Source organism: Trachurus japonicus, chromosome 13 (assembly GCF_045865225.1).
Source record: "Trachurus japonicus isolate A0001 chromosome 13, Traja_1.0".
In the NCBI taxonomy this organism is placed as follows: Eukaryota; Metazoa; Chordata; class Actinopteri; order Carangiformes; family Carangidae; genus Trachurus; species Trachurus japonicus.
The window spans coordinates 7,464,636-7,536,724 of record NC_140919.1 but is presented as its reverse complement, the minus strand read 5'-3'; the positions used below and the strand labels follow the sequence as shown (position 1 = coordinate 7,536,724).

Here is a 72,089-nt window from a genome sequence, read left to right as displayed (position 1 = left end):
AACGCTGCCAATTTGTTGTTGTATATACTTTTGTACATCACATTTATTTTATTGCTATTGCTATTTTATTATGTATAGTTTGTTCTTTATATTCTTATACTATATGTTGTTATCGTCACTGTGTGTCTGTGTAATGCTGCTGCTGCACTGTCATTTCCCAGCTTGGGATCAATAAAGTTTGTTTATCTGTCTATGTGTCTATGTGTCTGTCTGTCTGTCTATCTATCTATCTATCTATCTATCTATCTATCTATCTATCTATCTATCTATCTATCTATCTATCTATCTATCTATCTATCTATCTATCTATCTATCTATCTATCTATCTATCTATCTATCTATCTATCTATCCATCCATCCATCCATCCATCCATCCATCCATCCATCCATCCATCCATCCATCCATCCATCCATCCATCCATCCATCCATCCATCCATCCATCCATCCATCTATCTATAACTGTATAAAAATGCATTGCATCGAACCTTTAAGCTCCAGTTTGAACTGTGAGCTGGAGTTCATGTTACAGTAAACTGCTGTTTGATGAGGTTTAACTTTCAGAAAAGCTGCATATGTGAGACGGAGCGACTGAAACAGAGACCAGAGTCAAACCACTGGAGGTTTTGTTGTTTTTCTTTTACAATGAAGATTAAAGACACAAAGGAAACCGTTTGTAGCAGAACAGCAGAGTGTTACACATGACAGCAACAGAAACTAAGATGGACCATCAACACTGCAACACCAAGAGTATGATTGGTTAAAACTAATTTACTACGTCCTGACAGCAGCAGGTTATTCATTTATACACATTTATTGACTTAATTTGTATTTGCACTCTTGTTCCTATTGATTCAACTCATTTTAAAAATTCATCTTGGATAAATAAACTTGTCTTACCTTAATTCTAAACCTGGATTGACGCATTTCAAACTAACAGATATCACCATGAAACTTCCCACCTTTATCACTCACATTAAGACAAATCTTTTTTGTATTACAAGTTTTGTCAAATTTTATGTTTAAATATGTAAATGAGGCAATATCTGATGAAATATGCGCTAATTTGCATACATTTCCAGAACAGAAATCTGAACAATGGATAAAGCTACTTTCTTTCAAACTTTTTGTTTTATTTTGTTGACATATCAGAGTCAGAAGTTTTTACAGAGGAGGATTTTGGATATCTCTTTTTACTACTCTGTAAATGAGAAAATACTGTCACCAGGCCTAAAAAAATCAAGTTTCTCCATGTTTTTTAGTAATAAAACATTGTATAAATGAGGCTGTGAATGATATATCAACAATCCCCTCTGTAAAAACCTTCAGGATATAGAAAGGGATCAAAGTGGAAGGTTTGGTGTCTGGAAGTGCTGCTGAAGTGGAGATTTCTAGCTCAGAGTCTGAGTCTGAACAACTCTTTCTGAGAAAACGGCCTTTAAAGACTTGTATTGTAAAACTCCACAGATTGTTATTGTCAATCATACTTTTATGATTTGTTGCTGATACAAAGGAAATGACAATTTTTGGAGCTTTACAGTAATACCTGACATGACATGGGTCAGACTAACTTTTAGTGAATTTAGGAGAAATCTACAGACGAAAGAGACAAAATGAAGTAAAATAAAAACCGTAATGTGGATTTTTAACCGTTTCATTCCACTTTTCTTGATCAGTGCATGAGAAAACAATGTTCTGGCTGTAAAATCTCTTCCACTGCTGTAAAATGCCTTAAAGTTTTTTTTTCCTTAACTAAGGAGAAATCCAGACTTAAGTAGAAAACCTAAGGTGCTTGGAGATTTATAACTGGCTCTATTAGAGGCCAATGGCAGCCAGGCATCTCTGATCTACATGTACATCTGCTATTAGAAACCACATGAAAGCCGGCGGGAGTGGAGGGGGTAGAGGGGGGAGAGGGGGAGAGGGGGGGGGGGGGGGGGGGGGGTCCGAATGCATCACTTCCACATTCTGTGCACATGGTGGAAACATTTCTGCAGTGGAAGCGGTCGGAGCGGGACGGGACTGTGATCTGGAGGAGGAAGGAGGAGGAAGGAGGAGAGAAGCTCCGTCATGGGAGGTCCCAGCAGAGAGGACAGAGTACTCAACCCCAGTACTGGAGTAAGAGTACAAATACTACTGGTCAAAATTTACTCCGTTACAAGTAAAAGTAGCTCAGTCCACATGTTACTCCAGTAAGAGTAAAAAAGTACATGCTTTTAAATGTACTTTAAGTAAAAGTAAGAGTAAGAGTACATTTCTTATTCTTCACATCAGTGAATGACTCTAATTGTTTCTAAATGAATGTAAGGAGCTTTTAACTCTTGTTAGTGAGAATGAACTCTTTGCTGCTCAGCTGCACTGATGTGCTGCTTTTAGGGGTTAGGGTTTCCTTCTCTGACAAACACAGCTTGTGTCCAATAGGATTTTAGAAAAAGACCTGAAAGTAACCAGTACTTTTCAGCCTTCCTACTAATTAACTCCAGTAAAAGTAAAAAATATTTGTCTTGGAAATGTATTCAAGTAAGAGTAATAAGTACCAAAGAAATCTAATACTCAAGTAAAGTACAAATCCTCTGGATATGTACTTAAAGGGATAGTTCACCCAAAATTGAAATTTCACTCATTATCTCCTCCCCCTCATGTGGACTAAGGGCTGGGAGAAGTTTCAGAGTCCTCCGTGGCTTCTCTGAGTTACAGGGGGTCTCGGCGTAGCAGTGCATGTCCATATGACGGTTGCAAATGGATACCAACTGTCTTCGAAACAAAAAGACACACCAAAAAACATCAAAAAACATCCAAATTCCTCCATGCTCCTCTTCCTGGTCCAAGGAAGAGGAGCATGGACCAGGAAGAGGAGCTTCTCCTACAAAACAAGCTTGAAATATAGACTTATTTAATTTTTTTTCGGGACAATTTCTCATGTCGGGGCTTCAATACAAGACAGACATTACATACGAGCAGCATGGAGGTATTTGGATGTTTTTTGGTGTGTCTTTTTGTTTCGAAGACAGTTGGTATCCATTTGCAACCGTCATATGGACATGCACTGCTACGCCGAGACCCCCTGTAACTCAGAGAAGCCACGGAGGACTCTGAAACTTCTCCCAGCCCTTAGAAATTTCAATTTTGAGTGAACTATCCCTTTAAGTATAGTACTCCAGTAAATTTACTCCGTTACCGTCCACCACTGGGTCCCTGCAGCGAGGACTTCCACCGGTCCCATGACCCCGTCACATGCTCAGGGATCAGAGGAGCTGGACTCGTAACTAAGACGATGGGTTTGACCAGATCTTGAACCGAGCAGCACATGACGCCTCGGCCTCTACCTACCTACGACCCCGGGCCCCGGGCCGAGCCGCTGCCGCCTCTAAAGCCCCGACCGGCTGAAACCAGCAGCAATTGACCCTGACACTAATATCATCAGGCTGCGCTCCACATTAAATGCTCGCAGTGCAAACATGGCGCCCACTTCAAAGAGCAACCAGGGCGACCGACTTACCTCTGGAAAACAAAGGGCATGACACTGCACTACAAAAAATCAAATATCTTACCAAGAATATTTGTCTTATTTTTAGTCAAAATGTCATTTCTAGTCAAAACAAATATCATTATACTTAAAATAAGACTTATCACATTAAAAAGCAACTTGTTTTTAGACACTTTTTCCTTCTTTCAAGCAGATTTTCACTTAAAATAATCTGCCAGTGGAGCAAGTTTTTCTTCCTTATTACAAGCACAAAAAACTTGCTTTCACTAGCAGATTTTTCTACTTATTTCAAGTGAAAATGTGTTTGAAACAAGTGAAAATGATCTAAAAACAAGTAAAGTTTTAGGTGATGAGTCTTATTTTAAGTGGAAAGAGATTAGTTTGGACTAGAAATGAGACATTTTGACAAGAAATAAGACAAATATTCTAGGAAAGATTTTGAGTTTTTGCAGTGTGTTTAAATACTATACAAGCACCGGAGGAACCCGTTGGGGAGAGACGCCAGAGATTATGGGCCGGAGCTGAGAAACAGAGAGAGTCAGATAAACAGCAGAGCTTTTATAGGCTTTCTGCTTTTACACCACTTCAACAGAAAACACACAATCTGCTGCTGCAGCTTCAGATTCATCATAATTCATCCAGATGTTAAACAGAAACATGCACGGTGATGTTGTAGCTGCATCTCCACTACACACTACACTACACTACACTACAAAAACTCAAGAATATTTGTCTTATTTCTTGTCAAAATGTCTCATTTCTAGTCAAAACTAATCTCTTTCCACTTAAAATAAGACTCATCACCTAAAAATGAACTTGTTTTTAGATCATTTTCACTTGTTTCAAACACATTTTCACTTGAAATAAGTAGAAAAATCTGCCAGTGAAAGCAAATTTTTTGTGCTTGTAATAAGAAAGAAAAACTTGCCCCACTCTCAGATTTTTCTACTTATTTCAAGTGAAAATCTGCTTGAAAGAAGTAAAAAAGTGTCTAAAAACAAGCTACTTTTTATGTCACGAGTCTTATTTTTTAGTAAAATGAGATTAGTTTTTTACTAGAAATGACATTTTGACTATAAGACATTCTTGGTAAGATATTTGGGTTTTTGCAGTGTACACTACACGTACAGTATGTATGGCAACACATGTAGGAGAAAAGACAAACCAAACAAAAACATGGAGCTGAAGCTGCTTCTTCATCATCAAATGTAAGAAAATGTCAAACAAGTTGTGAGTTTAAAAAAAAAGTGTGAGCTGTATAATTAATTAATCAATGAATAATAATAAAATAAAAAGCGTTACCTTTATGTGTTTGATCAGTGTCCTACATGGTGATGTGTTCAGGGCCACAGGAGGAGGAGGAGATCTCAGCTCACATGACAACGAGCCTCAAAGTCATGAGTCCAAATCCCACCAAAGAAATCAACCTGCTCTCCTCAGACACCAGGAAGACTGGATTATAAACTTATTTATTATAAACTCCATGTTTATCCACGTATGATATCAATGTTTGGTGATGTACATTTTAAGTGATGAACACACTGACTCAACATCGCTGTGTGTGACCTGAGGACGTGTTGGCAGTGTGTGTTTGTGAGAATATGTTGTGTTGTGTTTTTCGGTAACACTTTACTTGGCGTCTATCTCTATAATGCATTATATCCATACGTAAAATGAGGTATAATACAGTTATAGCACTGTATAACTATAGTTATAAACACTCATAAAAAATCATAATGCTTTACAACAATAAGTATAACACACTATAAAGCATTTTATCTTGACTAATGTGTTATAATTGGCTTATAAACATGTATAACTATCATTATAAACACTCATAAATCACATAAGACTTCATAACAATAAGTATAACACATTATAGAGCATTATAACTCTATTATAATACTAAGACCTTATAAGCCATTATAAAATGCTCTATAATGTGCTATGCTTATCGTTATAAAGTCTTATAATAATTAATGAGTGTTTATAATGATAGTTATACCCGAGAGATAGGCATCAAGTAAAGTGTTACCGATTTGTCTATTGTCATTCGAGTGTCACTTTTTTGCATGAAGAGAAAAACAAACTGCACTAAATTATTCAATAATTCACCAGACTTGTTTTTCTTTTTGACTTGACATTGGGATGAAAATATTCCTATAGTTTCTCCTGTGATAAACTACAACACATAAATAGCCTACATATAATCTAAGTTAGTGCTGCAGAGTTAATCTACATATCATTTAAATATCAATATTTACTGGGACTCAGAGTAACGGCTCTAAATCTAAGATGAGATCATGTTCCCATAAACTATATCTTCTTGTTGTTATTATCGTGTCTTATTTTTGTTAGATTATTGTTGCCGTTGTGTCTTTAATCATTTGAAACTGTTTGCCAAATGTTGTTTAATGTTGTGAAGTCTCGTTATTGTCGTGTGTTTCTATCTTCTCTGTTTCCTGCCCAGGGACGACAGAGCTGTGTCAAGATAAAACACACAAAATAAAATAAAATAAAATAAAAAGATGTAGATGCTGCAAGTTCAGTTGTAATTTTATTTTTTGCATTTATGTTTCTCTTTAGCAGCAAGAACACACAATAACTACAAAAACTGCAGCTCCTCTAATTTAGATTATTGCAGATCAGACATATTGCAACGTCGATTAGAACTGGATGAATTGTGAAGCCCTAATTGGCAGTATGACAAAAACAAAAGAAACTTGTATACAAGACAAAAAAAAAGAAAAAATCTCGTCATTACCATTTCCATTTTTTTGTTTTTTTCCAATTCCGACACGACTAAATAATTTAAATATATTTGTTTCTCATATCACTCAGCAGCTGCACACACTGCCTTGGGAACGTTAAGAAGTGACGTAATTACGCGATGGGGAAACGTTATCGCCTCGTTGCCTCGCACAAGTAGATAGAGCTTAGAGCAAACAAAACCTGTGATGAAAAAGACAAATCAGTCTCATTTATCAATGAAAATAAATGCAAAACATCAAAGCAAAGCAGGTTGAGACGTCTCTCAGGGATGTAAAGGAGGCAAATGATCTTTCACTCTGTGCAGCTGCAGGCGGAAATCAACACTGGACAACAACATGTAAATTTATGAAAAAAGTTGAGACAGAATGAGACAGAGAGGTGTGTGTGTGTGTGTGTGTGTGTGTGTGTGTGCCCAAAAGATATCAAATTGCATATTTTTTTCGAGTTCCCACATCTTTTGCAAATTCCGGCAATTTCATGGCTTAAAATTTCATAAATATCCGTCACTTTTTTTTAATTTTTTTTTAGGAAAACCTGTTGCATAATTGAGTTTTTTTGCTGCAACAATCACAAAAAACTCTGAGTTTTTCTGAAAAGACTGAATGAAGTTGTAATATGTGTGAGGATTTAAGTCTTTAACGTTCATTTCCAGCAGATTAAAGTCTCTGTTCTTGTGATGTGGGACAGCGACAGGTCCAGATGAAGGAAAAACATCTTCATCATGTGAGAATAAAAAACAATCAGCAGCAGTAATTAATTAATCCGCTGTAACGTGACAGTTCCACATGTCGGCCACCGGAGGCGTTGGTGTTGAGATGTAGAGAGAATCTGTGTGGAGGCAAAGATATTTAATAAATGGAAAGATCCTCCATGAGCGGCTGCTCCAGTGATAGAAATGGTTTCACTTCCTGTCTCTCTAAGTGGGCGTGGCCAACCGTCACCACCTCGTCTGTCAACGTGTGTGTGGATTTATACAATTTGTAGGTAGATGAAAGTGAGATATTTATGATAACATTAAATATTTACACTACTAACAGTCATATTTAGCATGACAAAAATAATTTAAATCATTTTCACGGGAGTTCGCGGCCGTTTGTTTGACGTTGCCTAGGAGATCTGTGCCAAATCTGGCGAGAGTGTGTCGTAGAGACAGAGACAGGTCGTGAACAACGTGGATTTTCTCCTGATGTGTCCGTCTGAAAATTGTCCATTTTTGTGTCAAACTGTTCAGAAGAGATGTGGCTTGTGAAAAATGAGTCCAAAATGTACTTCAGTGACTGTGGGGCAAAAGACTCGACCATAATCGGTGTTCACGTTAAATTGTCCCATTGGAGTCAATACACTCCAGGCTGCCTCTGGTCTCCCTAAAGGGGCGTGGCCAGAGCCGGCCCTCCCTATAAGCGAACTAAGCAGCTGCTTAGGGCCCCGCAGCCACTAGGGGGCCCCCAAACTTTGCTCAATCATTTGTCTAACCGTCTCTGACAAAGTGTAACCCTTGACCCAACTGGCAACAATGACCGTGACACGCATACGTAAACGTAACGCAGACTGTGGCCGTTGTCCGGTAACGAGCGCGCACCACCCCTTCCCCTTCTCTCCCCCCTGGCCCCCTCCCTCCCTCACTCACTGAGATCGCGATTTGCGAGGAGGTGATTAGCTTTTGGACAGCGACGATGTCCAAAAGGATATATCCGTCAGGTGCGGAAAATAGGAAAAAGAAGGTCAAGGATGAAAAAAAAAACAAGGACAAGGTAAGGCTAATTAATGTTATGTTTACCAGATGTACGTTTAGCCGAAAAACATGTCGGTGCTTGTGTTAGCTCACTTAGCTGGCTAGCTGCTACATACCAGCCTGCTGCAGTTCACATGTCCTGGCTGATTTTAAGGTCTGTTTACAGTGAAAAGATAACAGCTGTTTTCCTGTGAGGGGATAAAGGATCAATCACCCATTTATTAATGGCTGTCATGTTGCCACATCCTCATCCCCTGTGGCTGGTTCCAGTCATACAGTTGGTAAGTTTCTTGTTTGTTGCCACAATATGTTTATCTCTGTTGGAAAATTAAATTGTGTGTAAAGTGGCTAAAAAATTCTACTAATCTTCTCCACAGCTCCAATGGTTACTGCTGATGATGCTGCTGACCAACCAACATCCTCTATCTTCTTCTCAACTGAAGTTTTGTTTTAAGGGTTCTAGAATTTAGCTGTACAGATAATTTAAAGAAAATAAATCTGTTCAAACTGTAATCTTTTGTAGAATCTTTTATCTTTCTGCTATATCAAAAGTAGTGATTTAATACTGCAGGTTTGGAGCCACCTATTGCCATTCACAATATTAACATTAACATTCAGACAAAAACAAAGTAGAAGAAAAAATGACAAGTGCAATTAGACAGCTTTAAGTGTTTAGACTCTAATTAGTAATGAAATATCTGCTCGCCATCATGTTGATAGAGGTACAATAAAATATGCAAGGGTTGCATACGGTAGCTGGTTTTATGAATATGTGATGATACACTGTGAGGCAGGGCCCCCAATTTTATCCTGCTTAGGGCCCCCAGATGTACAGGGCCGGCCCTGGGCGTGGCCGTGCAGAAGCCTAGTGACATCATACAGGAAGCTGACTCGTCATGGAAGGTGATATATATATATATATGTATGTATGTATGTCTACAGATATATCTTTTGTGTTCTGTGCTATGTGTTATGTGGTTTATAAACCATCTTTGGTGGAGGCCTTCGTGGAAACAAACCGCTGCTCTTCTTTTAATTGGCCACAGGAGATTATGGGCTGGATCATGGTGCGACCGCGCAGCTCGTTCCCCGCGCATAATGAAGACGGAGAGACGGAGAAAGATTGAAAACAACACAACAACACGACAACACGACAACAAGGAGCCCAGACCGACAACAGACCAACAACAGAACTGACGCCCAGTGGTCTCTTCCACTTCAAACCCAATCACCCCAACCTCAAGACGCAGCCGGAACGTCCAATTACATCGACTGTACGGGAAGCAGGAAGCACCACACGACATCGTCTTCTCCTTCAGTCTGGGTCCAGTCTTTAAAGGGATAGTTCACCCAAAATTCAAATTTCACTCATTATCACCTCCCCCTCATGTGGACTAAGGGCTGGGAGAAGTTTCAGAGTCCTCCGTGGCTTCTCTGAGTTACAGGGGGTCTCGGCGTAGCAGTGCATGTCCATATGACGGTTGCAAATGGATACCAACTGTCTTCGTAACAAAAAGACACACCAAAAAACATCCAAATACCTCCATGCTGCTCGTATGTAATGTCCGTCTTGTATTGAAGCTAGATAATAGATAATGAGTGAAATTTCAATTTTGGGTGAACTATCCCTTTAATAACGGCCTGGCTCGGGTTTATATAGTAGCTCTGTTTCATGGCACCCAAAGCGCTTTTACAGAAACTATTATTCACTCATACCACATTGACACCGGCGGTGGTAAGCTACGTCTGGACCCCGGGGCGGATGATGGCTGCCAACGTAGCGACGCCAAACGACCGCTACGACCACAAGGCCCGAGGACACAACGACACACTGCAAAAACTCAAAATCTTTCCAAGAATATTTGTCTTATTTCTTGTCAAAATGTTTAATTTCTATTCAAAACTAAACTCTTTCCATTTAAAAAGAGACTCATCACCTAAAAATGTAGAAACATATTTAACTTTATAACACCTCTCAGTACAGAGTGAAGGCTGCAGTCGTGCTAGTTTGGCCTCTACCACAACATCTAGCCTGTGTCACTACAGACTTTATTTCAGCGACTAAGAAAAAGAAAAGAAACTTCATAAATAAACTCAGATTTGAAACTATTCATTTATTTTGACCATGTTTTAATCCTCAGAAGGTTTCAATGTGAATATCCTAGGCTGCACCCAACAACGTCCTGCTTTTTACCCCAAAGAGAAAACGTAAATATGCTGCCACTGAAAATCAGCTTTTATTGACTGATTATTATTTTGTTTTCATTAGATTTTTTTTAATATGGGGCGATTTATGTTGCTACAAAGCTATTTTATTTGACTGTTGTAGGCTATGTTGGGCCCATTTGATATTTAAGTTTTCAGATCTGGTTTATTTCTACATTTTAAACGTATTTGAATATATTTGTTAATATTATTATGCGCCTTGCTGCTGCAGTAGAAATCAACCACGTTGGACTCGCACCACACCGACATTTACAACAGGAGTTTTTGCATTCAAGCGTATTATCAAATATGAGCCTGGCTGCTGCTGAGTCCACTGGCAAGACAACGAGAAGGAATCAAACTGTGTGAACTGTTCTTCAATTATTCAGTTGTTTAGCAGCCAAACAGGCAGTAAACACAACACCAGGTCTTATCACCTCATAAAGCCTCCGATGGAGCAGCGTGTTCAACGTGTTCAACGTGTTCACACTCCATCAACCTAAGTCCCATAATGCCTCAGAAACGTAGTATCCACCGTAGTAAAAATACACCTTCATCTGCTCGACTACTACGACGACGATGATGATGATCGTCAACCCTCCTGTTGTCATTCTGTTCACTTCCTCCATCCTTCCTTCCTCCCTTCCTTCTTTCCACAATCCTTTTCCCTTCCTTCCTTCCTTCCCTTCGTCCTTACTTCTTCTTCCTTCCTCTTTTGATCCAGTTGACCCGGTCTGTTCCCTATACCTCCATCTTTCTTTCCTTCCTTTCTCCCTTCCTTCTTTCCACAATCCTTTCTGCCTTCCTCCCTCCCTTCCTTCCTTCCCTTCGTCCTTCTTTCTTCCTTCCTTTTTGACCAAATCTGTTCCCTCCCTCCCTCCATCTATCTTTCCTTCCTTTTTCCCTTCCATCGTTCCCTTTGTCCTTCCTTCCTTCTTTCCCTTTGTCTTTCCTTCCTTCCTTCCGTCCTTCTTTCTTTCCCTTCGTCCTTCCTTCCTTCTTTCCCTTTGTCTTTCCTTCCTTCCTTTCTTCCTTCCTTCTTTCTTTCCCTTCGTCCTTCCTTCCTTCCTTCCTTCCTTCTGTCCTTCTTTCTTTCCCTTCGTCCTTCCTTCCTTCCTTCCTTCCTTCCCTTTGTCTTTCCTTCCTTCCTTCTGTCCTTCTTTCTTTCCCTTCGTCCTTCCTTCCTTCTTTCCCTTCGTCCTTCCTTCCTTCCCTTTGTCCTTCCTTCCTTCTTTCCCTTTGTCTTTCCTTTCTTCCTAACTTCCTTCCTTTCGTCTTTCCTTCCTTCCTTCTATCCCTTTATCCTTCCTTCCTTCCTTATTTCCCTTTGTCTTTCCTTCCTTCCTTCCTTCCTTCCTTCCTTCCTTATTTCCCTTTGTCTTTCCTTCCTTCCTAACTTCCTTCCCTTCGTCCTTCCTTCCTTCCTTCTATCCCTTTATTTTTCCTTCCTTACTTCTTTCCCTTTGTCTTTCCTTCCTTCCTTCCGTCCTTCTTTCTTTCCCTTCGTCCTTCCTTCCTTCTTTCCCTTCGTCCTTCCTTACTTCTTTCCCTTTGTCTTTCCTTCCTTCCTTCCTTCCTTCCTTTCATCAGATGATCAATCTGATATTTAATCCCGACACTCTGAGAGTCGTTTCAGAACAAATCCATCACGAGACTTTGCTGCCGTGAAGAGACTGGAGGTCGGTCGGCCATGAGCCACAATAACACAGAGGAGGCCTGAGAGAGAGGAGGGGAGGGGGGGGGGGGACGGGGGGCTCGACAAAATCTCCACCTCGTCTGTGACGTCTCGTCTCGTCGACACTTCAGGCCTCGGCATTGATTGGCCACAGGAGGAGTGGGAACGACCAATCGGTGATTAGAAGTGAAATGGGTGCGACCGACCGACCGACCGACACGGTGCCGAGCTAATAAGAAAGAGAGGCTCCGCCATTTTGACTGGAGGAGAAAAAACACAAGGAGGTGAAGAACAGAGAGACGAGACGACGTGGTGGGGAGCGTTAACCAGACCTCAACACCCCCCCAACCCCTCCTCCTCCTACTGACCCCCCCACTGCCAATTACACTACAACACACACACACACACACACACACACACACACACACACACACACACACAGCAGCTTGGCCTCAGATGAGCTGAAATCAGAGCAGTTTGAAGATGAAACCACTTCTTCATCCTGACAGACAGAGACAGACAGAGAGGTGTCGGAGAGACGGAGGAGGAGGAGGAGGAGGAGGAGGAAGAGCAGCGAGACACCGGTGAGACAAACCAACGTTACTGACCAGAACTAGAAGAAAAACACACACAAACACACACAAACAAACACAAGAGTGCAGGTCAGAGTTGTTCAGACGAGCTGCAGATTTTGTTGTTTTCACTGACGTTAAAACTGCAGATTCACAGTTTGGAAACGGCGCCGACGCCTGAAGCTGCAACACGACCCAGATCTCAACTCTGCACGACACAACAACACGCACAAACATCCACACACACACACACACACACACACACACACACACATCAACACACAGCTGCACTTTACACTCTATCATCATTAATCAGGCTGAAATATCAACATTAAATTCACATTAACACGTGTTTTTTGGTCTAAAGATTTAATTCCTATACTATTCTAATGTATGGTTCATGTTGAAGTGAAATTAAATTAGTATTTTACACAAACTGTCACATTTTAAAAATGTCTGTTTTTTATATATATTTTAATTTTCTATGATCATAAAGAAGCAGAAGAGAAAAATAAAATAAAAGATTTATTCTGAAGGGAGATTTACTTTTCTTTTTACTGGTCAAAAAGAAAGTTGTTCACTTTTTAACTAAAAACTACAGGAATGGTCACAAATAAAACAGATTTTTTGATGTAGAAACCAGCATTATGTTTTAATTCCTAAGTAAATAAAGTATTATACATGCATATTATAAGATAAAAACTTCCAGATTCTTTTGCTCTTTTAATCCCAGATCAACATTAAAACGTGTAAAGTAAAGTTAGTTTAACCAGTTCAGACCGGCGTGGCCTCTGGTGTCCAGTGGAACTCTGGTGTCCGACTGCCGACTGCTAAAAAAAAACCTCCTCCTGCTGCGACCACGTGACGGTGGGAGTGTGTGGAGGTTCGATTCCCTCCTCCACCCAGAGCCGCCGCTGCTGCTGCTACTACACACACACACACACACACATACACACACACACATATATATATATATATATATATATATATATATATATATATATATATATATATATAAAAACACAGGGTCAGTATTTGATTGCAGCAGCTCCGGAGCAGCAGAGCTCAGAGGTCACAACCAACAGGAGGTAAGAACACACACACACACACACACTGACTCACACACAGACTCTCACACACGCACACACACACACTAGGATTCAGAGTGAAGCTGATTTGTCTTTAAAACGATTCTTTTTTTTTCTCCCTGTGGAGTTTTTGCTGCCAGACAAAGTTCAAAGTGACAAATACAGATATTTAATTTGAAATTAGTGAAAACAAAAAGCTTGTGTGTGTGTGTGTGTTTGTGTGTGTTACCGTGTGTGTGGCTGCAGGTTTGTTGTGCAACAGGCAGTAACATGCATGTGAGTCTATAATAATATAATAGTAATATACTAATAACAGCAGCAGCAGCAGCAGTATAGAGCCGCAGCAACAAGAGTTTTTTAATTCTCTCCGTGCAGCAGCTGCAGGATGACGTGTTGGAGCTAATTGGAGCGACTGTCTAATTGGCTGTGACGGAATAATAAAGGCGTTAACTGAGATACACGCAGCCACATCACAGAGAAGTGTGTGAAATGTGTGAAATGTGTGAAATGCGGCGGCTGCTGCTACTGTTGTTGTAAACGCAGCAAATAGATCAATTAACTAACTAACTAACTAACTAACAGGCAACGTGAGTGAAATAAATACATAAGAAGATAAACGGTGGAGCTGGTGTTGAAGCATCAACAAGTGGAGAAAGTCCTGGCTGTCAGCACCACACACACACACACACACACACACACACACACACACACACGGCCGGTAGGATGACAAACGGCGGCCGTTGATTGGCTCGTGTCACCAGCCGCTGGCACCTGATTTATTTATTCCCGCGCTGCTGCTGCGACCTCACGCTTCATTTAGCGCCAAAAACCAAAAACCACAGAGCGACATATTTCACCTGAGGACGTCACTCACTCATCCACACACACACACACACACACACACTGAACAGGCCTGTGTGTGTGTGTAAAGAGTTCCCTGAGCGTCGCTCCAGTGTTGAGGCCGTGATGGAGCAGCAGAGGACGGAGCCGCCCGGCGCAATAACAACTCTGATCTGATTGATTTTTTACTTTTAAACTCATTATTATTATTATCATTAATATTATTAATAATATTATTATTATTCCTGCGACCCAGACCGAGGAGCTGCTCTGTGGTTCAGACTCGGATGAAGTAAAGTTCAATAATTAACGCAGAGTCGTTATAGCGGTGATAACAGTGAAATGTTATTAAAGTGTCGGTTCAACACGGTGGAAGCTCCGTTAAAGCTCCGTATGTGTGTGCGCGCGCGCGTGTGTGTGTGTGTGTGTGTGTGTGTGTAGCGGCCGCGGCCTGTAGTAGTAAAGTTTTCCAGCCGTGTTCCAGTCGGACGCTGCGTCTTTACGCACGTTGTTGAAGTTGTCATTTTAATCTGCTGCTTTTATTATATTTAAGGATAATTCCTGCTGAGATATTAAGATTATTATTGGGTTTTTTTCTCCTTTAATCCTTTAATTAAAATATACCTGGTGGTTTTTCCTCCCTGAGGCTGGTCCAGAGTCAGTGTTTCTGTCAGCCAGTGGTGGAGGGGGAAGGTTATTATTGTAGCTATAGAACGTGGAAATGTTATCAATTATATAGGTTATTGATGATTGGTTTTGGAGCTGTACCTATAGCTGCCTTCACACGTCCACTGTGTGTAGCAGAGTGAGAGTGTGTGCAGGGGCGTTTCTAGACACTCTGAGGCCCCGTGCAGGCAAGAGGGGAACCACTAACTGTTAATGAATCCAACAATCCCAAACCAGTGATGATTCAGTTCTGCTACTGAACCCAACCCAGTCTCATAACTGGCTACGTTGGTCCAAAGTGCAAAAACATAGAGGGTTTACAACAATGGCTCTTAAATTATATGACTGTTACATTTTTTCTGACTATTTTTTTTGCATCCAAGTCACGTGAGAACAAAAAAACATAGCAAATATTTCTATCATTTTTAGTGGAAAAATCAATATTTTGAGGTAGTTTCTGCATAAAAATGATTATATTTCTAGTGAGAAATACATATTTTATTTTCAAAATATTCACTCAGTGAATGTAGCTACATAATTATTCACTCGCTTGTTGCGATGTCGGTAATGTCTACTCACGTTCTTATCTATCTTTCGCCTCCCAGATCCTCAATTCTTCTCACCATCTTCCTTTTCTCCCAGTATATGGAACTTTATACATGAATAATTGATGATAGATAGATAGATAGATAGATAGATAGATAGATAGATAGATAGATAGATAGATAGATAGATAGATAGATAGATAGATAGATACTTTATTCATCCCTAAAGGGAAATTCACATTAGTCAGAAAGTAAAAATGACACAAAACATGAACACAAAAACATGTTAGAAGTGTTGTATAACAGAATTGCTCTGATATGGATGAATATCAAAACATAAAGCGCTCAGATTGAGGGGGTTGTTTCTTTAAAGCCTGCTGATGTCATCAGTGTGTGTGTAAGAAACTGCCCGTTCATCTGCATTATAGTGGAGGAGACCAACCAGTGACCATTATGGGATGTGGAGGCAGAAATACATTAGTCAAACATTATTTGCAGGGCCGGCCCTAGGATGTTGGTGGCCCCCTAAACAAGATCTAAGCGCAAACACCAAATCACTGGTTAAAGCTGAATACAGACGTGTTTATGCCCTCTGAGGTTTGAGGCCATTTTCTCGACTTTTACATATTTTCTTAAATGTATCTTTTTAATTTTTTTAAGATACTTGCAGATGTAACAATACTCAAGTGTTTTATGTCTAAATATTAGAACCTCCGCTGTAAGCACACTGAGGCCAGTTTGTCCTAGAACACTGTAGAAAGAAATAATTTAGGACAAATGCTGGAAATTTGAGGTCTGCTTTTTGAAAAAAATTCAAATCCCTTGTGAAAACACTCCTTCAGTCATGAGAATGAACTGTTTTGGTGTTTGAAATAGGATATGAATACAGTAATAGATAAGTGTAGAAAACAAGTCTAAAATGAAATTTTGTAAAATTGTTTTTTGAGCACAAATGTTGTCATTCTGCCGTTCTATTTTCACCAAATGTCTCAAATGTGAGATAAAAGAAGCTGAATATTGACTTCACATTACATATAAAGCTCATAGCTGCACGTGCAGACCTCAGGATGTTTAAATGACTTGATGAACCCCGGTACCTTTCTGATCATGTGGCCACCCCCCCCCCCCCCCACCTAACGGCTGTGGCCCTAAACAACCACATAGAGGGTTTATGCCAGGGGCCGGCCCTGGTTATTATTTGTTCCAACATTTCAATCATTTCTTTTTAGATGTGAAACTAAAATGTGAAGAAGTCTGAAAATACATTTGTTCAACTTTGCATAATTTGGGGTATTTTTTATTAGGGGGAACATGCCCCCCCCCCCCCCCCCCCCCCCCCCCTGGATCTGCACCCATGCGTGTAGCGGTGTGAGAGAGAGAGTGTCATAGCGCATGCGCAGAGCAGCAGCAGCAGCAGCTCGGTGCTGGAGCAGCTGAAAGGCGCGAGGCAGCGGCACCGACCGACACACACACACTTCCCAGCGGAGACACACACACTCACACACACACACACACATTCACACACAGACACACACACTCCTCCATAGCTCCTCCAGAGTGTTTTAAAGGAAGAAGCGCTGCAGCGGTAGGACAGAGGACAGAGGACAGAGGACAGGTGCTGGTGGTGGTGGGGGACAGGACACACACACACCCCGCTGTGCACGAGCCGGACTGAGCTGCTGCTGCTGCTGCGGCGCGCGGGGATGGATTTAAGCAGATGATAGCTGCCCGCGTGAGGTAGGAGGAGGAGAAGACGTGGTGTCTATAGGCGGAGGTGTTAATGATTATCTGATGATTATCTGCTTGTTTGTTTACACACACACACACACACACACACACACACACACACACACACACTGCTCCGTCTGTGTCAGGCATGCAGGCGCGCGAGCTCAGGACACGGTGTGTGAAGGTGTGGAGGCTTTTATTGTGACAGCGCGAGGAGAGAAAGGTTCAACACTGCTTAGCTTATTCATTTATTTAGGTTAATTACATAACAGCAGCACCGAACAGACCGATGGACAAATATAGGCTATTGTGTATAAATATCTAATATACGGCTGTAATTTATAGGATTGATTGTGTTTTTAACTTTTAGAACAATTTACAATGCTGACAGATTATTAGCTACAACTGTTTTTTTCCCCAAACGAATTATTTTCATTCATTAAGTGTTACCTTTACTATTTTATTGCGTATAAATATGAACCTCAGCAGACGAAATATGATTTTAAAAAACTGTAAATGATTTTAAAATGTTTACTTTCAATCTTTGTAATGAGAAAAATAAAATATGATTTTATTTTTTATTTTAGATTTTAACTGAGCCAAAACCCCGACGAGTCGCATGCTATTCTTTTTCTTTTCTCTAAATGAGCAGCAGCGGGATTAAAAACCCGCCTCTGACAGGAGTTAAAGTCACTGTGAGAGTTTCTGGAGCTGTGACCATATTGTATTTTATTTTGAAATTTAAGAAAAAGAAAGAAAAAGAATTAGTTAGTAGTTGTTTTAAACGCGAGGCCTCGGGTTGAATGTGTTTCATATATTGGGTTTTATATTATTATTATTATTCTTCATGTTCGGGGCTGTTTGGTTTGTTGTGTTTGTCGCACTGAGGCGGAATTAAAACTCTGTCAAATTAAGAGACGCTGCAAAAAAGTGAAACGTGCTTTATTTACGTCTTAACATGGTGACGCTGCTCGGGCCTCGCGTGCATCTGCATCATCATCATCATCATCACAGCTGCAGATAGAAAATGGCGGCAGATTGAAACGTGTGATGTAGCTGTCACAGTCAAACCTGCTCCTCTCACAGCTCCGGCTTTATTTGGTTTTTATTTATTATATAAATATAGTATATATACACAGGGCCGTTGCTAGGAATTCTGGGGCCCCTGAAAGAATAGCAAAGTGGGCCCCTGACTTTTCCACTTTTTTTCTTAGACCATTACGTATTATAATTTTTTATTTAGCCTAGGCTACTTTGTTTTGATGCTAATACAGCATTACTATGAGTATTAGTCAGGGTCTTATGCAGAATAATTCAGTCATACCAAGATTAGACTACTGGGGTTTTTTGTGGGCCCCTAGAATTAATATATATTTATTTATATTTATAAAGCTGCACCACTTCCTGCTGCAGGCCCCCTCTTCTTTTAGGATTTGCATAATGTGATGATGAGTGCAGAGGTTGATGCACGCTGACGGTGGTCTGCACCAACAACCAACAACCGCAGGAATAGTGAGACCGATGCGTTACGAACTGATGAAGCCCCTTGGATAAGAGGCCAAACGTCTTCCTGGACAAATACAAGTCCAGTTGTCTACGATTCAATTTGAGAGAGAGAGAGAGAGAGAGAGAGAGAACAATGACCTGGATGACTGAGAATATTCATAGAAAACAACAGGGAGGAATAAGAAATAAGAAAAGCAGCTTGTAGCAACAGGATCAGCTGAGCTCCTTGTGTTTTTCCACTCTACTCTGTCCAGATGTGTATATAGGAAATAGCCTATACTGCTGTTATAGTCACTCCTTCTCCTTCTCTTTCTTAAAGTGGGTTGTGATGTTTTACAGGCAGATTAATTTAAAGTAACGGTACAAACACCTAACGGCCGCTCTGCTGCTCTAAACAAGAGTCTGACACTTCTTTGATTTTATTTATTTACTCTGTTGGGAGCGTTGACAGGCGTCACGGTGCCACAGACGTCGTGGGAGTGGGATGGGAGGGGAGTGTTCCAGCACTGCAGAATGTAGTTTTCAGATTGAATGTCCAACAGGAACAGGGACAGGGACAGGAACAGGGACAGGGAGCAGTGAAAGGCCGGTCGGTCCACTCCTCCGTCGAGGCCTGTTCTTATCTTTATGAGCTCTCACAGACGTCTGCATCGGTTTACACTGGACCTTCATGGCTGAGAGCGCGGCCACTCTCTGTGTTTACAGGCCTTTCTCCTCTCCTCTTCCCTCCTCCGACCCCGAGGACCAGCAGCAGCAGCAGCAGCAACAGGTTTCACACCGACAGGCTACAGGTTGTGTGTTTTTCTTCCATGTGTGTGTGTGTGTGTGTGTGTGTGCGTGTTCATGAGATCGGTTGTTAAGATAATACACAGAGAGAGAGAGAGAGAGTAAGAACGCTATAAAATTTTTAGTGGAGCTGCAGCGATGAGATGAGATGAGATGAGATCTCACAGTAGCTGGAAGAAGACGATCTGCAAGGAGGAGGAGGATGAGTTTCTGCTAAATGCTGCTGCTGCTGCTGTGGGGGGAGAATATTTAATATAATAATAATAAAATGAATATGTTTGGAGCTGACATATTTGTTAGTTAATGTGTCTCCAGAGTGAGTACGAGGCGTCGGTGTGAGAGACGATGTGCAGCAGCTCTGTAGGTGTGAGAGACGAGGAGGCTGAGCACATGACCGTCAAATCCTCCTGTCACCTTGTTGTTGGTGTTGTTGGGTTTTTGTTTTGTCTGTTTTCTCTACGGCTTCAAATTGAAAAAAAAAAAAAAATCCATCCCCACCTCGTTTGCGACTGCTTTTAATTCCCGTCATGTTTTCGCTCTCTGCTCCGTCTGAGCTGCATGTTGGCTGCAGCTGTGTGTGGCTGAGCTGTGAGCTGCACGACAGGCTTCATATTTATATATTATATATTTATTTATTTATTATATATTTATATGAGCCACATGTGTTCATGTGAGCAGACGATGTCATTGGTTAGTTCATAATAATAATCAATATATTAGATTGGATTAGATTGGATGGGATTAGATGGAGGATTAATTCATGGCTGCTTCTTCAGAGACAGAATTTGTTAAGGAGTAAAAATTAAAAAAAAAAAAAGGTAGAAAAATGTTGGATCAGTGGGATGTTTGCCCCATTGCATCATGGGAGGAAATGAAGAGTGTGTATAAGAGTTAACATGAAGCTATAAGTGTATGTATTTTTCCTATTGCAGGACATTTCAGTGTGTTATTGGTGATTTGGTTTGGTTTCCCCCGGTCGTTAGCCGGATGCTGAACCGTTCTGTCATGTTTACCATCCCATAATGAGCCTCTCACTTACACATGAGGCTCCTGGTAACTGACCCTCGTCCTGCGGGTCGAGGTAACGTCACGTATTTTCTACGTCTGAGCGACTTTGCTGCAGTTTCTCATGACCGGTCGGTTCGACACCTGCTCCTCACCGTCGCCGTCGACGACCTGTGGTGAAAAACAGCAGGAAAAAAAAATATATTTAATGCATTTTAAAGTTTGACAGTTTGAATGAATGCAAAACCAGCTGAAAAGCCTCTATGGCCTCGACATTGTGTAGACAGGTTTCAATTAAATACTAGATATTTGAATTTACATTTAAAAGCCAACATGGCAACATCAACCTTTTATTCTGACATTATTTTAATATTAATACAAATCAGAAGCTGTGGTGGCTCTTATCTGTTGTGTGCACTGAAAAAAAAAATCTGAATAATATATACATATTTTTTAAGAGTGTTAATATCCAAAAAGTTAAATTTGTTTATAATTAAAATGTACAAGTGTTGCAAATGAAATATTATTGAGCATTTAAATGAGTTAAAGCTGCAGAGATGAGACGTGATGGATTATTAAATTGACTAATTACTTTAAAGAAAAAATAATCTTAATATTTCATGATCAATTTTAACGCAAATAATTGCAAAATGCATAAATTGCATAATTTAAAATCTTGTCTAACTCTCAGTAAACATTTAAATGAATGTAGATTGATGTGTAATTTGTATACTTAAACAGTTTAGTTTGGTTTTCTGTACAGTACGTGTCCATGTGCGGCCGGTGGTTTGTTTTCTATGGGATGGCTCTAACGTGTATAATCTTTAGTGGAGAGTCTGTGTTGTCTCTGCGCTGCCTCGGTGCTGTCACTGCCCTCGCGGCCCGGCCCGGCCTGTGATGCGTCTGACAGCTGAGTATTCTGTCTGTAATCCTGCAGAGAAGGATGCTGCAGGAGAAGGCTTCAGCTGTGACGGATGAATGTCTGAGCCGCGTCCAGGCCGGCGTGGAGACAGATCTCCGTCCGGCAGACCGCTCACGGATGGGCCTGTCCACCGCTTCCGCCCTGCCACCCAGCTCCAGTGAGCCTGACCAGGTACACACACACACACACACACACACACACACACACACACACTCTCTCTCAAGGTACAGTATTATATAGAGCTATGAAGGAGTGGAATGCCCTTCCGAATTATGTTATACAACAAAGAAACATGGTTAGTTTTAAAATGAAACTAAGAGATTATTATTTTGATCGCAATTTTGACCATTAGTAGCCTATATTTGTAAATTGGGTCTTGGTATCCTTGTTGTGTAGTGATTCAATGTAGGAGCAGGTAACATATGTTAAGTGTTTGTCTTGGATGTTTTGTTTTGTATGTGTATGTATTGAGTATGTGTTTTCTGTATGTATTTTTTTGTTTTATGTATTAATGTGTTGTGTGTTAATGGTTTGTTTGTCATTTATTATGATGAAAAGACCCCAGGAAGAACAGCTGCTGCTGACTGCTTAAAATTACAAATAAACCAATCAATCGTTTGTTAAAATGCAACAAAAAGCATAAACAGTGGTAGCTCTAGCTCGTTACTAGTGTGTTTTAGAAGCAGATACTTGACTTTAACTGGACTCGGTGGTGGTTTAACACGTTGACGTCCGTCCGTCTGTCCGTCCGTCTGTTTCTCCTCCTCAGAGCATCGAGAACATCAAGGTGGTTCTTCACGAGCGGGAGCTGTGGAAGAAGTTCCACGAGGCCGGCACCGAGATGATCATTACCAAAGCAGGCAGGTGAGTAAAAGCTGCTCATCTGTCAATCAAACAACAAACACACACAAAGACACAAAATCACTGGTTGAAAATGTCATCTTCATTTTTTACTTTCTAATCTAAAAACATTTTTAAAAAGTATTTAAAATGATATGTGTAAGTCCATTATTAAAACTGACCTTCAGTGGTGAGACCTACTGAAGTAAAAACACCACACTGTAAAAAATGTATCTGTTACAAATACAAGACGTGTATAATATTATTTTTACCCAATACAAAAGTTGATAAATGAGGAAAAATGCAGTCTATAATTTTATATTCTACATTATTATTGAATATTTCCATTCATTTATTTCCATATAAGGAGAGTATTTCTAAATATTTGTTGTCAGGGTTTTTCGTCTATAGAAAATCACAATCAGATAAACACAGTGGATGAAGTGAAAGTAACAGTAAGGTAACAGAAAATTTTAAGTAGTGCATAGGCCTACTTTCACATTTTACTTCATATACGGTAACTTACTAATGAGGTCATTCACTTCTCTTTTCCTCTTTAAAATTGGACCAAGTTCAACGTTTGTCTAAATAACATTTAAACTAATATTTATTTATGTATCAATTATTTAAACATGACAAAAACAGATGTAAATGGGGATGAGTGATGAGGGTGTTGGTCGGTTTGATCGGGGGGACGAGGACATCCAGCAGCAGTCGTCCCTGAGAGAACCCAGACAGACCGTAGCTACAGGGGAAAAAACAAAAAAAAACTTTATCAATTACAAATGATGTTTGAGGTTTTTTTTCCCTGAGAGAAAACAGGAAACTTGTGTTTTTGTTAGATGTTGTCACGGATGGTGTTAAACATGGTTCATGTTCCACACGACACACACACACACACACACAAAAAGAAAAAACTACAGTGAAAGTGATAAAACGAGTTCATTATGCAAAAACGAGCAGCGTCCCTCTCTCTCTGTCCGTCCGTGACCATCTGTTTAGACAGCTAATAGTAACATATAGCCGTTATAACTTTTCAGGAAGAGACACGACGTTCCTGCAGCGGTAATTGAAAACACAAATGACTGCTGGGCTTGTTGGATTTAATGCGACCCGAGGATTAGATAGTGAGGCCTCTGGACATTAACCAGAGAATGAGTACACTCTCAAACCGACCTCCGCCTCTCGTTCCTCATGGGATGGGGTTTTTTTTTTTCTTCTCTTTTTCTTTTTTTCTTTCCAGTAAAAAAATGTAAAAGGTCACCACATTTTTTCTTTAATGCTGCATAACTGTGAGAGATGGGCTTTCCCTTGTCCAGCTGATAAAGTGGGCTCTCAATCCTTAAAGCCCTTTGAAGGGCTGTGCAGTGGTGGAGCTGAATGTGCAGCTGTGCTGGGAACCTGTCTGCCTTCACCTCCGCTCACTCGCTGCTCGCTGCTCGCTCCGTCCGAGGCTGAGACGCTGCTGCTGCTGCTGCTGAAGGTCACAAACACCGGCTTCACCCTGCACACACAGAACCAGCTCTCTGCACTGTAATAAACCATATCAAAACCGGACCTGAATTATTCACGTGTGCTATGAATAGTGCATGTGGAGCTACTCAGGCTTGTTATCGTGCCAGCAGATATTTGGTAATGTTGACATCTGTTATGGCAGACAGAGCACGTTGTAGCGGCAACCTCGTAAAAAAAAACACACAGCGCAACACGGTGTTAAATCAGAGCGGTTTGGACTCCTCAGTCAATGCATTAACTCTGACTGTCCAATAAGATGTCAAATATTAATATTAATCACTGATCAGACGAGGAAATGCCCCCAATTATCATTAGCTATCTATTGAGGTCAGGTTTTCTCAGATGTTGCTAAATACTATTAGCTTCATTGTTTTACAGAAAAACGTATTATTAAAATAACAGAAGTCAACCTATTAAAAAAAATACTTAATTATTGATTCAACCCAATCGCAAAAATGACATAAAAAGGGAAAATTCCTGCACAGACGAAGCAAAAAAACAACAACAAAACATGTACGCTAACAAATTTAAAAGTGGGCTAAAAACACTAGTTAGTTATAGGATGCTAACTTTGAAAACATACTGTTGTGTTAATGCTTTAAGGCTGCATGCTAATTATTTGCTAATAAGCACTAAATGCAAAGTGAGGCTGGTGGTATGTTATTAGGCCAGAACTGAATGCTAATGCTAATGCTAATGCTAGCATCACAACGTGTCCTCAGTGGTAATGAAAACACACTGATTACAGCTGCCATAATGTTAACCAAATGTTAGCATGCTAACTTTTGCTAATAGGTTTGTAGGACTGAATCCTACTCTAGGGTGACCAAACGTCCTCTGTTGCCCGGACATGTCCACTTTTTACGTCCTATCCAGGGTGTCCGGAGGGGGGGAGGCGGGGGGTTGGGGGGATCATACATTCATGAAAATGTCCAGTTTTCATTGTTTTTCATGGGACCTACTTAAATGACTGGCGCATTGCACAGAATACTACGGTATGGCACTTCAGACATCGGAGCAGCGTTGCCTCTGCTCTCAAAATGCCGAAGCGCAAGTGTAGCTGTAGCTAGGCACGGGGCGATGTTCTGTCCATTTCTGCTACTTGTCGAGAACTGCTACTTTGTGGTTTGTGATGTGCTTAGTGGATTTTCCAAGTTTCATTTCCACGCCCATATTTTTTTGAAACTGTGTTGCGGCTCGTCAGTCCACGCTGTTGTTAACGGTTGTCGTTGTGGTTGAGGTGTTTTTGTTTGAGTATTTTGAAATATGCTACCCTCTGAAATAAATGTCATTACACTTTTTGTATATGGAGAAGAAAACACTTATAGGCTACCTTTATTTGATATACAGAGGTAGAATATCATTATTTTTTGATAGGGTAGCTTGAATCGAGATAGACCTATTGGTTTATGCAGCATTTTTTTTAAATAGACCTACCTGACAGTCGTGTTTATCTGTGATCTACCTGCTGAGCCTTTGAAACAGCTTTTTGTTGGTTTAAAATGACCACGATAGCGTTGATCATTTCCGTTAGCCTTTCTATGATGTTTTCCATTATCTGTTAGCATCAAGCTAGCGGACTTTATTTTTAGTTTGTGGTAATGACAGTGATGCTGGCTGTGCTGAGAGTGCTTTTAATAGTTTGTGTCATTCAGGGAGGCAGAATATCGTTCGCGTGATCCTTGGCAGCGTCGTTACGTTGACGCGTGTGGGGTTCAGTTGATGAAACCCCATAAAAACCCCAAAATTTGAAACCGAATCCTAGGTAGACTGCAGAAACTCACACATCTTAACAAGAATATTTGTCTCATTTCTAGTCAAAACAAATCTCATTCTACTTAAAATAAGACTCATCACATTAAAAGCAGCTTGTTTTTAAACACTTTTTACTTCTTTCAAGCAGATTTTCACTTGAAATTAGTGGAAAAATCTGATAGTGGAGCAAGTTTTTTTTTCTTATTACAAACACAAAAAACTTTCTTTCACTGGCAGATTTTTCTACTTATTTCAAGTGAAAATGAGTTTGAAACAAGTGAAAATGATCTAAAAACAAGTTCATTTTTAGGTGATGAGTCTTATTTTAAGTGGAAAGAGATTAGTTTTGACTAGAAATGAGACATTTTGACAAGAAATAAGACAAATATTCTCGGAAAGATGTTGAGTTTTTGCAGTGTACATCAATCCACCAATAAAGAGGCTATAACGGAGCATGATTGATTTAAAAAAAAAAAGTACAAATATCTAAAAAGAAGCCGTGAAGCTGTATGAAGATGTCACAGCGATCTGTCCAATAGCTGTCGACGACTCATGTTGAGGACTCTTCACCTTGATGTGTTTAGCTTCAGCTCAGATATGTCACGTCCTGTAAGTGGCTCAGAGACATTTTGTCCATGAAACAGCGGCGAGAGCAGCAGCTGCCGAGCCGAGCTGAGCTGAGCCGAGCTGAGCTGCCTGGACGTGATGGATCAGTGTCAGGCAGTGTGGGCCGTCCACACTCTGTCTCCTTTATCAGTGAGAAACTGAATACAACCTCTGGTTTCATCCATCAGCCCAGCGGCGGCAGCAACATGTGTAAATGTTTCTAACTCATGGCTTTGTGTGTTTTTTTTTCTACATCAGAGACACATTTATAACGAAGAGGTGCTGCTCTGTAGTTGCTGACCTCTCCGGCCCACGATCCTTTCAAATTAAAGGGATGGTTCACCCAAAATTGAAATTTCACTTATTATCTATTCACCCTCATCATGTGGACTAAGGGCTGGGAGAAGTTTCAGAGTCCTCCGTGGCTTCCCTGAGTTACAGGGGGTCTCGGCGTAGCAGTGCATGTCCATATAACGGTTGCAAATGGATACCAACTGTCTTCGTAACAAAAAGACACACCAAAAAACATCCAAATACCTCCATGCTGCTCCTATGTAATGTCCGTCTTGTATTGAAGCCCCAAAATGCGAAATTGTCTCACAACAAATTAAATAAGTCTATATTTCAAGCTTGTTTTGTAGCGAACTGGGACGAACTGGGAAGAGGACAGACCCTGGTTCGTCCAAATTTGACGAACCGGGAAGACGAGCTTGCGCTACAAACAAGCTTGAAATATAGACTTATTTAATTTTTTTCAGGACAATTTCGCATTTCGGGGCTTCAATACAAGACGGACATTACATACGAGCAGCATGGAGGTATTTGGATGTTTTTTGGTGTGTCTTTTTGTTACGAAGACAGTTGGTATCCATATGCAACCGTTATACTCAGAGAAGCCACAGATCCGTAACTCTGAAATTTCAATTTTGGGTGAACTATCACTTTAAACACTTTTCTTTCTTCGCAATCCCTCATCAACAAGTTTTATGCAGTTTTTTTATAATTAGAAGAACTCATTGCTGCCTAGAAGATCATTTATCTAAACGTTCCTATCTTTATTTAACCTCAGACCGATAACTATCCGATTCCTGCAGCATGTTCCAATGCACAGCTGTTACTAACAATGTGGAGGTGTTGCATTCAATGTCCTGGCAGTTCGCCCGTACACATGACTGGTACGAATGACGGCTGCAGTTACAGTCTCAGTCTCAGGCCCAGACTGTAAACCGACCAGGAAGGTGGAAGGTGATGCAGGATGTCTGGGAGGATGAGTTTGAGCGACTGTTGCGCTGCTCTGTGTGGGTGGAACTGAAGGGGTCAAAGGTCATCGGGAGGGATGGAGGGGTGGAGGGGTGGGGGAGGAAGGGGGGAGTGTGAAAACCAAGTGGAGTGATGGTTGTGTGGGTTGTACAGGGAGCTGAGAGAGTGAAGGTAAAGTGGACGTTTCATATCCTTGTCACAATGTTAAGTGTTATCAGCGTTATTGTAAATAAACATCCCATGATGAACGGACCGACTGTCGCTTAAAACCACAGACGACGACAGACACACACGTCCTTAAACACAGACGTTTCCTCTCCATAATAAAAGACATCAAAGAAAGAACAGGTTTAATCACAGTCAAAATAGTTTAAAATATTTAACTGAATTAAAGACGGTTCTGAAATCTTTACATCTACAGCTGTAAAACTACATAAAACAGTAAAGTTGAGTCACTGCTGACACGATAGTTTGTGTTGCTCGTTGTGGAGTAGAGACGCCCCAGTTGACCGGCGGCCACCGATCATTAGGCTACTGGTGGATTTTAATTAAAAGTCTGTGATGGTTAGATGGGAATTAATGCTTCCAGTCAGCTAGCACCTTTAAAAAAACAATCAGCATGTGGTCAATACTCTCCATGACCAACTTTTAATATTATCATCATTGAAAATGCAGCTGCAGCCCTGTCACAATAAAAGGCATTTAAAGCCCAAAAGATATACTGTATATAAAGAAAGGAAAGGCAGCTGTGAGAACATGAGATCACATTATCCAATTTTAGCCTCCCTTCATTGGCTGCCTTTATATTTATATAATCATCTTGATAATGTTCCTGCAATGCAGCCAAATATGATTGATATCAGAGGTAGAACTGTCACAATTACTTTTTAATCGCCTGATTGCCATTATTTTTGCGTAATGGTTAAAATGGTTTCCATTCATCTGTATAAAAACAGCTGGATGAAACCAACAGATAGACCAACAATCATATCTCCTTCACTGATTCCTCGTTGTTTACCACCGTTTTCCTCTTTTAATCATCATGTTGTGCCCCCATCTCTTTCTTCTGCTGGTTAAATGAGTGGAGCCACAAACTGTTGATCTGGAGGAGCTTCATTTCTAATATTCGATGAGCATCTAATGGCATTAGCATCATGGATTTAGCTGCAAAGACAATAAATGTCTCTTCTTTTTCATCAGGTCTGTGTGTATTATTAAACTATGTTCAGGCTTATATACTGATATACTATACTGATATATACTATCATAGTGGCATAAAATGATCAGAAAGAGACAATTAAATCCATAATTCAAATTATTTGTACGGCAATAAATCAACCTGGCCTACTCAAAGATGATCAGTAATAGTAGGGATGTAACGATAAAGAAAATTTGACATCTCGATTATAGTGACCGAATTATCAAGGTTATTTATCAGGAAACTGATTCAGTGCAAGTTTAAATTAAAACTTAAACTACCTTTGAAACTAATTGAAAACCTCACAGCTCCTCATACATGTATCAGTAAACAATGGGAGTAGGCTCTGCCATATCATGTGAGAGAAATTAATTAAATGAAGTTTGGATTCAGGAAAAAATGCTGTCTCAAAACGACAAACGCTGCCCGGCAGCAACTTTCTTCCAGCTGCTCTGCAGACAGGACAGGTGTCTTCAGCCAGCTGTCCTTCTGCGTCTTGTCCAATCCAAAATACGCCCATATACTTATGACTTTTCTTTTTTCTTTCCGCCTTGTTTTCGATCTAGATTCCTACGTCACAAGCTACGTTATGCGTACTGAGTCTGAGTCTGCATGGGGAGACTTGGGTGAGGCTGTTATTACATATCCCGATAATTATCCATTGAGATAATGTGATTACAGAGATTGACCGTCATACCGGTCATCGTTACATCACTAGATAGCAACTTCCCTCGTTGTGAGATCTGCTGGTGTGCAGGGGACAGTATCAATAAAGCCTGGTTGGTCAATAATATTTTAAATTGATAAGGTATTCATATAATTTGCAGCAGCCTGATTAAAGGGACAACGAGGAGTTTTGGAAAAGCGAAGCGTTTTCACACTACATTTATGAGCCTCCGCACCGTGAAATTCTTTGACCGGCGCAAGACAGACTCATGTTTTCATTCATCAAGAATTAAAGTCAGAGGTTGGAAGACGATCACATACCGTCGTAGTTCCCACCATAAATGGCGATTCTGCGGCGTTATTCTCATGACTCGCCACGAAACCGAAAGTAAAGAAACGCTGGTCGGCTCGCCCAGCATTTCCACCACCACTAATAATAACAAAATAACCATAGAGACAAGACGATATATTTATAGAAAATGGACCCATTAACAAGTGGTAACGTAGATTCATCCACATTAATATCAGACTTTTTTATTGTCGCAGAATTTTTCGTTCTGCCGATGGAGAAACTCCTCGTTGTCCCTTTAAAGCAGACGGGGGAGGGGGTGGAAACTGGCAGTCTCCTTCTTCAACATGTAGAAAGAAAAAAAAAAAGTTAATAAAGTGTTTGATGTTAAAAAGAAGAACAGTCTGGGGTCCGGTGTGGTAACATGTGGGGTTGGGGGGTTGGGGGTTGGTGTCGGTCAGTGCAGAGGTGGCAGGGGAGGAGATACAGATGCTGTCACCCAGGGGATCCCACATCTCCCCCAACACCAAGCAGCCAGCAGCAGCGCGGCTCGGCTCGGCCCGCTCCCAGGCTGCACCTCCGAGCCCCGAGCCGAGTCTGGACGACTTGTTATTGTGAGTGTCATTGTCCAGGCGTAATCCTCCCTCTTCAAAGAGCCGCCGCTGCTCTTCCCTCACGCTCTCCCTCTGTATACAGCCCGTCAAGACCACGGCGGCAGCAGCAGCAGCAGCAGCAGCCGTGGACCCTTGATAAGAGGAATCCGGCGCCCACAATAGGCCCAGTCTGCTGGGTCGTAGCGCTTCATCATCCAACCCCCCTCCCCTCCTCCCCTCCCCTCCCCAAACCCCATACACTCTGACGCTCCTTTTGATCTCACTGTGGTACTGGAGATTCCCAGAGAGGGAATGGATCACTGCAGGGCCTAAACATGTGGGAACGTTAAGAGAAACAGCTGGCACAGAAACACACACACACCCTGACACTGATATCATACACACACTCTCCACCTTCCATTTCTCATGCTCCCCTTAAACTAACTCACTCAGCCACACCGCCACATGCGTTTATATGTGTGTGTGTATATATAATATTACATACATCTTTGCTCGTCGGACTGAATTTAATCTAAATGTCTGACTCATCCAGCTGCTGAAGGCACTCGTCTTTACTTTCACTTTAGGTCCAGTTGCAGCTCCATGTGGTTCAGGTCAGGACTGGAGCAGGAGTGGGATCAAGTTGTGTTTTGTTTTTGTTTGGTGTTTAGCTCTTTAATTCTTTCTACCTCTGACGAGTATGAAGAGGTTACATGCTGTCATTCCAACATCCCACCACTCCGACATACCGCCATTCCGACATACCATTGTCCCGCCATTCCTACAAGGCTTTCAATCTAAGGAAATGTGCGTTACTCAACAGGTGACTCCCTCCTACTTACCTGGACTCTCTCTATCTCTCTGGCCTGTCTAGCCTCTACCTGGTCTCTTTTACTAAACTTAACCAACTCCTTTCATCACTTCCTAAGCCCAACCAGTGCAAAATCCTTTGGGGAAAAAATACGCTATTAAAGGAACTGTCGGAAAGGCAAGATGTTTAAAAAAAAGAAAAGAATACCGTCATTCCGAGTATACTGTAGGAGGCAGGAATTGTCAGAATGATGGGATGTTTGATAGAAAATGAAGTGTTGCCATTTAGACAATTAGAGGCCTATGTCGGACTGGTGGAATGTCGGAATGGCGGTTGCCTCCCGGATGAGGAGTAAAAGCCTATAGACTCCACCTGACCCCTGATCCAGGACCAGTGAGCTCTGATGGGAGGGTGATGCAAACAACAAAAATCACCTGAGATTTCAGATTTATTTATTGTTTTTAAATGGGAACAGTACATATTGATGGACATTGACATGTAAATATGTGGGATTGTAGCCAAGTGGCTAATTTCCATCCCCATTCCCCAGTCCCATTGGCAGGTTGATGTTAGACATAAAAAAAAAACAATGACGATAAAAAGTACAAGAGGCAGGACTAGGACAACAAAACACCTTGACATCTTACACAAAACATATATGAACGACATACATGAACCACCAGTTAACTGACCAAAGACAGTTAAAAGAGTGGGTAAGGGGACCGAAAGATTACTGAGAAGTTATAAAGTGCTACAGTGCTAGTTAAAGTGCTATGTGCTAAAGTGCTGTTTGCTAAAGTGACGAGTGCAAAATTGAATTTAATTGAATTGCACGATGCCCCAATAAAGTGCAGGATCGACTTAAATTGCACTATCCCATAGCACACGATTGCAGATGTGTGTCCAATATATCCATAGATCCAACATTGTTTGTGAAATACAGTTTCCTCATGCACGGTTTGCTTCAGGGCTGCAAAAAATAAAATTTAATGCAAGCTCAACATGCGATGTAGATATTCCACTTAGCTCGACTCGACTCGGTTTAGGTCCTTTTCCGTCACAGCCGAGTTCTTCATAGTTCTTGAGGTCGTCATAACACGGCAGCTATGGTCGCCTCGTCTCGCTCCCTCTTTTCGATCCTCTCATTAGCTCCAAACTCAGTTGTCTGCATCTTGTCGTCGGACCACGGTGTGGTTTTCCACACAGCAGTCATTTAACTCGCATGAAAGATCAACAGTCTCAGTACAGATCAGTGGGCGCTGTTGCCGTCGTGTTTTTAAAAATAGCAGGTTTGATCCTCGTGTTGGACGCCATGCTCACGTCTCTTCCAGTGATGAACTATCGGCTCGGCTCGCTTTGAACTTCAGAAAAGGTCCAGAAAAGTACCAGATACTCGGTCTTAGTGGAAAAACAAAAAAGCAAAACAAAAAAATGAGTCACATCAAGTAGCACTAGTGGAAAAGGGCCAAAGGTGTGCAGCTCTAATTAGCTTGTAGTTGAGTAGAGTGACACATTACGATGTATTAACTTCAATAAAAGTGGATGTTTGTGGTTTTAAAAAGAAGCATCATAAAGTTGAAGAAAGAGCAGAATTTTGACTCATATTTAGGATTTTCAGAATAAAACCAGAGCAGAAACAGGATGCAGATTATGGACTGGTGTTGCCCATCTCTCCCTGCTTCTGTCAGAACCACCTCAAGACCTGGAGAGTCCTGTCTGTGATCAGATACTCGGTGTTGGACTCTATTAGATGTGCTTCCTCAGTGAGCAGCAGCAGCAGCAGCAGCAGCAGCAGCAGAAGAGGTTGTCACAGTCCCATTACAGGAATGCCAGGGCCACATGTGTTGACACAGGCCTCCATCTGCTGAGTCTGAACGGTGTGAGAGGAGCAGAGGTCTGTTTTGAATGTTCCTCTGGGATTAACCCATCTCTCAGTGAGGATGATACCGGGACTGATCTCTCCTAATGATTGGATTTGAAGCCTAAGAGAGCGATTTGAATTACCTGCCCTCAATCCCTCTCCTCTCTCTCTCTCCTCTCTCTCTCTCTCTCTCTCTCTCTCTGTCTCTCTGTCTGTCTGTCTGTCTGTCTGTCTTCTGTGAGCGAGTATTTACAGTAACATGATCAGATGGTGTCCAGCATCGTGAGCCTTTGAAGAGCGGCATCTGAACCAAACAAAACCTATGGAGATAGAAGGGTTGGTGGGGTTGACGCCACCGTCCCAGAGAGCATGCGAGGCTGTGTGCTCCATTGTTTGAACACGTTGCCATGGGCAGCGCCCCGCGGATAAACTGCAGGCCTTTTTGACCGAAAGCCCTCTGGAGCAGCGACGAGTCTAAACTGTTGCTCAATCCGGGGCGCCATTAAAAACCACTTAGGGCTTTATAAGGAGGCGCAGAGCCCTTTGTGAAATTTCCTTCAGTGCAGATGGGGATGAAAGAGCAGAGGTCAGTTTTATGGCTGCTGCCGCCGCTGTTACATTGGCATATTCTGTCTTTTAGTCTCCCGGCATTTAGAAGATAAAAGACATGAGAGCAGCACAGCCTTGAAAACAGGATTGTGCAGTTCCTTTGAAGAACAAGACTGGGGTAAATTTACTAGCATTAGAGACATCACAATGAGATCAATACCATCTAAAATCCTACATTGATGCTACTGGTGCCCTCTCCAGTTCTTTAGTCTGGCTGGTGGTTTATTGTGTTATTGTTCCTGTACTTTGGATGGTTTAGGTTAGTATGAGATGGTTTCAGTCCTCTATAGGGAAGGGAGGTCACGATTATGGATTTTCTTGGTGTGATTATTGTCAGAGAAATAATTACGGTATTACAATTATCACGATTATTCTGCATTAATTAACGCAACGTTAAGTTAATGCTTTAACTTGTCATGTTTCACTGAAAGCCAAAACCATAATACCACTACACAGTTGCAAACGACACACAAACATTTGAATTCCTATATTCAATGTTACATTAGGTAAATTAATATTAATATCATTTAACCCAGTTACGGTGCATTTAACTTTACTCTGGCTCTTACTCTGTGACGGTATTGAGGAATCTTTGATTAATTTACTGTGGCGTTTAATACCATGATTAATCGTGAAAACAAGTAATCGTTACATCCATACTAGGTCTGGGTTTTAAGAAATCAATTTTCCAATCCAGGTTCAAGTTCAGGTTCATTTATTTAGCACAAAAAAAAGCGTATAACGCTGCGCAAGGAGGGAATGAAGTCCTAGCTAACCACCCCTCGCTCTATATTTGAAAGATCCGATATCAATTCATAAAATCCGTAGGTCGATCTTTTTAAGTATGCCATTTACTGTTGGTTAGTCTAGTGTGATTGCACAAATTGCGGACTAACTGGACGAGATCATAGAGCAGAGTTTGGTTGTGTCTACTCACATGCTGAAATGTGCACATTGATTGCAGCACCCATGACCGTACTGAAGAGTTGCACTGTTTCTTGTGCATTAACGTAACTGCTTTTGGGTCGATTTCCAGTGTAAACATTAATATTTTCAGTAACGCACCAGGTTAGAGTTCCATCTTTGTAGTTCTGTGAAAATCTCTTTCATGACCAAGTCAAATTGGTATTAAATCTAAAATATCTCTAAATGAATCAGTATTGCATCGAATGGGGACCTTGTCGATCGAATAGATTGAGTAAATCAGTATCATACCCAGCCCTAATCCCTTCTCCAGGGGAAAATACCTGCAGGAAGTCGAGTTGTTACCGAGCCAGAAATGTGAAGTGTTGTTTTGACAGCGAGGACAACAGCAAGAGAAGCTCTGGCAGCTGGGTCCGGTCCTGTAATGTGCTTAGTGGAGTTATCAGGTAAAGGGCATTTCAGGTTTCAGAGAAGCCAGCTTCTCACCCTCCTCGTGTCTCAGTCCCTTGATCTGTACGGGCCCTCGCTCATCCCCCGGCCTCTTAAGAGCATCAGTCAGTGAGCTAATCGGATCTGCGTCTGCACTATCCGTGACGACGCTACACTTATCCTACACGCACAACTGTCTTTACCGGCCCACAGGACCCCGTCTTAAGAAGATAATCGGTGCAGATCTTTGATACCAGCAGATGCCCGTTACACACTAAACTTGACAATAGTTTCAGTTTTTATCCCTGGTGATCCCAAATTATATTAAATGTATTCATCATCATTTCTGTTAGATTTGACTCATTGCTATGGTCTGATGGCTGTCTAAGGAGCTTGAGGTCACCCCGACCTTGATGTTTGACCTCCAAAGATCTAATCAGCTCATCCTGGAGTCCATGTTTGAGAGCTATCACATCCGTGAGAAAGGAACAGGACAGGCCAAAAACAATAAAACATTATAACTATCAATACAGATAATTATCGGCCTGATATTGGCTGATAATCATCGGCCAAAATACACAGATTAGTCCGATAATTACATTTTTTGCTCATTTTGAGTCCATTTGCCACCTGAGTTGATCTGGAACAATAAATGTTGATTTTTGAACTGCTCTTATTTTTGTTGTGATCGCAGCAGTGATGTCAGTTATATTATTCAGTTAAGTCGGAGGCAGAGCTATAATGTTAAATTCATCTTTACTCACTACATCTTAGTCTTTCTTAATCTCAGGTGTGTAGATAAAAAATGTCATCAGTTATCGGTATCAGTGGGAAAAAAAAACACAAACTACTGTTTGTGGATAAGAACTTTTTTTTTTTGTCAAGCTAATCAACATAAAAACTGGATCCTTCCACAGGAGGATGTTTCCCAGCTACAAGGTCAAAGTGAACGGGATGAACCCGAAGACCAAGTACATCCTGCTGATCGACATCGTCCCGGCCGACGACCACCGCTACAAGTTCTGTGACAACAAGTGGTGAGTCTGTGCCGCTGTTTTCAAAGTTCTCACTATCTACAGTTGGGTTTATGTTATGGAAGAGGCATGGTGTAGATTTGGTCAGGGTTTAAACACCTGGTAGAAGATGGAAGGGAAGTTACTGTTAGTAAAAAAGATGATTGTGGGAAAAGTGGGAAACTGCTGTGGATGTCTTTTCCGTCTATCTCCAGAACGCCAAATGATAGCGAGGTAATTCTTTTTTTTTATTGAAAGCGGGACACTTTAGCCTTTACTAAGACCAAGACATGGGCCTCATATGGAAGGAGAAAGTTTGTGCACTGCAGGAAACAAGACAAAAAAGCCAATGCTGCCAATGGAAAGGTCAGGACTGTGATGTAGTTCTTATTGCAGACTGTTTTCAGGCGAGTGGGGCTATTTTGTAAATAATGTAAATACGATTTTTTTTAAATCATAATTACAGCCCTTATTCTTTTTCCACTAATCCCCAAGACCTCAAAGAACAGTTATATAGAGTCTAAAAAGAAGTTTATAATAATATTCTGTGTGTTTCCAACAAAGATATAAGTGAAGTTTATTGTTCGATTTTTACTTTCCTTTCTTTTTCTACATCATATGACACCACTACAGAAAGACTATTCTGTTACTTGAGGCTGCGGTTTTACAAGCATTAATAATAATACACAAGGAGACGAGGGAAATGCAGAAGAAAATGCCACAGACTCTGAAGAGTTAAAGTCCCTGGTTCACTTTGAGTCCGTTTGCAGGGAAACTTAAGTCAGGAAGTTTAGACTCCAAGTGAGACGGGCTCTGGCCTAACGACGTGGCACCAGAAGGGATCATTGTTTGAGTGTACGCTGTGTGTCACTGTGGCAGGTAAATCCCTGAGCTGTAAGGTCACCAGATCTAGGGCCTGAGAGCGTGATGAACCGATGTTCTGCTTCCATGATGGAACGTCACATGACGCTTCAGTAAATAAGATGCACTTCTATGGCCGTAGCTCCCTGTGTTTATCAAAGATGCACAGGGTTTAGATTTAATCCCAAAAAGGACGGAGAGGCTGGAGCACACCTGTCACAACCTGTCACAGCAGAGGAGAGGAGAGCTTCATGTCTGCAGCTGGACCTGGACCTGTATCTGCAGCACAACAACTGTACAACTTGTATGGGATGAAAATTAAAAAAAAAAAATAGTGCCAGGAAAAGCTGAGAGGTTTCTGTAAAGTCTGCAGCAGACTGAGAGCAGGGATTTTTTTTTTTACAGCCACTTGTTTCTGGCCTTGTGGCATGGCCTGCAGTTCTGCTGGGCTCTGGTGTTCCTCACCAACACCTTGGAGAAGTGTAATTAGTAACGATGTTTTAGCCGAGGCCACGCCCTCCAGTCTGAGAGGGATTTAATACCGTGAAGGGCATGGGAGCAGGGGAGCTCTAATCCTGGAAAAGGAGACCCTGAAAAACTGCATGCCACTGGCTCTGGAAGGCAGCGACATATAAAAAAAAGAAAACGGTTACAAACACAAATCAGTTTGCTGCACATGTGTCTCTCTCTCTGTGTTTCAGGATGGTGGCTGGGAAGGCAGAGCCGGCCATGCCTGGTCGACTCTACGTGCACCCAGACTCTCCAGCTACAGGAGCTCACTGGATGAGGCAACTCATATCGTTCCAGAAACTCAAGCTCACCAACAACCACCTGGACCCGTTTGGACACGTGAGTATTATCAACACAGACCCTCAACTTTATATTCTACGTTCAATAATGTTCAATAAACCTAAATGAATATGAAAATGACTCTAGCTCCAACTCAGTGAACCTATACAGTGACAATGTTGACAACTACTGCCATGTTTCAGACTTTAGCAGCTAAACTGGTGGCTAAAAGATTAGATTAGATTGAACTTTATTCATCCCAAAAGACATGTTTATGCCAGGTTGCTACAAAAGGAAAAGGAAAATATACAATACCAGTGCAAAAAGGAACAGCCTAAACATAATTTAAATACAGTGCAATATGAACCTGTCAGAATAATGACTGAAGATATATTCAAGATCAGGAATTGTGGATAAAAAGTAGTTAAAGAGTTAAAACTGCCTCCAAAATACAGAGAAATCTGTTGTGATTGTTGGGTGAAATCTTGAGTTCAGTGTTTTCTGAGTTCACTGTGACCACTGGACCACCAATATCTGACTAATTCGTCCTCAAATCCAGTTGGAAATTCCTTGAGGTGGTAGACGTTGTGTCCGTGAGAAAGGGATGAATGTGCAGATAAACAGCTCCAACTGTGGTGAAGATCTTACTGATATTATAAAGTGAATAAACCCGTCGTCTTTATCAATATAATCAGGTCTCTAAGGGTGAAAGACCTTTTGTACTTCTTCTTAACTCCCAATAAATATGAGATTTCACAAGACGATGAAAAACAACCATGTGTGTGTGTGTGTGTGAAAAACACAGCTGATGTCAAATATAAATTAATAAATAACAGAAATCGTGATGCCGTTTTTCCACAAGCAGATTTCTGCAAGGAGGAGGAAGAAAGTGAGGGACTGCATAGTAGAGAATGGAGGGAAAGAGAAGGAGAGGCAGAGGGAGGTGAAGAGTGTGACTGTGGCAGCGCTCCCCAGGGGGAACTCTGGGATAACTTGTCTGAAGCCATCCCATCAATGGGCGGGCTCATTAGGTTCATAACCTCTCAGATCAGTGGCGGGGCCTGCTGTCAGCTTGAGTTGAGTGCCTGGCCAGTGATAAGGGCTCGTAATGAGAACAGAGCCAGTTAGAGGCCAAGCAGAGCCCCGATGACGCCCAGACCAGGAGGTGTGTGGAGGGCCAGAGCTCCTCAAAGGGGAAGGGGAATGGGAAGGGGAAGGGGGGACGGAGGGAGTGGGACTCACATCCAGGACTAATTATCTTCATTTACACACTCTGTTGTAAATGACAAATTTTAAAGACCCAGTATGTAACTTATTTGCCTTTTTATTATCAAAAATCAAATATTGCTTTCATATATACGTATTTCACTGAAGTCAGGGCTCCAGACTAACCTTTTTTACTAGGAGCACAGTGGCCCCTAACCTAAAATTTTAGGAGCACAAGCAGAAAATGCAGGGGTGCTCACCACTTAAATCAACTTAGTAAGCAAATATTCACATTTCCTTTTCATTCATGATCCTCACATACATTGTTCATTGTACATAATAGTCGCCCCTTTCACATTTCACCTGTGTTAACAAAAAATGGCAAATTTACTGGTGCAAGAAGAGCACAAATGTATTTGCATTGTCTCAAAATTTAGGGGCAAAATGCTCCCAATTAGGGGCAGTCTGGAGCCCTGGAAGTGGAATCACAGCCGCATCCAAATGAAAGCTTTCTGGTTCCTTAGAATGAGTTGTTACAAGTCGTTACAAATACATAAGTGGGCGACGCACCGAACCGAGGCGGCCATGTTGCATCGTGACCGTAGGTAACCACGGAAACTGAGCGGAGCTGTGGGCTCGGCCTGTTAAAACTGTCACCACTGTGTAGTGTGAGGAAGGACGGAGGCACTGGTGTTGCATTCAGGTGCAGTCAGGCAGACGGCCGTCGGCAAACCGACCGGATGTCATTTTACTCCACAAGAGAAAGACGGTGAAACAATACCACATCACCATGACAACATATCGTCAGGCCTGTATTGTTTTGCCTCGTGCTGGCAGACCACTTGTTTACATAGACGCTTGTTTATCCTGTTACATGCAGCGTCTGTTGTCTGTCTGACGTCTGCCCCATTTCACGTGAATGCAACATCACAAATACGTTCAGATATGCAACCGCACCGCTAGATGGGGGGAACTCCTACATACTATACCTTTAAGCACGGTTCTCAGTCTTTGTTTGACCTAGAGAGGGAGAGTTCAGAGCAAATCAACAGGTTCATTTTCTCTGACTTGTAAAACTCCTGTTATGGTGCTTTTCTTCTGTGTGCTAATGAGTGTGTTCAACAGAGACCTCTATGTATAAAGTGTTCTCCCTCTGTAAATGCACCAATCACATCAGTACTACTACAAACTATCTGCTGTTTACTGATGGCAAACAGATGTCAGTAACCTGGGAGAGATTTCCTACTGTTGTAGCCAGTTGTTTGGTTGCGTAGTTCTTGTTCCTGTTGGTTGCACGGTTGTTTGCTTTGTTCTAATTGTGCGTCTTCTGTTGTATGTGAATATGTTGTTCTGGTTTGAAATAAATGATGGATTATGGATAACAGTCAGGAGACACACACAGGAGTCACTGATACTGATCAATAACCAGCGCTGCACAATTTTAGAAATCGAAATTGAAATGGCCAATATCCAAATCGCAGTAGCTGGTTCTGCTGCTGCAGAGACTCCCCAGACTAGACGTCAAAAATCACATCATTATCATTTTTTATTTTATTTTATTTCCAGTGAAAATAAAAAAATATTACGAGTAAAATCACAACGACAGCTAAAATGATCTTGATAGGAATCTGTAGGGGTGAGGAGGTGAGGATGGGTGTGCAGGATATTCAACATGCATGCAAGAGACATCCCATCATAGTTTAGTGTTACCTAACCCCAGCCAGACCTGAACCACAGCTATTCTCCTTAACTATAATCATTACCCATGGTGCACAGGGAGTGCTGGGAAAGATCTGTTTTTTTTGCAAGAATAGTCCAACACTGACGTTCTTTGTCTGCTCATTATGTGCCGGTATGGTAATAAAATAATAGTTATTGTGCTTTCAAGAGGAAGCATACATCAGTCAGGGCTCCTGCTGTCTGGATGTTTCTATATCGCGGCAGATGAAAGCAGCAGATGCCTTTAGCTGGTCGGCGATCTTAAAGAAGGCTTCCCCTCCCTGATAAGTGCGCTCAGTTCAGTTCAGACAGTCACCCAAGAGTCTCCAGTATCACCCTCAGACGGCAGCCAGACAGCAGAGCACACAAAGGTCAACGGAGAGCCCGCGGTGAACCGACCAATGGCTTATCTCTCGTCTCCGGCTCTGCCTCGGCAACAGGAGCACGTGAGCGCCGAGGCCGTTCAACCTGAGCCTAGCTACCCGCTCCCCCCGCGCCCTCCTCAACCTCTCAAGCCTCTCGTTGGGAGCCCCCTGGAGGAGAAGGCTTCTCAAGAGAGCGTCTGGCAACCGAGGAGGAGGGGGAGCCGAGGTGCAGGGCTTTGACGCTGATCGGCCCTGACAGAGCTGGACTAGTGATGACCCCGCCGTTGTGTTGCTAACGCTCCACTGGGCACAGCGCCGCACGGCCGGGCTGCGCCGAGCGGCGGAGCGACCTGCGAGCCACCCAAACAACCGTAAACACCGAGCGCGCTCAACACATGCTACCTGCTACCGCCGCCGACGCACAACACGTCAACAAGTGTGTTGTCGGGAGACGATGAAAGACGCAGGCAAACACTCCACTGAGCTAATTGATGCTAACGAGTTTGCACTTGAAAAGGCTCAACTTCAACGAGGAATTCAGCGGAGAGGGCGGATGTAAGGGGCTGAGCGCGCTCAAACAGATGATTCACCTGATCAAGCAACTATACGCGTCTAACACCATTATCTCAAGAAAAAGGATGTAAACACACTCATTAAAGAGTCGTTACACATTTTATGATACAATGAGGGAGGTGCACTGGAAATATAGCGTCTATAAAAACTCCCACAGCAAAGCGTTGTGGGCTGTCACAGCCCCGATGCATGAAGGGGGAATAATAGTTTACAGTTCACAGCAGTATTGAGTTCTGCTTACACGCATGGTTGAATATGTTTAGAGTAAAAGAAGCAGTGTGCTATTAAGTCAGATACCCATCTGAATGTAAGCAATAACTGATTATACGGGGAAGTAAAAGCAGTTTATGATCGCACAATTGATTGTATGTAAGGCCCAAGAAGGAATATCTTCTACAAGAGATATGGATTGACCCTGTATCTGATCTGTATAGGTCCTCAAATCGTCAAAAAATATCATTTTATTTGCGTGTAATCTTCACATATCCATGTATAACTGATGTGAAAATAAAGATACAATGGCTGTAAAGCGGCTGAGATGGAAAAACAACAGAGAAAGTGAAGACAGTCCCTCACTCAGAAACATAAAACAATAAATAAATTAAAAGGAATAATACGATGATGTGATATTAAACATTCAAATACAAACACCATGTTAAATCTATTCTTAATTACACTGCTCTAGCTTATGTTTAATAATGATTATGATCAGATGTTAGACAGATGTGCTCAGTCTCTGTGTTGCAGCTGCCTAGGCTTAAAAGAATGAAGAGAGCTCTTACAACGGTCAAGTTTGATAAATAGTTTTTACTCTCATGTTTGTTAGTAGCAGTGAAAGTTAAAGAAGTATTATTTTCTGTTGGTAAACATTAAAAAAATACAAGTTTATTCAATGTAAACTGGCTGCAAAAACTGTAAAAATCAGTGTACAGCAGCCGATGAACTGTTACATGTAAGAAATAGTGTTGTAGATAACAGACCTCCCACAGCCTCAGAGACACAGCTGCAACTAATACAAGTAATTACTGGTAGATGTAGGTGTGCCAGTTAGCCTGCATTGACAATAATGTGGTCTATTGTCACTGCGTGCTCATTAGCTAACCATGGGCAATGGGCAAGATTAACTTTTATCCACTATTAGTTTTATTGGCAGCAGCTGTGTTTTCCATGTGAGTGGGAGAAAGAGAAGAAAGTTGTTGTTAGGGTGCAGCTCGGTTTTCATGACTTTTAGCACCAAGCAGCCTCTCACCTCATGTGACACCATCATCATGTCATGTAACACCATTCAACATCGACAAGTGTCACTAACTCATATCAGAGGCTCAGTGCAGCAAATAAATATTAATAATATTAAATTAATTCAAAGTATGGATACATGTTTATCCATTTGAGACTATTAATTTGAAAAATCCCATTATTCTACTATTTTCCAAGATGTCCCCCAGAGTTCAATGCAATTGTATGTGTTTTCTGATCTACAATTGTAAATGCCAATTAAATATCAAATATATTTCTGCAGGACCTTTAATTTGTAAAGAAAATATAGATTAACTGACCAAGTTTTTCTTTTTGTGTTGTCAAAATATATGATTTGACAATGTGACAATGGAAAGTGGGTAAATATACTCTAGAGAAATGTCAGCCATCTTGGAGATGGAGGCCATGTTGATTGATTGATTTTTTGAGTAGGTAGCACATTTTAGCAAAAGAATAATGACCAGTGTGGATTCATGTGAAGTCAAATACTTGAACACATTTGAAAGATTTCCTTTGAGTTATCTATTAAATCAGTGTAACACTGTTTATTATCTGACCTCCTCTGCAGATCATCCTGAACTCTATGCACAAGTACCAGCCCAGGCTACACATCGTCAAAGCCGACGAGAACAACGCCTTTGGATCCAAGAACACCGCCTACTGCACCCACGTGTTCCATGAGACGGCCTTCATCTCCGTCACCTCGTATCAAAACCACAAGGTACAGCAACGATCAGCGACACAGAAGAAGTCGTAGTTTTACCAACAGGAAACCATCTAGTAACAGTTGTTGTTGGAGAGTTTGAGGTTGTTTCAGGTTCCAGATGAAAGCGAAATGAAACAAAAACCTGAGCCTGTTCATGCAGCTGTTGTAACGTTTATCTAACACACTCTTTTAATAACGGCTGCTTGTTCTTTTGCTGTGTGCTTACTGGCACAACACCTAACCGTAACACTGACAGCTCCAGCTCCATGCAGCATCCAGCTGTATGAACTATAGTGTCAAAGACATGGTCTAAGAGCTGAACCCCAACCTTCCTGTCCACTAGAGCTCCAAAATTAATTGCAATATGGCCAAGTGCAATACCCAAATTGCACAATGTCCAATAAATGCCAAACGAGTCAGGGGTTGTTGGGTACAAGCCTGGACAGTAATCACTCCAACTGGAATCATTACTAATATTGCAATATCTTCCAAAATGATCATAATATGATATTTGTTTTTTGGACATGGAGCTTGAGGTTGACAACATGTACCTTTCCCTGTGGTGTACCAAATGCATTCTCCACAGATCACTCAGCTGAAAATAGAAAACAACCCATTTGCCAAAGGATTTCGAGGTAGTGAAGAAGGAGATCTGCGCGTTTCCAGACTACAGGGGTACGTTAACACCTGGACAGGAACCAGGAAAGTCCAACTGGTCCTACAGAACCATTATCTCACAAGCTTCTGTTTCTTCTCTACTCCTTCAACTGGTTTTATAGGAAAGAATATCCCGTGATCTCGAAGAACATGGTCCGTCAAAGGCTCCTGTCCTCACACGGTCACCTTGCAGGGAAGCTCGGAGCAGGAGTCCTAACAGGGCACCCCCAAGTCCTGTCATCTTATCAGTACGAGACCGGGGTCCCTTTGTCTAACTCGGACCCCCAGGATGCGATCTCCAACCACTTCCCCCAGAGCAGAGACCCCAGTCTTCTGTACCACTGCTTCAAACACAGAGGTATGTTCTCAGCCACTGTCCACTCCCTGTTATTCTTCTTTTAAAGGGATAGTTCACCCAAAATTGATCTTTCACTCATTATCTCCTCACCCTCATGTGGACTAAGGGCTGGGAGAAGTTTCAGAGTCCTCCGTGGCTTCTCTGAGTTACAGGGGGTCTCGGCATAGCAGTGCATGTCCATATGACGGTTGCAAATGGATACCAACTATCTTCGTAACAAAAAGACACACCAAAAAACATCCAAATACCTCCATGCTGCTCATATGTAATGTCCATCTTGTATTGAAGCCCCGAAATGCGAAATTGTCCCGAAAAAAATGAAATAAGTCTATTTTTCAAGTTTGTTTTGTAGCGGAAGCTCCTCTTCCCGGTTCATCCAAATTTGACGAACCAGGAAGAGGAGCTTCGAGAAGCTTCCGCTATAAAACAAGCTTGAAATATAGACTTATTTAATTTTTTCGGGACAATTTCGCATTTCGGGGCTTCAATACAAGACGGACATTATGTACGAGCAGCATGGAGGTATTTGGATGTTTTTTGGTGTGTCTTTTTGTTACGAAGACAGTTGGTATCCATTTGCAACCGTTATATGGACATGCACTGCTGCGCCGAGACCCCCTGTAACTTAGAGAAGCCACGGAGGACTCTGAAACTTCTCCCAGCCCTTAGTCCACATGAGGGGGAGTAGATAATGAGTGAAATTTTAATTTTGGGTGAACTATCCCAACTTAAAGTAATTAATAAACAAAATAACCTTGTCTCTCTGCAGATAACGCACGACACCTGGAGCTGGGATGTAAGCGTCCATACCTGGAGACCTCGTCTGCAGGCTCAGAGGAGCATTACTTCCGCTCGGCCCCGTCCTACGAGTCGTCCCTGCTGTCTCACCCTTACTGCGCCGAGGCCATCAGCTCTAGAGAGGCCTGCATGTACGGCAGCATGGAGACAGAGTCTGCATCAGGGGCGGGGGACGGAGACGACCTGACCAACTCCCCATCCATCAATTGCAACATGTGGGCTACGATGCAGCCGTACCCTCGCTACAGCGTGGAGGGCGTCCCGTACCAGCCCTTCGCGGCTCACTTCACCAACGCCGCCGGGGTCACGCCCGTGGTCCCACACCCCACGTCCTCCATGGTGTCGAGGTCTCAGGCCGACTTGGGCGCCGTCTACAACTCTGCTTCGGTGCAGCGCGGTCTTCCCGTCATAGCTCCTCCGTCCTCCTCGTCTTCATCGTGTTCGCCAACCGTCCCGGGGTCCAGAGAGAGGTCGGGCCATCCGTCCCTGTACCACAAGAAGCCCGGCTCGCCGCTCCGGCCTCACAGAGATTTCTCAGCCTATCCCCCGACACAAGGCGCTATATCCATCCGGGATCCGTCCTATCAGTACCAAGTGGGGCTGAGCGGTGCTGGGACTCACTGGACTGACAGCTAATGTGGACCACTGGAAGAAACCAGTTCTGTCCGATCTGCGAGTCTGAAGTGAATCAAGGTTTCTGTTCCGTTGCGGGCTGGTAACGAACTACAGTCATAATCAAGGCCAAATTGCACTCCAACGGCATTTACTTCCATGAACCTTCTGTGACGTACAGGACTGTGTCTGGTCAACGATGGCTCAGTTCCTCCTGTGTTGAATACGTCCTATAAACCCATGATCAGATACAGTACAGTGGTTTTCTCACACTTGGATACTAAGCATAGGTCTGTCAGAGGGAGCATTTAGCTTGTGTGCCAATAACTTGTAACAGGACGTTTCCCAATAGTCTTGGCTTGGCTTGGAAACCTGAGGCAACAACAAGGATCAACTTTTGAAAGAGATCAGGGGGAAAATGATCAGATACTGTTCCCTTTTTTTTTAGGGGGGCTATACTTAGATACATGAGCCCTCCAAGAAAAACAGACTTACCTCTTCATGCAGCGAACAAAATCAGCGAACGAAATCAACCCATGAGGCTGCCATATTCTGTATTGTTCTTCTCAACAAAGACAATAGAAAGATGAGAACCACGATGTATCAGTCCATCTCTCAACACTTTCTGTCAAAATAAAGGTTCACTGCTTTCCTCAAACAGCTGAGAACAATAGTTTGTAGGAGACGTTACTCAAAAGAAGGACTAGAAAATGTATTTGTTGGGGGCTGTTTGGAGTTGATTAATGAAATTCACACACATGGCAACATAAATTGAATGCACACTTTTCATTGTGGCAGAAGGCTACACTGTCACTTCCTAAAGTCATTCTAGGGCTGAAGAATTAATCAAACTATAATTTTTTGAAATTTGCAGTATGGCCTCATGCCCTAGCCTACAAATCATATTCTCCAGATGTAAAATATAACAAGCTTGTTTGGTACGGACCCAACAAAAATCACATCATTTTTACATTTTCAGGGAAATGAAAAACAAAAATGACATTAAAGCTGACATTATGATTCATGCCAGTATTTTTTTATTTATTTTTTTATCCATCATTCGGCCCTACTGCAATCACATCATTATCCATTAGCAGCCTGAGTACAGATGCAGCTTGACAGTGTATGCAGCAGGACTGATTACAGCGGCCTCACAGAAGGGAAGGATCATGTCATTGTTGGTTGGCGTCTTTGCATTGCATTTGTTGATGATAATAAGAAGAATATACAGCACATTTCCGGCCTTGAGACATGTTCAGCTGTGAGGAGACATCCAACAGTCGTCACACAGCCTCCTCTATGGGCCTATGAATCCCCATTATTCACATGTGCCAAAATAAGATTTACTACTCCATCATGTTTAAAGGTAAAGTGCAAAGTGAGACTGATGATATCTGATAATAACTGAGATTAATTCCACATCACTGTGCACATACTAAGAATGTGTGAGCTACGTCAGACGGTGTTTTCTGTCCTGAAGCTTGGTGCAGCACAAATCCAGCCAGCCAGCCATCATGAGAGCTGTTTTTCGTGTGCAGGTCCTCTCCTGTCCCGTGATGGTTGCGTGTTGCCTGCGCTCCATGTTGTGAGTCAAAGCCTGGGCCGATCTGCTGTGGTTGGTTGTCAGAGCTTGGCTCCAAACTCCTGACTCCAAACAATATTCTAGTTAAAAAGGACAGCAAAGAACTCTCAGGCAGAACCAGATGGGAGCTTAAAGAACTGCTGTTAAGCCATGGTGAGTACCGGAAAAGAGAGCTGCACACAAATCCCACTCCCAAATGACTTAGTTGGAAAAAATTCTTAAGACTGCAAATACAAAACAGCCTGAGCAGGCAGAGGAGCTGAGAGAGGACGAGGCTCTCAGTGGCTTCACGTACATACAGTCTGAAGAGCTGCATCCACAAGGAGAGAGATTATCTGTAAGGTTGTGTTGGTGACCCCCCCTCATGTATTTGCGCATTGTTCCTTTATTTCGTTGTTATTAAATTCAATATAACGTTTTTGAATGAAGTGACATTTTTGCACACCTGATAAATAAACATTTTCATGTCTCTCTAGTTGTTTGCTACATTTAATCCGAGACCGGACGTTGGTTACCACTGAACGATATTTTAAGAAACTCCCTGATACCTGAGGTTTTTAGTCAAATTACAGCGTTTTCTAATTCAGACCAGTTCTTTGGCAGCTTCTTCACTGTTACGTCATGTGTGAACTGTGCAAAAAGAACAAGCAGCAGCTCAGCAGTGTCCATACTGTTCAAACTGGATCATTGTGAAGCCCATTACATTCAGTGCTAACGTTAGGTTTGAGTTGTGTTCCTTTCCCTAAACCTTTTACATAAACATTATCACCATCGTGATTTAAGATATTATCAATGTACAGAGAGCAAAAATGAAGAAAAAATATCTACTATGTGGGGAAATATCACAATATTATTCAATATTGATAAAGCCTAACCTGTAGTGTAAACAGTGCCTAACCTCAGTAATAAGTACAGATATTGGAAAAATGACAATTTGAATTCCTGTGAGTCAGTCCCAATGGACTCCCATGTTAAAGCCTCCAGCCTTTACAGCAGAAAAAACATGTTTACAGCCTGGTACAGAAACAGCTGACAACTATCTATATAACTCACCTAATTACATTTTATTAAAGGGACTATGAGGTAAGGGAAGTGTTTTCACACCACATGTCCCATGAGCCTCCACGCCCACGGTGGAATTAGTCAAGAATGTTTTCATCCATCAAGAGTGAAAGTCTGAGGTTGAAGACGATCAAATACCGTCGTAGTTCCGACCATAAATGATGCCAACTAGCGATTCGGCGGCGTTGACCCGCCGGGCAGCGTCCGGGAAACCGAAACTAGGAAATGCTGGGCGAGTCGACCACTAAATAATAATATTAAAATAACTATAAAGACAAAACGATATGGACCCATTAACAAGTGGTAACGTAGATTCATCCACTAAGACTCTTTTATAACCAAATACAAACTCCTCCAGGGAATCTTTAAGCCTTAAAGTTATGTATAGTTGAGGGTGTGGCCTCGTTGGGAGATAGATGCTCCTCCTCTCTACCCTTATTTGGATTAGCTGAAAGTTAGGGGGCGGAGTCAGAAACTGCCAAGATGGCGACTGTGGAGCAACCAACTCCAGAGTCCACTATGTCCATCTTTTTTGTTTTACTGATGTACATAACTCAAACAATTGCTAAAGATAATAAACACATAAACAGTAAAGATTAATACATACATATAATAAAGACAGAGCAAAGTGTTCACAACTTCACAGCTGGTTTTTTGCTCTAAAGGTCTGAGGTCCATGTTTTCATATAAGATGTGACTTATAAATGATAAAAGACAACAAGACGCTAGACGACGAGTGAACGTTGCGATTAAAAGCGGAGGTGAAGCAAAGTTGTTGAGAGGAATGTGCGGAGACGAGGGCCGAGCGCCGTCAGGCTCAACGGGGGCACCGCTTCCTCTTCCTCGCACAGACAGAGCTCTTATTAGATCATGAGTTATGCTGATGGCTCGGTCCTGGTTCATGTCAGCACCTCTTTCTCTATCTCTGTCTCAGCTGTTGATGCAGCTCAGTTCAAGGGAGGCTCTCTTCGTGGAGAGCTACCACTCAAATCAACAAATCATCAGGCAGCTAATCTTGAAATGCTGAGCTATAACTTGCCTGATAGCAGCGATCAGACATTCATTTAGCTGTCAGAGCACGGCTACTCTCTGCGACGTTTTTTTTCTTTTTTTTCTGACCCGATTTTGCTGAAAGAGGCCAAAGCAGCTACAAATCTCCACAACTACAAATCACCAACGCTCTGCCTTTCTTTCTTTCTTTCTTTCTTTCTTTCTTTCTTTTTGCTGAGTATTTTTTAAACCGACGCTGATGTTTTCGTTGCAAAAAGTAACCCCTCGTCAAGAAGACTCTTGAAACTCGTCCAGGTTGTTGTAATCCATCGCAGTAAACATGGAGTCTGCGTTCGCTTCTGTCAGATTTATTGTTAAACTTCCAGATAATGCATTCACATTTTACCAGTGGCTGCCTAAAATACCAGACAGAGTTCATCCACCAACCATCCAAAACACACAGGCATGTTTTGCAAAAAAAAAAAACTGGTTAGTTGGAACAGAAGGACTATGTGATCTGCAGTAAATGGGATAAAACATGCAAGAAAAACCCACTGGTATGGAAACCCCTGTCTGCTGGAAATGATGTCCATATACTGCTATAAGACAGGGAGGGGAAATATAACTTCTGCCTGGATTATCTTCACTCGCATTTTTTTTTCTACACTTTTCGCTCTGGTACCGCAAATAAGTCAAAGGGAGATGGTCGGGGCGGATGGCGGATGGTGCATGTACAAAGCGCAGGAATTTAATACCAGGAGACCCCGCGTTCGCATCCCGAGTCTCGCATGATGATGATGATGTGGGACTGTGGTTTTTGGGTTAAATGCTGTTAAGTGAGACACATCCTCAGTCTCACGCTGCGAAAGATTTAAAAATAAATAAATAAATAAAAAATAATTCATTAGGTGGAATTATATTTCCCCCAGAGTGTGTTTGTTGTTGGATATTTGTGGTATATAAAGAGAAAATCCCAGGGCATGGATCATTTAAGTGACACAGTCTGTGTTAATGAGTGCAACATGACTGTGTGCAATTACAAAATAATGTTAAGGGTCTCATAACTCATTTATTTTGGACGTTAACAAGCACCGAGGACACGACACCCTCCACACAGAGTGTTACACAGAGGTCATGGTGTTAAAGTGTTGCTCTTGTTAAGTATGTTAGAATAAAGAATTAGAATTCAGATATAAACATGGAGTTTGATATGACCTCCAATATAAATAGTTGATATGAAACTGTGCCTTTACATGAAATTGTGATTTTGTAATGTTAAAATGTTCTAACCCAACCCAACCAGTTTAAAGTCAGATACTTTGACATTAAAAGCAAAGTAAGACAAGTTTAGTTTACACCAGAGATCCCCGACTTCAGTTTAATAGTCCAGTTTTTTTGGTCAAAAGCATTAATAGTCCTTTAAAGGGCAGAGCAGGCATATTGAAATTTATGTTATCTAACTTTCCACATAAAACTCCAGTCACTCTCATTATAAAGAAGCCAACTTTAAGCCCCTTATGGAGCACAAGTTAACCAAGTGTCTCCATGGAGGGAACTCGGCCTCGCCGTCCCATCTGGAAGTCATTGAGGGGGGGTGGGGGGGTCTGGCCATTCCTCTCTCCCCTGCATCGCACTGCCCTTCCTTACTGTCGTCCCATAATCCCATCTAACAGCCGCTCGGCTCGGGCTTGGGCCGGCCCACTCCGACACACCGAGGGGCTTAACTTGGCCATCTTGTAAAAAAGCGAAAAAGAAAAGAGGCCTGCTTTTTTCGGCAAGTCGCTCCAAAAAGACACTTTAAATATCTGAAGGGGGATTTAATATCAAGTCCATTAGGGCTTTTCTCGAGCCCTGTAAATAGTCAATTAGCGGATAATTCTGATTTGATCCACATGCAGAGGGATCTGCCACGGAAAGGACACGGAGAGGCAGAGGCAGCGGTGGGGTGGGGTGGGGTGGGGTTTACTGCTGCAGCATCCATGTGCCACAAGAACAAGAGCGAGCTCAGGTGTCTCAGGTGGTTGGTTGGTCGGTCGTGTTGTGTTCAGGAGCCCAGAGGACGGTGGGAGCAGGGGACGCTCGCTGCTCCGGGTTCAAACACATTAAAACTGTGTTTGTGTCCTCTGATCAAACATGCAGCTGGTTGGCAGCAGAATAAACCGAGAGCTAAATCTCTTGTATAAAACAGGATTCCTGCTTCTCCGAGTGGCTTCGGATAAAAGCATCTGTAAAAAAAAAAAAAAAAAAAAAAAGGAATAATCATTACGATAAATTCCTGGATTACATTTTCGGGAAAGAAAGAAAAGGGGGGGGGGGCAGATTATTTACTTATTTATAACACTGGACACATTCCTCTGTGGTGACGTAGGAGGTCGACAGAGACAAACAAACACTCTGGACTTTTTAATGTTTCAAAAGCTTCAAACCTTTTAGCATTAAAGTCTAAATCAAACTGAGCGTGATGACGAGGAGGAAGAAACACAGCAACAAATAAACTCTGCAAAAACAAATGATGCCACACTCCTCTCCTCTCCTCTCCTCTCCGACCGACTCCGCTGAGCCCCGGCTCGTAAATTAGTAGCAGATTTTGGATAAAAAAAAGAAAAATATTCTCAAATGGTTCATAAAACGCTTGTGAAATCAGAAATGAAGGGAAATTTCTCTTCTTCTCTCTCAATCATTCTTACATTTCACCCTGTTTACCTGCCAAAAACTGCTCAAGCATGGCTGTGAGCATCTACCACAGCATTTTATGACTCTGTGTGTGTGTGTGTGTGTGTGTGTGTGTGTGTGTGTGTGTGTGTGCTGCGTTTCATGAGGCTCTGTAACGACAACAACCGTCTCACATGTTTAATTACCACAAGTGTGAGAATCATAAAACAACAAAAACCAATCTAATTAAATCATTTAGACACACAGATCTGCAGCGATCAGGCTGCTCTCTACAGCGAACAGCCAACTGTTGGACTTCATAGTTTAATAGAAACAAGTACTAACATTTTAATTTAAAGGGATAGTTCAACATTTTTGGCAAATTGGCCCATTGCCATAATCCCTATCAGTAGGTTTGTTACCTTTAATTGTCGGTGCAAGCTATTTTTAGAACGGTGGAGCAGAGCCGTGAGCTGCTCAGAGCTACGCTACGGAGGCTCATTATGGGATTTCTTGGTTTCCCTCATCAAACTCATCAAATACACAATCCAACAACTCCACAACGCTCTGGTGGACAAGTTGTGACCTGCACATTCACCACGCTATGAGATAATAACACAACGTTACCAGACTGTCTTCAGTCCCAGTCCTCATAATAACCACGTGTCTTGATATTTACATTATTCCTCCTCAGCTAAAAGAAGAAAAGATGATTTGATGTAAAATCTAAACCATATTTAATGTAAACAAAGTTTGGATTGAACAGAAGAACACAGCACAGAACCTGAAGTCTCCTCCCACTGTCGACACCAAGTTGTTACCATGGTTTAACACAAGCAGATACTTAAGTGCAACTATTTGAATTATCTGGAACTTATTGAATTACATCACAGAAACCAAAGGTCTTAAAGGTCCAGTCTGTAAAATAGGGGTAAAACTGTCACATCCAGCATTCAGATTCTGGTTTACTTTAGTGACGGTGGCCTCCGAGGACCAAACAACGTGTTTACCAGGACTGGGACGACTGGGAGTATTTCAGGAGCATGGAGCGATGAGGTGAAGATCTAAACCATTTCACCACATGTCTGCTGTTTCCTCCTCCTCCTCCTTCTGTTTATTTATGAACGTGAAACTCTTGAAACGTGCACAACATGGCGGCGCAAGATGGCGACACTCTCTAAAGCAAGACCCTTGCTATATGTAGATATAAAAGAAGAATTATAAGGCTACGAAAACCAAACAGATTTTATTTTATAGCGATTATACACTAATACAAATATATTTATGGGTAGTATATTCAGATTTTAACAAAAAACTTTGTTAATTATTACACACTGGACCTTTAAATACTGCAACACAAACAACTAGCACCAAAGTCAAACATTATATTCAGTCAGTAGAAAGACACATTTTAAGATGCATCATGTTATCATGTATCAATGAACCAGAACCATCAATAAACTGCCGATATCAATATGTTTAGTATCGAGGAAACCTTCAGCTGATGAAGAGTCAAACTCACAGAAATCACTTTGAATAGTAAAAGTTATTAGTCTATTCAAAATTCAATTCAAAAATCTCATAATATTTCTATTCATCGTAATTCAAAGTTTCTCTGATCTAACGAACGGTTTCACACTTTGGGAAGAGATGACAAGAAGGTGTAATAATTAATATGCAGACTGAACCGCCCCCGTCTGTCTCACTGATGCCTCATAGTGTCTCTGCTGCTTATTCTATAGCAGTAACAGCGACCTTTGACCCTGACCTACTTATGGAGTAATCGTTCAAGCTACTGGAAACGTGCTGCTGCAGCACCAGTGAAAGCAAAACACACTTCCCTTAACTTAACAATATTCCCCTCACTGTTTCCACTTAAGTAGCTTTTAATGATGTCAGATTCACTGATCGTCCCACCGGACAGATCGGCCTGTTCTGACTCCTAAAAATGAAGACATATTATAATATTATGATGAGTTTTCTTCTGCAGCTGCACTTTTCAGCACAACGGAAACATTATGTGTAATAAAACCAAAGGAAAAGAGTGTAATCTCACCAGATTAAAGAGCTGTGGCTTTGGACACTGAGCTTCTTCCTGACCTCTCTACTATCTGGCTGAGCTTCTTCCTTCCTCTCTCTCTCTCTCTCTCTGTGTGTTTGGCTGCTCTTTTTATGGACTGGAGGGAAACATCGTTAACAGATGCTTTTATTGACTGTGTGGCCTGTTACAGCCTCTTTCTCCTCTTCTGCAATCAACAGCTCCTTTGGAGGCAAAAAAACAACATAAAATGACACTTTAGTCCTGTAAACATGTGTAATCTTGGGAGTTTCTCCTCAGTAGATGGGGGGTCTAAGGGCAGAGGATGTTGTTATGATGCTGTGTAAAAGACCTTTGAAACAAACTGTTTGTAAAAATGGGCTATACAGATAAAACTACCTTGCCTTTGCCTAATAAGAACAAAAAAACCTGCATTGCGGTGTAAATAAAGTTGTTTTTATGTGTTTAGGGCACATCCACTGCCTTCTGTTTGTTACTATCTGTATTATGTTACGTGTACAGATAAAACTATTAACACACACAGTTGGTACAGAAAGTATTCACACCCCCTTCAATTCTTCACCATTTGTTATGTTGCAGCTTTATGTTAAAATCAATAAAAAAAATCTTTTTTGTCCTCATCAATTTCCACTCACCATCCCAACATGACATTCTTTTGCAAATGAATTAAAAAAGAAAACGCTTTAGGTCATCCTGGTGACGTCAATTTCTTTTATTCATCTTTAAGATGGTTCTACACCTTCATTTGAGTTCAGCTGCGTTGAATGAAATAGTGTGGGACATGATTTGGAAAGGTACACATCTGTCTGAATACCTCACCTGACTGCTCATTTGCATATCAGAGCAAAATGAGACCCATGAGGTCGAAGGACTTCTTTTATTCATCTCAAAGATGAATAAAAGAAATAGACGTCACCTGCATGACCTACAGGAGTGTCACAGCAAAGCGTCTGAAAACTCATTTTCTGGTGATATTTCACTTTTTCTTTTCTAATTCATTTGCAAAAAATGTCTAAAATTCTGGGTTAGTGCTGTTATGATGGGATGGTGAGTGGAGATTGATGAGGACAACAATGATTTTTATTGATTTTAACATAAAGCTCATATGGAGACAGGCAGAAGACGAACTGAAATGTATTTTGTGTTACACTGTCCTTTCTACGAGGACAGTGAGGTAGATCCAGATAACAAAGTTGTGTGGTTGGACGATACTGAGAAGCTAAAACATCTTTTTCAGTTGAAAATATCTGCATTTTCTTTATTTCTTGAAAAGGTCTGGGCAATGAGACAAAGAACGATAGATACACAGATGAGTACTGAAAGTAATGATAAAGGGATAGTTCAACATTTTGGTAAATTGGCCCATTGCCATAATCCCTATAGTCATAGCAGTAGGTTCGTTACCTTTAATTGTCGGTGCAAGCTGTTTTTAGAACGGCGGAGCAGAGCCGTGAGCTGCTCAGAGCTACGCTACGGAGGCTCATTATGGGATTTCTTGGTTTCCCTCATCAAACTCATCAAATACACAATCCAACAACTCCAAAACGCTCTGGTGGACAAGTTGTGAGCTGCACATTCACCACGCTATGAGATAATAACACAACGTTACCACACAGAGTTGTTTTAGAGGGAAATTCATGTAAAACCACTGATGCGCGTTGCCTTCAGGGACAGTTTTTCATCAAGCAGTCTCTGTATTTCCCTCTAAAACAACTCTGTCTGGTAACGTTGTGTTATTATCTCATAGCGTGGTGAATGTGCAGCTCACAACTTGTCCACCAGAGCGTTTTGGAGTTGTTAGATTGTGTATTTGATGAGGGACAGAGTTGTTTTAGAGGGAAATTCATGCAAAACCGCTGATGCGTGTTGCCTTCAGGGACAGTTTTTCAGCAAGCTCTGAAGTTGCCTAGTTCTTGATTTGTCAGTAAATGTGTCTTGTTGGTGGCATGACACGAAAATAAATATTGATTCATTCATAAAGCTGCAACATAACAAATGGTGAAAAAGTTGAAGGGGGTGTGAATACTTTCCGTACCAACTGTAGCTACATGTAGTTTATCTGATGCATGACTGGGAAGCGTTGATGTGACTGAGGCTTAAATTAGCCCTCTGACTCCTTCTCCTTCTCCTTCTCCTCGCTTCCTTCAACGTCTCTACGAGCTAACGAGGGGAAACTGGAAACAAAAATAAATAAATTACTTCACTTGTGTGTGTTAGACAATTAGCAAGAAGCAAAATGTTTCTCAACAACATCAGCTGAGCCGGCTCTGGCTGCGTCCACGCACCCTAATTATTTCCTTTAACCCGCTCAGCTCCTCTTTCACCTCTGGCTGGAGCCTATTTGATGTCTGGGCTTTCTAGGCAAAGCACCATGAGACAAAGACCCCCCCCACACACACACACACACACACACACACACCCTCCGACCAGATTCATCACGGCTTAGTGGGTTTATTCAAAGTGCATGCCTCTGGTTAAAGGGATAGTTCACCCAAAATTGAAAATTTCACTCATTATCTACTCACCCTCATGTCGACTAAATTTGACGAACCGGGAAGAGGAGCTTCGAGAAGCTTCCGCTACAAACAAGCTTGAAATATAGACTTATTTAATTTTTTTCGGGACTATTTCGCATTTCGGGGCTTCAATATAAAACGGACATTACATACGAGCAGCATGGAGGTATTTGAGTGGAGTTGAGTTTGAGTTTATTTCGATCAGCAAAAAATAAATAAGTAAATAGAACCACAAAAAAAACAGTTACACATGCCTCTAAAAGCAGGGCTGCATGGCTGATGGAAAGGGTCAGGGCTGAAGCTACAAGCTTATAGATGCCCTAACCTTTACACCATACATGTAAATATATGTATATACAGTACCTTTACATAAACAAACAAGCATACATGCGATCTACACACATATACACACACCTACATGTACATACTCAGCAAATACCAAGCAAAAAATAGACATGTAACATTTGTCAAATCATTCCTACTTACATTTAAATCATTCCCCACCTTCAAGACTGTATCTTTCCAAAATGAACATTTTTAACTTGTTTTTTAATTGCACCAGATTTTTACTTTTTTTGATCTCATCAGGTGACTTGTTCCACAGACAGATACACACATGCTTTTCAGAGTAGTGTGAACGATTGGTTGTTTATTTGGATGTTTTTTGGTGTGTCTTTTTGTTACGAAGACATGTTGGTATCCATTTGCAACCGTCATATGGACATGCACTGCTACGCCGAGACCCCCTGTAACTCAGAGAAGCCACGGAGGACTCTGAAACTTCTCCCAAATTTCAATTTTGGGTGAACTATCCCTTTAACACACTCACACCATGACCTGAGAGGTTTCTCTGATTTGCTTCTTCTCTTTATTTTTTTTAAAGCTCTGGTGTTGACGGTTCTTTAATAAGCCGCTGCCGCCTACTCACACTCACACCAGCTGATTGAACGGAGGAGGAAAATGAACCGGAGCGTTTAGTGACTCACGCTCTGCTGCTGGGAACAAGAAGAGAAGGAGAAGAGGAGGAGGAGAAGAGGAGGAGGAGGAGGAGGGAGCATGACATCAGTGCAGACGCTGTACAAACAGGCTGCAGTGGAGACGTGGAGGAGACAATGAGGCCTGGAGGCAGGACGGACAGGACAGGACAGGACGGACGGGGTCGTCTTGGAGCTCCGACGCCCTCTACTGGATGAAATGTGTCACCTCCTCCAGGCTGCAGAGGAGGAGCGTCTGTCTCTGGCTTCATGCACTGGTGGATAATATCATCTAAAGAATAAAGGTTGCACTTGCAGATCCTTTCACACTCACTGCTAAAGAGTCTGTGTCGTATTATTTGCTGCTTTTTTTTTTCGTATTATTTGCTGCGATACATTATATGACAAACCTATAGGCTATCTGAGGTTTCTGACATCAATTCAGTACAACTAACTAACTAAGGAACGGGGAAAATGGTTTGAAGACATTTTCATGTCCAGGAAACACAGACTTAAGAGATACTTTACTGATCCCCAAAAGAAATTCAAATATCCAGTAGTGCAGACAATATAAAATATATAAGGGCATAGAAGAGCAATAGAGAACAGTAAGTTCTGACTAGAAATGTATTTATCCCACACATGGGGAAATTGGTTCTTGTAGTAGCATTTGTGGCATTCAAGGTATAAAAGTAGAAAAATATGCAAATATAGAAATATAAAACAATATAAAAAACAACGAGTAAGGACATTCTGTATAGTTATGTACCAAACTGTTTCAAGAGTCCAGTTATTTACAGGCATAGATTAAAAATTAGTGTTGGTAGTTGTAATGCAGAAGAAAACTACTGCACAGATATAATAGGGGGTGTATGTGAGCGTACAGCATATTGTAAACAATTATAAATAAGCCATTTTTTTCTTTTTTTTAAACTTAGAAGAAGCTTCATTTTCATCCTGTGAGAAAGATGTACATTTCCGGCTGTGAAAAATGAAAACTCATATAGCTCATAGAGATGGTCTGCCATGATTAAATCATGTATGGTACATAAAAACTCAAATAAACACAACTAAATGTTTAAAAAATGGCAAAAGTTGATCAGAGGAACTCCTCCCCCATACATCGCATTGATATTGTTTTTAGCTTTTATGTTTTTACAACCAAAAATAACATTTTTTGTGTGTTTCTTGAGTTTTTACGTACCATACATGATTTAATCATGGCAATCTCCATCTCTACCAATTCCTCTTGCCAAGACAAAAAGAAAATGGAGTCATTGTCTCTGTGGGATGTTTAGTTATATAGATTTTCATTTTTCACAGTCGGAAATCCATGGATGGCCACAAAAGATGTTCAAAAAGACATAAATGGTACAATAATTTGCACAGGGATGATCAACATTAATTTACTAGACACCATAAGGATTAGAAAAAGCACAATATTTGGATATACTGTATATATTTGTATATTGAGGGGGAAAAGAAGCATGTGTATTACAGATTTGCCAGAGAAAGAGAGAGAGGACACTAAGAAGAGACAGTTTGTCCACAGTTCAGTCAGGCCAAGTAAAGGTGGGCTTCAGGGTGGTCACACACAGATCCCCCCTAAGATGTTTGTCCTCCACTAAGTCTGTAATCACTGGCTCCTTAGAGCTTCATCTTTAGCTGTCGGCCTGGTCCGGATCAAGTCTTTAGGTCGATAAGTACGGTTTTACCAGGGATCACATGCTGTCGGCGGGCAGGTTAGTCCCCGAGGAGGACGCTGCAATCCTCCTGAAGGTGATTAAGTAGCTAAAGAAAGGCTGGGTGAGAGGAATGAGACAGCTAAGTTCGTCAGTTTGCACGCTGGCAGGTATAGAGCCGCTGATTGGATCAAACAACACACACACATCGCTGCTGCTGCTGCTGCAGCTCATTGACTCCTTCAATCCTTTGGCAATTACAAGAGAACATCACCTACGCATGACACACACACGGTTCACAACCTCCACCGGGTTCAGGCTGTAATTCTGTTTATTCAACGTCCTCATATAAGTGGCATTCATTTATTTATCAGGCCACTGGGCCATGCAGTGTCTGGTCCACAGACCTACATACTCTGAATCACATCTGCCTGCAGTAAATATCACTAAAAGCTGCAACTTTTAGACAGAAAAAACAAAAAACAGGCTTCGGCCTCAGTCAGTTTCATGTTGTTTGCACGAACGAGACGTTTGGAGGAGCTGAGATTTTAACAACACAACTTAAAACCTGACCCTGCTTAAAAGAAAGGTCACTGCACACACACAACACACACACACACAGTTGTAGGTTGAAGGTGGACGCACCTGTAGCTTGTACAGGATTTACACTGACCGACAGGATATTATCACAACCAGCACCTGTACATACGGGAGACCCGGGATGGTTGTAACATCTCTGACATTTCTGTCTGGATCTTGGATCTATTAAGCCAAGTGTGTTCAAAATTAAAATTAAAAACTAGTTATGTGTGTGTGCTATTAAATGGCGTAACTGTTAACTCTGCAACACAAACAGAAAATGCATGGTTTAGTCTCAAACACTAGGAGTGAGATGCAACATTATTACATAAGTCGCCTATTATGACGAAAACTTGATACTGAAAGATTTTTATTCAACACTTAAAATACTTTTTTAAGTCTTTCAAGACCTAGGCCACTGGAATTCAAAGAAAACATTAATGTAGTTTGAGTTGTTAGGTTTTAACATTTTACCTTGTTACAAGTAACCCAGACTCTTATAGCCATGAACTAACTTACCTACAGCTAACAACCAAAACATTAGCACCGACAACTTGCATGAAAGATGATCTCATAATCCTAATGTATAAGTAAAAAATATATACTTTCCTACATCTAAGTTAGTTTTTTCCTTCTAAAACTTCCTCACATTATGGAAAAAGGACTAAACTGAGCACACAGTGAATCAGGTGATTCATAATAACTTGTTCGTGATTGGAGAAATTATAAGTGTTACAACTGTAACCCAAGTTACAACCATCCCCAGTCTCCATATAGTACAGGATTGTTTACATTGCATAATTTATATCACATTGGCCTACAGTGAAGCTGAATTACATAGACTACACAAAACACACAGTCTCAGCTCCAACACACTCACACCAACTATTATACTGCCATCATTTAAAAAAAGCAATCAACAAGCTTCCATGAACTGAACAGTATGAAAACAAGAAATCAGGATTAAGATTACATTCGTCCTACCTCATCTGGCCTTTAAACCGGGTCCAGGCTCCACATCCAGGCTTGGTTTAAAGACTTCAGCTCGTCCTGGTTCTGGTCCAGGTTCAGAAACATCTTCACAGTGGTGGCGGACAACAACAAAAAAAAGCGTATTCAGGCCAAAAAACACCCGACATGGAGTCCAGAGACTCTGTGAAGGCGGCTCGTCTGGATGAACTGTAGAGACTGGCTACCTAGCAACGGACAAGGAGCTCCGCGAACCGCCATCTTGAAAACTGTAAATACGTTGTTTCTTCTTATTTTTCCCGCGAGGGTAAAGTTTTTTAAAGGTTAATTTCTTCTCCGCTCCGTTTACTTTCGGTTTGAAGGGTTTTTGTTTGTTTGTTTGTTTGTTTGATTGTTTGTTGTTATTTTGTTTTTTTTTGTATCACAGTGTTGGAAGAGAGACTTCTTCCGGAAACAGCCACTCCGCTTTGCCGCGTCTTTTCCACGGTCACCTGACCTGACGTGACCTGACGTGCCCACCTGACGTGACGCGTCATCAGAATCAGATTTTTTTTTTTTATATTAGGCTACTTCAAAATAAAATAACCTTGCAATTAATTAATTCGCATTTTAACACACGTGATCAATTAATTTGTTATATTTTCTTACATGAATGAATAAATAAATAAATAAATAAATAAATAAATAAATAAATAAATAAATAAATGAAAACTGACCCAGGATGAAGCCACAGGTGGTGAGGTTGTGGTGTAGTTGCCCCCTAGCGGCCGGAGGCCCAATTGGCCGAGTGAGTTTTATTTATTTATTCATTTGTTAGTTAATTTATTTATTTTACTTATTTTTCTTTTCACTTTGGACTTAGTAAGCCTTACAAAATTACATTCAATTATTATTTTGGCTACTTAACTGCTGGGGCCTCCATAAAATCTAAGTTTTTAATATAATGCCTGCAGAAGACCATGTGGACAAAAAATACATTTGCAAAAAAACCAGACACACCATAAATCAGTCAAAAAAGATAAAGAAACAACCCCAATACATACAGGTCTGTTTTAATAAGAGACTGAACAGAGATTTTTACGAGATTTTCTATTTTATTTTATTTTACTTTCATTATCTAAACATGGAAGTGTTGCTGTGAACACAGCCACAGCCACACGACACCGTCACCAGAGGCTCCGGACTGACCTGAGAGAGGTTTTTAGTTTTCCTGGAGTCCAGAATGAGATCAGAGAGTGGATCAGTTGAACAGGTCAACGAGGTGACACATCTCCCAGCTACGTCACCACATGACAATCATGATACTTAACTTGCTAATGCTCAAAAATAAATATCTTCATTTCCTAAATCCTCAGCTCTCAGGTCAAATATCTGAGGTGTAAAAAAACAAAACAAAAGCAGCGCTTGCTCTTCAATCTAGTGTCAGTTAAGGACGCCAGGTGTCCTTACAGCAGGTGTTGGCCGTGTGGGACAGTAACCGAGTAAATTTACTTGAGTACTGTACTATATCTAGAGGATTAGGATTACTTATTACTCTTACTTGAATACATTTCCAAGACAAATATTTTTACTTTTACTCGAATTTTTAATTAGTAGGAAGGCTGAAAAGTACTGGTTACTTTCAGGTCTTTTTCTAAAATCCTATTGGACACAAGCTGTGTTTGTCAGAGAAGGAAACCCTAACCCCTAAAAGCAGCACATCAGTGCAGCTGCTTTCTAAGAGTTCATTCTCAGAAACAAGAGTTAAAAGCTCCTTACATTCATTTAGAAACAATTAGAGTCATTCATTGATGTGAAAAATTATTTTTACTTAAAGTAAACTTAAAAGCATGTACTTTTGGATACTTAAGTAGCTACCTTTAAAAGCAAGTATTTTTTCATTCTTACTGGAGTAACATGTTGACTGAGATACTTTTACTTGTAACGGAGTAAATTTTGACCAGTAGTATTTGTACTCTTACTCAAGTACTGGGGTCGAGTACTCTGTCCATCTCTGACGAGGTGACACATCTCCCAGCTGACAATCATGATTGATCATGATCATGCTAATGCTCAAAAATAAATATCTTGATTTCTTAAGTCCTCAGTTCTCAGGTCAAATATCTGAGGTGTAAAAAAAACAACAACAACAAAAAAACAAAAATCAGATCTAGTGTCAGTAAAGGACGCCGGGCCGTGTCCTTACAGCAGGTGTTGGATTATTCCAGGACACAGCCCTGGCCAGCGTCCTGCGAAGTGAGTGTACAGTAAGAAGACTAAGCACAGGTAAGAAAGGTAAACTTGGGGATTTGGGTCCTCAGCTCCGACTCCAAAGAGTCTTAGCAGGTGATCTGAGGCTCATCCCCTCTGAGCTCAGGCTGTGACGATCTGCTGCCGCCGAAGCCGCACCATCAAATCAGGTGTCTGCTTAACGCAGCGCGGCCGCGGTTCGATCGGAGCGACGGCTGAAGAACAGCTCCCACATCCTGTTAGCGGAGCTGTTCGAAAGGGTATTTAAAGGGTGATCCCATTACGCTGGATTGGAAGCTGCATAATGTGCTCCAAAACAGGTCCAGGAAGGATTCTGACAGGAAACAATTAGAGGACATATGTGTGTGTGTGTGTGTGTGTGTGTGTGTGTGTGTGTGTGTGTGTGTGTGTGTGTGTGTGTGTGTGTGTGTGTCAGGCTTGTTTGTGTGAGCTGCGGTTGTGTTGCGATTAACAGATGTCACAGGAACCGACATCAGACTGAAGGACACGTTGACCCGAGAGACAGAGAGAGCTCCAACAGCTCAAGTGACGAGGTGTACTGTAAGGTCGCAAGATTATTCCACTTCTGGAGCAAAGGATCATGGGAAACCATACGCTGAAGAAAAATAAAAGTGAGAAGCTGATGTGTGAGAATGACGAGGAGGATCAATGTTCATCTTGAAAACCAAAATGTACGCAACATATATCTAGGCTTCAATGGTGTCGTTCCATCTGCACGACTAAAGCCTGAACACACTCTGTACAAACAGGAATGATAAAACACACTTAACACTTTATCCCTGAAGACACAAAGCCACAAAACATGCAATATTTATTACGTTAAGTATGTTTTATTTCACCTCCCTCCTTCTCTTGAAAAATGGTTTAGTCCATGCCGGAGCAACAGTAGCCGCCCACAAACTGTATTAGCTGACGTAGCCCAGACAGGTTAGGCCAGTGTTTTTCAACCTTGGGGTCGCCTGAAATGTAATTATTATACTTTTTTAAATTATGATTTAAAACACCATACACAATCTTAAACAACAGTATTCTATACTTTCACTTTCTCAAATATAAATCGAGTTCAAATAAAATGCAGCATATGGAAATATCTGAGCTGGCGTGTGGGGTCGCCAAAAATGTCAAATGTCAAAATGGGGTCACAAGCCAAAAAAGGTTGGGAACCACTGGGTTAGGCCTACTACTATTACAAAATAAAATGCTCTGTCCCTACTCTGACGTTTTAACAGGCCTTTAGAAACTTTAGAAACAAGAAAAAGGAAAGTTTCATTAGACAAAGTGAAGAGAATGACAGGCAAGTTGTCTGTTTCTGTCAGTAACCATCATTGTTGCACTGGTTGAAATGAATTTAAAAAATGATAAAAACATAGGGAGGCCATAAATTATTCGCAACAGTCGTGTCCATGGGTTTATTGTCAAAACCTTACTGTAACAAAAACAGCAACAACATAATGATTAGAAAGAGCAAGAAGGAGGAGAAGACCTGGAAGACCGGTGCTGTGACTCAGTTTCAGTTTCAGTTTAATTTATTTGACAAGGGACAATGTACATTAATAAAACATTGTAAAACACAAATGTAAATGCATCCGAGTTAGCTAAAAAAGCTAATTTTCATCGCCAGTCCCTCTGCCTGATGATAAAAGGCAACCTTTAAAAAAAAAGCAACAATGAGGTAAAATACCAAAGACATATTAATAAATATACATTTGTAAGACAATACACACATTTGGAATAGCACCAAAATACCAAAGACACATTCAATTCAGATTAATAAATATACATTTGTAAGACCATAGTGGCACAAGGTAGTTAGTGCTCATAATATAATCAGTTCTTAGTGCTGCCATCATAGGGCATCGGCAATACATAGTATTAAGGAACAGGATCAAGGGGGCAGTTGTCGGTCTGAGAAGTGAAGCTCACTTCTGCGTTCAAAAAGCTGCAATCCCCTCGGCTGTCGCTGGGGGCTGGCTCCAGAAGGGAGCAACTCCAATTGAGCCCCATGTTAAAATAGCCGATTTTACAGCTTAAAAAAACATATTTACAGCCTGGTACATTTCATTTTTTTGGTCTCAACCGATAGTTTCTACCCCCGCACACACTCTGAGGGGGGTGAATTTTTTTAAAACTCTACCCTTTTACTGTTATTAGGTTTAAAGTTCTGGCCAATTAGGGCGCAGAACCGTTGAGTGACAGGTCCGGCGACCGCTGCTACGAGGCCAGTGGGCGGGCTCTCGGCCGGCCAACGGCCGCACCGCTCCAAATATGGCAAGTAGAATCCAACATGGCGCGGCTCAAACCCCCGTAGTAGCGGCACAAAACAGACTCCCCCAAACCAATGGGTGACGTCACGGACGCTACGTCCATTCTTTTTATAGTCTATGAACAGGATTCATTAAACGAATCACTATAACTATCTGGTTACTATGTAATAACTATCTGGTTACTACATAGTATAGGAAGATACATGACAGAATACTCTTACCTATACCACATATGCAGTAACTATCTGGTCACTACACATAGGTAAATACATGACAGAATACTCAATGCCTGTACTCCATACAGCATACTCTCATGTATCAGTATGAACTGGGCTAAAATCCGCCTGTTTGAACTCCGTCCTAACGTTCGTGACAGCTCATAACGAGGTCAAGACTCCACTCAAACAGAGCCCCCCCCCCCCCTCCTCTCTGTCCTGTCCCTCTCGACTGGGACAGGAAAACACAGCGGGCTCAGTAAACACAGCGGCAGCATCTCTGGTGTTTTTCTATACACTTCAGATTAAACAGGACTATCAGAGCGCTGTGCGATCGCCAGAACAGTTATGAGAGGATTCAGATAAAAACCACAAAAAAAAACAACCCAACAACCAACCCTTCATTTCATGTCTCCAGTGGAGCTGCAGTTTCTAGAGCATGACCGCTCTCACTTTGTGTGAACCGGCTGTCTGTCCTTTATCACCTCAAGTGTTTGTTTAGTGTCTTGTCATGTAGCTCTTGGCTTCTATCATGAGGCAGCGGAGGCAAAACAAGCTGAGCGATTATCATCACCAGGGGCAGGAAGGGTGGGCAGCAGCAGCAGCAGCAGCAGCAGCAGCTTTAACAGCAGCAGCAGCAGCAGCAGCAGCAGCAGCAGCTTTAACAGCAGCAGCAGCAGCAGCAGCAGCTTTAACAGCAGCAGCAGCAGCTTTAACAGCAGCAGCAGCAGCAGCAGCTTTAACAGCAGCAGCAGCAGCAGCAGCAGCAGCAGCAGCAGCAGCAGCAGCAGCAGCAGCTTTAACAGCAGCAGCAGCAGCAGCAGCAGCAGCAGCAGCAGCAGCAGCAGCAGCAGCAGCAGCAGCAGCAGCAGCAGCTTTAACAGCAGCAGCAGCAGCAGCAGCAGCAGCAGCTTTAACAGCAGCAGCAGCTTTAACAGCAGCAGCAGCTTTAACAGCAGCAGCAGCAGCAGCAGCTTTAACAGCAGCAGCAGCAGCAGCTTTAACAGCAGCAGCAGCAGCAGCTTTAACAGCAGCAGCAGCAGCAGCAGCAGCAGCAGCTTTAACAGCAGCAGCAGCAGCAGACCTTATCTCATCCATCTCACAGCCTCCTTTCTCCTCCTGGACTAAACTCATTTGCACCTCCTCTCCTCCTCCCGGCCCCAGAGCCTCATGTCTCATGTGAGAGGATGACACCTCCCCTTCTATCGCCCTTTCTTCCTACGGGGCCCCACTCTTCGTCAAATGAACTCTAAACAAGCACAATTACCGTTAATGGGGCCGTGGATAGGATCTCTAACCCTCTGTCTGCCGGGGGAAAACATCCGCTCACCCTGCAAACAACACACCTTCTCCTGAGGTTTGAGGCCCGGGCCGATGCTTCTGCTCCTTTTTGACTCTTCAGACTCGTTTGAAAAACAAGTAACGCAGCAGCTGGTTGGATAAAAAAGGGCGTGTTGTCGTGTGAGGAAGTCAAAGTGTAGGAACTGCCTCTGTCTTGATTGCTCAGATATCGGAGAGAGACGAGCGTGGAGCCAAGCTGCTGCGCTATCTGCGGCCCTCATCTGACAGAAACACAGACAGCCCAAACAATGACTCGCAACATCTCTGATAGCACCAAACAACATCCTGATATAATTACACAATCAGGAAATTAACAAGACACTGTGTCTGCAGCAGGCACATGTTCCCTGCGCTGTATGCAAGGCAGACAGGAAGACAGCCGCTCAGTCACGACCTCCAGTTTCCACAACTTCTGTCTGAATTAGTTTTTTTTTATTTTGTCGTGTTTTGAGTGGATCTATCAGGCTGATCTGATGTCAACATTCAACATCTGATTGGCTGACATCCATATTCAGATGAGCATGTTTGATAAGAAACCCATTGAATTTAATAACTGGCTTAGCAAATACATCACACCAGGTGAGTTTTCCTCTTGTGCCACCAAAACATCCTATAATATGAAGACTTTAGAGCAGATTATAAACACATTTGCCCAAATGATCAACTCTAAAAACCATTTGTGATTGGGTGTTTGCAGTGGTTGGAACAACTGACAACTGCATATCCTTTTGTCTGAGAACAGAGATTTTTAAATCTTCTCCTGTATGTTTTTTGTGCTGAATGTATTTGTATTTATCTCTGACTTGTAATGTATCATAGTATTTTATAGATATTCTATTTTATGTAAAGCACCTGGGTCAACCTAGGTTGTTAATAAGGTGCTATAAATAAACTTGACCTTGACCTTTGTCACAGTCACTTTCTGTCTCTTAATTAAACCTCTCATCTGCCAAACAAAATACTCCATTTAGAAAATACTGAGGAAAAAAAAACAACCTTAAAACGTATTTTATCTAAATGTGTCCTTTTTGTTTCACAGACTTTGTAATTAAAGTTCCACATCTTTTCCTTTTGTTTTGTTGATATATGTTGTTGATGAAGCCACGACGCCCTCTGTTGGCCGGAGGAGGAGCTTGAAGAAGACAAGACAGGTCATGTTATCAGAGATCAATAAAGTTTCTGAGGAGGGTTAAAGGTCGAGGTCAATGAGTGGCTCAACAAAACACCAAACATCAAGGAGCTGTTAGTAAATGTGACAGAAATAGAAACAAAACATGCTGCTGGTGATTGAAAAGCTGCTAAAGCTAACGTTAGCTAGCTATGTAGCAGAAGCAAAACTTGAACTTGGAGCTTCTTTACTACAATAACCTGCTTTCTTTGTTTATTTCCCAAACAACAGAACCGTTTTAACACATTAAAACTTTGACGATGTTTCGTTAATTTAACTGTGACAACAAGAATTAGCTCTAAACCAAAACTTGATCTTTTCCTCGAAGCTAAATGAGTTATACCTGTGTCTAAAAATAAAATATTTCTACAGTGCAGCCTACACAGCCTACACATCTGTGCAGCCTATTGTAAGGATATTGCAAATAAATTAGGCTGTTGGATAGATGCTATGAATTGAATACTTCCACGCTTACACTATAGGTTCGGACCTTTTGCAGTGTGAAAACAACTTTTTGTACCTATGGTTCGGACCTTCGTATCAATGACCGTAAGTTGTTTTCTTCTTCTGCTCTCGATTTATGCTACAGGAAGTTACGTCACGCTAACCAGCTGACTCAGCAAAACAAAACTAGCCTAGCAGCGTAAACGAAACAAAATAAGAGACGTTGCATATGACAAAATGAGCCGCGGGAGTAGTGTTACAACGGGGAAAAGTATTACAACGGGAAAAAGGTGGCTCGCTCGATTCATTTTCTGTAAACAGGAAGTAACGTCAGAAGCCCAACAACGCAGCGTAACCAAAACAAAATCAGCCACATAAGTACAAAGTACATACACTGAAAAAACTCAAAATCTTTCCAAGAATATTTGTCTTTTTTCTTGTCAAAATGTCTAATTTCTAGTCAAAACTAATCTCTTTCCACTTAAAATTAGACTCATCACCTAAAAATTAACTTGTTTTCAGATCATTTTCACTTGTTTCAAACAAATTTTCACTTGAGTTAAAGCAGAAGTAAGTGATATATTTGTGTTAATATAAGTCTTAAATAGTTATATCTTCCGACAGCAATCACTTCTATAGAGTGTTTGGACTGAAACACGGGTCTGTCAGTCACTCTGCTCTGCTCTGAGCCGAGGAGAAAACATTTATCGTATCCTACAGTTTTTATCCAATGAGGAGAGAGAACGGCATGCAGGGCTGTGTGTGCAGCCAAGGAACGCCGTGAATGTGGTGACGTAGGGACGAGGACTGTTATGGTGCGTTCAAGGAAACTCGTATTTTTCCGACCGTGAAGTGGTACCAGTTCGATCTGGTACGAGTTCACGGGTCAGAAGTTACGAGTGGCCGTTATAGTGACTTTCACCGGTAAAACAGGTCGGAAAAACACGAGTGGGTTGCCTGGAACGCTACAAAGTCGTAAGTTGTGACTTGAAGCTGTAATTTACAATTTCAAAAGCCTGCCTGGAACGCAGCATTAGCGAAAACGACCGGACCACTTACTTCTGCTTTAAGTAGAAAAATCTGCCAGTGAAAGCAAGTTTTTTGTGCTTGTAATAAGAAAGAAAAACTTGCTCCACTGTCAGATTTTTCTACTTATTTCAAGTGAAAATCAGCTTGAAAGAAGTAAAAAGTGTCTAAAAAACAAGCTACTTTTAAATGTGATGAGTCTTATTTTAAGTAGAATTAGATTTGTTTTGACTAGAAATGACATTTTGACTAGAAATAAGACAAATATTCTTGGTAAGATTTTGAGTTTTTGCAGTGTACATGCAGGAGATGACGCGTCCAGTAGGTTTGTCTTCCATTTGCAGTGTGAAACCAAAACCAACCGGACCAAATGTATTACAATATGACAAAACACGGACCTTGGTTCGGACTTTCAGGTGTGAAAACGCCTTAAGTGCGTTCACACTGACAAGTCAAAACACAGTGAACTGTACTGTAAGAACCTGGGTGGCTCAATGGTAACTGTCAAAAACTTGAGTGTGGAACAATGGACACTTCCAGCCCTCAGTGATCGCCGTCTGGGCTACGTAGTGGAATATAATATATGTTCATGGATTCACACTGAGACACAGCTAAAGAGGCGACGTCCATCTTTATTTACAGCGTGTGGTTTAAAACGACTTGCAGCTTTTGGAGCTTGTTCCAGTTGTTTACTCAGTGTCTCGTTCAGCTCGTCGTCATTAACGTCTGTAACGTCTCTGTGCCCTGAGCTCTGACTGCGAGGCTAATTAATACGTCCTCCCACTTCACCTCTCAGCACTCGTTTTTTTTTTTTGTGAGCGCTCAGGCCGAACGTGAACGAGAGGCAGCTGCCAAACAGGCTGAGAGAGCAAACACCGCACTTTAATCCAGACCAGTGCAAACACACACACTCTCACACACACACACACACACACACGGAGGCAGACAAGCAAACATGTGCTCAAACACACTGAGAGGTGCGAGTTGGAGAAGTTTCACAGGCCTCAGCTCCACTCCCTTGTTTTCTTGGCTTGTGTTTGCGTGATTGAGTGTGAACTGATGAGGATGTTGTCGTTAAGATGACACCATGTTGTGTGTGTTGTTGGTCTTGGACGGTCGCTGTGTTTGGTTTGTGTGTGTGTGTGTTGGGAGGAGTTCACACCCTTGGTGACATTAGGAGTCACCACCACCACCACCAACAGCAGCAGCAGCAGCAGCAGCAGCTCATCAGTCAATCAAAACTGAACGTGTTTGAGCTGGAACGTGAGTTTGTTTGTTTTCGACTCGTGTTCAGAAAGGTAATGGGTGGTTGAAGCTGCTGAGCTCAGTGTGACCGAGTAAAAAACCTGAGAGGAGAGGTGAACCTGGCCCCTGACGGCCCCTCAAACTGGTTAAAGACATGATTATAAAGATCACATAAAGACACTGAGCGGTTCACAGGGAAGGATCTCACAATTAACTTAAAAGGATAGTTCACCCAAAATTGAAATTGCACTCATTATCTCCTCCCCCTCATGTGGACTAAGGGCTGGGAGAAGTTTCAGAGTCCTCCGTGGCTTCTCTGAGTTACAGGGGGTCTCGGTGTAGCAGTGCATGTCCATATAACGGTTGCAAATGGATACCAACTGTCTTCGTAACAAAAAGACACACCAGAAAACATCCAAATACCTCCATGCTGCTCGTATGTAATGTCCGTCTTGTATTGAAGCCCCGACATGAGAAATTGTCCTGAAAAAAATTAAATAAGTCGTTTAATAATTTTTTTCGTTTTTTTTCGTCAGTTGGTATCCATTTGCAACCGTCATATGGACATGCACTGCTACGCCGAGACCCCCTGTAACTCAGAGAAGCCACGGAGGACTCTGAAACTTCTCCCAGCCCTTAGTCCACATGAGGGGGAGGAGATAATGAGTGCAATTTCAATTTTGGGTGAACTATCCCTTTAAGTGTCTACAAATATTGTGGGTGTGAGGCGTTCAGGGAACGTTTGTAAATGGTATCATCTGTATGTTCTTCATCTGACAGCCACACACAGCCACAACGATCTTTTCCTCCATGTTTCGAAATGTGTGTCTGGCGTAACTACGTTGGTGACGTGGTTGGACATCAACGCTGATTGGATGACTTTTTCAACTTCAAGCGACACACGTGATGAGGCGATGGACACAATGGACGCTTCATCACTCCATGCTTATCGCCCGAAAGGTGTTGCCCAAAGCGACATTGCGTCTTATCGCGTCATTTACATAGATTTTGAATGGAAGCTTGAGGTGTTCATTACCTCCATCATTGTTTGATGTCAACGCACGGTGAGGCCCCAACATAGCCAAGGTTCACCACCACTGGGGTCTTTGAATGCACCGTCACAGTTTATGTTGAAGTTAAGGTGGTATTTTAGTAGAAATATTTAAATCAGTGTTTGGTCCAAACGCATTAAAACTTTATGCATGACACAGTTGTCGTTGTTGGACGATCTCTGGAGTTAAGTTATCAAACGAAGCCTCCTCTGTTTCCATGGA

The 72,089-nt window shown here is 41.7% G+C and overlaps 1 protein-coding gene across 1 annotated transcript; it reads left to right on the top strand.

Moving 5' to 3' along the window:
* Nucleotides 1-21,514: 21,514 nt before the first annotated feature.
* On the top strand, nucleotides 21,515-46,227 carry tbx4 (T-box transcription factor 4). The gene is made up of 8 exons (XM_085794754.1): nucleotides 21,515-21,698; nucleotides 22,297-22,391; nucleotides 35,801-35,920; nucleotides 37,459-37,606; nucleotides 43,235-43,387; nucleotides 43,959-44,047; nucleotides 44,152-44,387; nucleotides 45,157-46,227. The coding sequence occupies exons 1-8, from the start codon at nucleotides 21,549-21,551 to the stop codon at nucleotides 45,819-45,821; spliced, it is 1,656 nt and encodes a 551-aa protein (XP_085650880.1). The 5' UTR covers nucleotides 21,515-21,548; the 3' UTR covers nucleotides 45,822-46,227.
* The last annotated feature ends 25,862 nt before the right edge of the window (nucleotides 46,228-72,089 follow it).

Excerpts from the sequence above, each read along its gene's own strand:
- tbx4 (XM_085794754.1), top strand. The coding sequence starts at position 21,549 with ATGCTGCAGGAGAAGGCTTCAGCTGTGACGGATGAATGTCTGAGCCGC. Across the intron at positions 22,392-35,800 it reads ATCATTACCAAAGCAGGCAG|GAGGATGTTTCCCAGCTACA; the intron begins GTGAGTAAAAGC and ends ATCCTTCCACAG. Across the intron at positions 35,921-37,458 it reads AAGTTCTGTGACAACAAGTG|GATGGTGGCTGGGAAGGCAG; the intron begins GTGAGTCTGTGC and ends TCTGTGTTTCAG.